General features: G+C 36.6%; 1 pseudogene; it reads left to right on the top strand.

Annotated features, from left to right (window-relative positions):
• Positions 1 to 37848: 37848 nt before the first annotated feature.
• LOC149181546 (putative pectate lyase 18) lies at positions 37849 to 53428 on the top strand (annotated as a pseudogene).
• The last annotated feature ends 18661 nt before the right edge of the window (positions 53429 to 72089 follow it).

The following is a 72089-nucleotide window of genomic DNA, read 5'->3' as shown; positions in this document are numbered from 1 at the left end:
ATTTCTTCACGGGGATTTGGAAGACGAAATCTACATGAAGCAACCTGAAGGCTTTGCAGTGAAGGGTAAGAAAGAACTGGTATGCAAGTTAAAGAGGTCTTTGTATGGGTTAAAACAGTCACCAAGGATGTGGTATCAGAAATTTGATACATTTATATGGGGACTTGGCTTCACTTGAAGCAAAGAAGATCATTGTGTGTATTTTAAATTAATTGGTGACCGTATTATTTATCTGGTCTTGTATGTGGATGATATGTTGCTGGTTGGAAATGACAAAGAATTATCTAGGATTTGAAGACCCAATTGTCCTCCAAATTCGACATGAAAGATCTTGGTGCTGCAAACTATATTTTGGGCATCGAAATTAAAAGGGATCGGTCAAAGAGGAAGCTCTGGTTAAACCAAAGGAAGTATGTCAAGACAATACTCCAGAGGTTTAATATGCAGGATAGTAAACCGGTGAAGGTTCCTATTCTTGTAGGTGTGAGGTTATCTGTTGAACAGTGTCCCAAGACACAAGAAGAGGAAGTGGACATGTCCCGTGTTCCATATGCAAGTACAATGGATAGCCTGATGTATGCAATGGTCTGTACTAGACCAGACATTGCACATGCAGTGGGAGTATTGAGCAGGTTTATGTCAAAACATGGGAAGGAGCACTGGACAGCAGTGAAGCAGGTTTTCAGGTATTTGCGTGGCACTAGTGATTATGGTTTGTGCTACCAAGGAAGACCAGGATTGGACAGAGTGTTGGATATTCATGGCTTTGTTGATGCAGACTGGGTTGGAGATCTGGATTAGAGAAGATCTGCAAGTGGGTATGTGTTTAACCTATTTGGAGGTGCAATCAGTTGGATGAGTAAGAAACAATCTGTAGTGGCACTATCAACTACAGAGGCAGAATACATGGCAGCCACTCATGCAAGCAAGGAAGCAGTTTGGTTGCGGAGATTTTGTTCAAGTATGGGGTTAGTACAGGGAGCTATAAGAATAGACTGTGACAGCCAAAGTGCAATTTTCTTGGCAAAGAACCCTGCTTATCATTCAAAGACAAAGCACATTGATGTTTAGTATCACTTTGTGAGGGATATGATAGAAGACAGAAAGGTGTTGCTGGTAAAGGTGGAAACTTTGAAGAATACTGCATATGCATTGACAAAATCTATGAGCTCTGAGAAGTTCTCTGGGTGTAGAGAAGAAATGGGAATGTCAGGGCTAAAAAAATGACTAAGCTGTTGTGGCCCCCTGTGGAAAGAAAACAACAAGTGGGAGATTGTTGGGTTGTGCTATATTCTTTCCATGTAGTTAATAGGGAGTTTGAAGGGCACCCGTAACCCCACTTTATGGGGTCCGGGGCAGCGCCCCGGAAAATTTTGGTTTTGGACCATATGTTAGGTTGGGTGGACCCACCTATGGTTTTGTGCATGATTTTCGCACATGTTTTTTGGACGCGATGGTTTTCGGTCCATGGTATTGGACGCGATGGTTTTTGGTCCATGGTATTGGATGCTTCGGCATGTATAAATATGTATTGTAACATTGAAAGGAACATAATGAAAAATCAAGCTGGTAGTCCCGGTTTTGGGATCCAAGGAAAAATCTCTGTGCATATGTGTTTTATGGGTTATGCTCTCGCATTGTTTATTTTCTTTGTTTAAGAATTCGTATGCAGGTAATTTCTGTACAGGGTTAAAACCTATAATTTTTTATGTTCTTTAAATTGACACCTATTATGTACCAACAATAGATAATAGTAGGGAACTAGCTACTCATGTTTCATTCTTTGTGATCTCACACATTTGTTCTTAATGTGATTCCATCTATTCACCTAATATCGATATTAGGGTACATGAGAACACCACAGATAAAGGCATCAAATGTAAGAAGGGGGTTGAAATTGCTTAGATGAATGACGATATGATGTGGGGTTAATGAAACCATGATATCTACTAATGTGGTTTTCGGCACCAAACAATAAATCTTCTACAACTGGATCAAGAATGTTAAGAGATATGAGAAATGTCAACTAATTTGCACGTTCCTAAGCAAAAGTTGATCTATAGTGCATTCCATCAAGTACACCAATGAAAATATTTGCTGTAATAGTATTACACAAAGTGATATCTACTTTTGGATTCATATATTTTGACTCAACTATCCAAACTGATTTCCCATTGTGATTTATTTGATCAAATGTTCAATCCATATGTCTTGTCTCATACAATAAACCGAGCTAGACCATACACCATATTGAAATATATATATATATATATATATATATATATATATATATATATATATATATATATATATATATATATATATATATATATATATATATATATATATCCAAAACGTCACTATGAGCTTCGTTTCTTTTAATAATTGTACTTTGTCATAAGAATAATAAGGTTGGAAAATCGATACCTCAATTTGGTGCCATAACACTTCACAGAGGGTGTTGAAGTGCACTGTATACCCATTCAACAACAATGAGTATTCTCTCACTCCTCCTTGATAATCCTCAAGCATTCTTGCCTAAGTCCATTTTTCCAGTTTCATTTAAATTGCAACCAATAATCCATAAAGGACAAGCTATTTTCCAACACTATTGTTTCAAGGTATTGTTAGCTATCCTCCTCATATCTTCATTTTCATTTTGTTTTTTAGACTATGCATTCTTTAATGTAAGATTCCTTGAATTAAGGGAAAGCTTGATCATTTGTAGTTTCCTTGAATGTTACAAAAAATAATACAATGGCATCTTGCTAATGTCGAATTTTGTCTCCCTCAATTTTTATTGTCAGTTTTAGTTTGGGTTGCAAATGCTACTATGATGAATGTTTTGATTTCTTTCACCCTCTGGAAAATCTTCACTTGCTTTTTTGTTGGCATTTCCTTGTTCCAAGTAACATGTTTTGAGCATTTTCTTTGGCTTCTAATGAATAGCTTGAATAAATGTGACTTATCTATTATTCCATGAATTATTTTTTTATATTTTCGTATGGTAATATTATTTTCTTTCTTAATTAATTTCCAAAACCGTATCGGTAGGATTTTATACCAATATGATCCCTCGCAAAATATTGGAAATGTGCTACTACATTATTATTGTTCAACCCAACTAATGATGAAGTCTCATGTTATTATGCTAGCCCATGAATGTATTCTGAAGGATAAGGGGTTGAAGGATATAGAAAACCCCTTGATATCTTAAAATGATTTTTTTAATCGGTATTTTGTGAGTAGGTGCACATGTACCCAAATGGGTATTGATTTCAGTTGTTTTTTGTTTCCCCTATGAATGTTTCCATTGTGTTATACATTAAAAATTACTTTATTTATACTCACGGATGTTGAAAAGGATGTGTTAGTCATATAAAACATAGCAGAGCTTAAATATTGTTTTAGTTGAAAACAAAATTGGACTAGACATTTGCCTCAAGTTTCCATGAACATGAAAATATTGTCCTAGCTTAATGGGTTAAGTCTTTATTATTTTTATCTTGATGCGAGACAAATGCAAAACAACATAATTGGAAAAGCATAAAATCTTTGTAGTCCTAAATTTTGAAAAAACAAATATTCAAAATTTTTATTTATATATATAACATTATCCAATAAATAATCTATCACATTAAAAAAGTTATGATTGTTTTGTTTTAATACGAAGTTATTTTTATTTCTTTCACCAATAAATATGTTATTTCTTTTTAATTTATGTGTTTACTTATTCTATTATTTTTATTGATTGAATAGGTTTAAACCTTGAAAAATGCCTCCTATTTGTCGAAGTAAGAAGGATAAAAAGAAATTGTCAATTGTTGATGTGTTTGGTCTCCCACAACATTCTAATGAACCATGTAATCTTCAAAATAAAGTTGATTCTCATCTACATAAAGATGATGAACCAGATAGTGTAGAGATTGTTGAAAGAGAAAACACTTCAAAGAAATGCAAAAGAATATTCAAATATAAATGGAAGACAATATTGTAATGGTAATTAAAGGATAAAATGTTCTTAGTGTGTTAAATTTAAAAGAGACAGTCCACTTGTAAAAGAGGGAAGTACGTCTCTTCAAGTTAGTGGTCTAGGTGGCCATGCAAAATAAGAAGCTCATAAATTCTCTTTACAACATTTCGAGGGATAAAGCAAAGTAAGTAATATTCCAATCACTAAACATGTCAAACTAATGTTAGACGCTGATAAGGATACAATTATATCAGTGATTGAAAACATGTATTTTGTTTCTTTACATGATTTATCTTTAGAAATATACAAGTTAATATTTGACTTGAATATGTATATGCACTCCACACATGCCTCTAAGGGATGAATATTCTTCATACACAAATACAACACCAGGAAAAGAGTTTCTTCAAGGTTCTAAACAAGTGCATTGGAAAAATTGAAAGATGAGATTTTACATAGACCATTTTACTCAATTTTAGTTGATGAAAGCACTAATCAAATTATGGAACACAATTTGATTATTTATATTACATATTTGAAAAATAGAGGAAGAGGTGAGTGCTTAACAAATTTTATATGTTTGCTTCAAATAAAGGACATGACAACTCAATATATGTATGATGCAGTGTGAATTCTATTGGAAAAAATGGATCTATCTTTGATGAATTTGGTTGGTTTTGGCTCAGATCATGTATATTCCATGAGGGGTATTCATGAATGTTTATCTTCTAATATTTTTCGAGATGCTCCTCATTTATTAGATATCCATTGCATAGCTCATAGGGAAGCATTAACAACCAATGTTGCTCTATCTCATTTTCCATAGTTGCAATATATTGACAAATTTGAAAACAAAGTTTATTCATGGCTTGGGAAATCAATTAAAAGACATGGTGAATTGAAAAGGCTAAGAGAATAATTTCAAATCAGTAAGTTAGAGGTCTTAAAAATTCATCAAATTAGGTGGTTCTTGGAAAGACTTGTTAAACTCATGCCTTCTTTGTTAAAGGATTGGGAATTAGGGGAGAAAAAAATTGTATGAGTTGACAACAATATTTCAAGTGCACACTAAAATTTTTCATCCATTTACTTGTATATATTCTCATTGAATTAAATAATTTGAATCAAAAGTTCCAAGAGGATCATGTTGATATTACATCTATTTGCACTCCTTTAGATGTTTTTATTAGCATTGTAATATCCCTCTTGAAAAAGTTCATGGAATAAAATTTAATAACGAAAAAATAAGACCACCATTAAGGGACACTTATTCCAAGTTGAGTGTTGGGCAAAGATATCCTAGTGGGAACCATTGGATGTGTTTTTGTCTAAGGAAATTGGCAAAGGCTTAGGAAAAGGTATTAAAAGGAAAAAATGCATTCTTGGCACATTTATTTATGAAAATAAATGAAATTAGAAAAAAGTAAGGTGAAAGGTCACAAGTTGCATGTGAGGAGGAAATTGAAGGAAAATAATGGAAAATGAAGAAAATAGAGGCTAATTGATAAAAAGGCTTCTGAGGATCATTTAGTAACCTTTTGCTGGTTTAAGTTTTGGAGCTATCTTATTATTCTCTCTCTTTCTCACTCTTGTTCACTTAGATTTTTCTTGGAGCACTCTATCTTTGGATTATGGAAGTAAAAGAAAGCAAAGGGTAAGGAAGGAAAGCATAGATCAACGAAGAAAGAGAAGGATCAGGCCGCTGCAATAGGAATACTTGCAAGTAGCACATTGCATGTGTGATTTCCTCACTATTTTTGACATGCATGGACTTGCATGTTGGTGTATGGTTATCTTGCTATCGGTGGCATGTTTTTGCCAGGTTATGATAGTGGTTTTCATCCTAGCCTTTCCTTTTTATGGATTCCATGGTATGTTGGTATGTTTATCTCGGTTTTGAGCTTTGGTTTTCCAGATGGATTTCAAAATCCGGGGCAGAGGTGGCCTCAATGTTCATTTTGAAAGTCCTAGGAATCCCTTAACCAATTTTGGTGGTATACACGATAAATATTGAGGGAGAAGTATGAGTTTAGGGCCCAGTGATCTAGGTTTGGATTGTAGTAAAACATGAGAGACTAGTCTCAATTTAGCACCTAGTGATTCAGGATTGGATTGCTTAAAGCTTGAGAGATAAGGAGACGGAAAATTCCTCAATGATATGATGGATTTCAGATGGAATTCTAGGATCGGTTCAATTGTGATCAAAGCACCAGTTTTGGTGTGATCTCGGTTTGGTGAGGGTGAAGGTGGTTTAGCCTTTGGATTCCCTTGGTTTTTTTTTGGATTGGTTTAACCATTCGATCTCACATTCATGCTTAGAATATGTCATGCTTTGACTGGTTGAAAGAAATATTTGGTTCAGCTATATCTACCGTCGAGTGGTATGTGGAAGTCCTAAACCTCGTTAGATTTGCCTATCATTAATGAAAGCTAAGTTATGTTTCTTTTGCACTTGTTTATATATGGATTAAATGGTTGTTATATCTCTATTATTTAAATGGTTTTATGTTGGTTATAAGCATGGCTAATTTACTAGTTCATGACATGGTTATCTCAGGTATTTGCTTGTAATTGTTAAATTGATGGATGCAAGACCTAATTGATGTTATAATACTTCAATGGAGAATGGGGTGATCCTTCTTGTCATGTTTAATAAGTGTTTTCAATCATTCATGCTCTGTCTTGTATCCTAGACCTGTAGGTTACATTGGTGCTAAGTATTTGACAGAATGTCAATCACGTTTGGGGATGGTCATGCTTATTCCTAAGGTTTATTTATGGTTTCTTACCTTTGTAATCATGTCTTTGATGGATTCTAGAATTTATAACAACTTCTGGGTAGTGGCCAGAATTTTGGGCTAGAAAGGTGCCATGAATTGTATGGATGCTGGCATAGTTATGCTGGGAAAAGTCCCTGGATGCTAGCTTGCAGGCCTGTGAGAGCATATACAGGTACCTACATGGTAACATGCCTATAGCATGAGTGTTTTTAGTGATTAAGATGCATATAATATGAGTGGGACCTAGGGGAATGATGTCTGAGTTGCTGAGATGTATCCTGGGGTTGTTGTCACTGATGTGTATGGTCTGGTTAATGTGTTTCATCGATTCCATTTCCTTAAAGTCACCAAGGAGGTTGAATCCATTATAGTGGCCTCTGTCGTTGCATGTTTACCCCTGTTGGCTGGTTACTTGGGTAGATGTGGGAGGAGGGCGGTTACAAATTTGTATCAGAGCATGGTTGCACTCTCCTTGGGTGAATGGTTTTTTCATGCATCCATGTCAGTTGCACATGTGTCAGTCATTCTTGAATGCTTGTTACATAGGTATGGTGTTGGTTACGGTCGTAGTGATTTCACCATGGGGATAAGGATGTCGTTGTGTGAAGCTTATTGTCATGAGTGTATGACTGGTTACATGTATCATTTTGTATGCTTGGTTACATTCTAGTATGTTTGGTTACGTTCTTGCATGCTTGGTTACATGTATCATTCTTATAGGTTTGGTTACAAGGGTTGTTGTTCATGCTTGATTATATGTGTTCATGTGTGTGTGTGGTGGATTACATATTTCCTATGCATGTTAATGTTTGCATGTGGTCAAGTATATAGTGGTGTTATGGTTGTGGTTTTCATGCATGTAGTCATGGTATATGTTTAGTTGACATGTTCGTGCATTGATGACTAGTCCCTATCTAGAATGATGGACATATGGTTACATGCCTATGTGTTATATTTTATATGTTGTCATGATTATGTTGTACATGTATCATGCTGATTTGATGATCTTGCAAATGAGATATCCTCCTCGAACTATGCTAAGGTACTTTTATTTATGGTGATTTGGTTTAGCTGGCATAGTATGCCTTGCAGGAAAGAGATCAAAAGGCTAGCAAGATGGTAGACTAAAAAGACTCTCCCTATGAATCGAATGAGAAAGGTGGTGTTGGGCTCTCTTCTAATTTAAAAGATACATTAAGAAGCTTGGAGGAAGAAATAATTAGTTGTAAGGTGGACAACAAAAAATCATGCAAGAACAAGAGAAACAAGTAGAGGTCAATGCAATATTACTTCAGATTTTGTCAGAATTGTAGCGATAGGGACCACTTCAGATCAACCATGAGCAAGAGGAAAAAAATAATGGGGAATATGGAAATAGGTCTTAAGGTGGTCACAGGTCGGACATAGATGACATGATAAAAGATGGCAGGTTGTTGGACACTCCGAATAGGAGAGGTGATGGACACAAGTATTATTCTAGTTCTAGTTCAGACATACATCATTATCGTCATCATTATCATCCTTGCAGGAGGAGTGATAGGGGATACTTTGCGAATGATTTTAAGAAATAAAAGACACCTACATTTGATGGAGAGATGAATAAATCACATGATGCAGAGGCATGTTTTCTTGGTATGAGGAAATTCTTTAGATTGCATGACTATTTAGAAAACATAAAAGAAAAGGTAGCCACTTTTAGTAAAAAAAGGTAAAGAATATATTTGGTGGGAAGATGTGAAGAATGTTAAAGGCATACATGGGGATTATTTGACATGGCATGAGTTTTAGAGGCTCTTCAAGCAGAATTATTTTTTACAAAGATAATTTGATGACAAAGCTAATGAGTTTTAAGAGTTGCGGATGGATTCCATGACTTATGATGAGTATACTAGCAGGTTCTTGGAGCTGTTGATATATGTTCCTTACCTTAAGGAGGAGAAGGTTGAGGTTCATAGATTCATTAGATGATTTCCAGTAGCATATAGAGACCAGATTGAGTTCGATGAGCCTAGGTCATTGAAGGAGGTCATCTGAAAGTTGAAGCATTGTTATGAGCAGTTGAAGTGCAAATTTGAGCCTAAGAATGACTTGAAAAGAAATGAGAAAGCTAAAGGAAAATGACCACCAAATCAAGGAAGACCTCAGGATGAAAGTGAGAGAAAATGTAGTTCCTTACAAGAGTGTTACAAAACCAGCTCAAGAAAAGATAGAGAAGATAGATCAATGCCTTAGAATTTAGCCTCTTCGAGGGGGAAACCTCCTTTACATTACATAAATGAACAATTCTTGGATGATTCAAATGAAAAGACCTCCTTTCTATATATAGGAGCCTAAGGAGTCACAATATAACCCAGCCGGCCTAACAATAATAATATAAAGCCACAAAAATAACAATAGAGGGATTCTATGGGGCACAGTAATAACAATATGGGGATAATAGGGGCACAACAATATTAATAAGGGATGCAACTACAATAGTAATGGGGTAATTACTAGTATTATAGGGACCCAACATGCCCCTCTCCTTCAAAAAAAGTGTTGTCCTCAACACTTGAGTAGTTCTGTATTCTTCTGTATAAAATTTTCATCCTCCCATGTGGAATCTTCAGCGGATAAGTTCTTCCACTTGATAGGATACTCTGAAATTGATTGATTTCGTAGCTGTCGAGTTCTTGTTTCTGTGACTGCTTCAGGTTCCAATATAATTTTTCCTTCCTCGTCAAGTTCTCGCAATATTGTTTGAATTGGGAGCTTGTTGCCTATAACCTTATTTAAACATGAAACATGAAAAACTGGGTGCGATCGAGAAGCTGTAGGAAGCTCCAATTTGTATGCCATAGTACCAATCTTTTGCAACACCTTGTACGGACCATAATACTTTGGTGATAATTTATTATCCTTCTTAGCTTGCTTGAGGGACATTTGCTTATATGGTTTTAGCCGTAGGAATACCCAATCACCTACATCAAAACTTCTTTCCCTGCAATGTTGATCTACCTGTTGTTTCATTCTACTATGTGCCAACATGAGGTTATCCTTTAAGAGTTGGAGGACTTGTTTTTGATGTTCGATGTGATGTTCCACTGCTTGAACCTTAGAATTTTCTCTTAAATATGATGTGATGGATAGTGGATGATATCCATAAAGTGCCATAAATGGGGTCATTTTTGTTGCTATATGGAAGGAAGTGTTATACCACCATTCAGCCAGAGGCAACCATTTGACCCATTGTGTATGTTTATCAGATACAAAGCAACAAAGATATCATTCCAAACATTTGTTTACTATCTCAATTTTCCTATCAAATTGAGGATGATAAGATGAGCTATGAGCTAACTAAGTACCAAGACAAGAAAATAATTTTGTCCAAAAATTTCCAGTGAAAATGGGATCTTTGTCACTTATAATAATCTTTGGGTTTCCATGTAGCTTTTGAATTGTTTCCATAAATGTAGTAGAAGTCGTACTGGCTTTAAATGGATGTGATAATGCACAAACATCTGCATACTTGGTAAGTCTGTCAACTACCACCATGATGACACTCTTTTCGTCGGACTTCGGTAAACCTATGATAAAATCCATTGAAACCTCCTCCCAACGTTGGCTTGGAATGGATAAAGGTTGTAATAGACCCGGTGTCTTAATTGTTTCAACTTTATTTTGTTGGCAAACCAAACATTCCGCCACAAATTTTTGAATATCCGATTTAAATCCATCTCTAAAAAATTCCTTCTTAACCCTGTGGTAAGTTTTTAAAAATCCTAAGTGCCCTCCTAAGGGAGAAGTGTGCAATTCCATAAGAATATTTTGTTTTAGTTGGGAATTCTTACATAGGAATAAACGATCTTTAAACCATAAAGAATCATTTTTCCAGCTAAATGTGTCAGACGTACTGGAATATTTTTGTAACTTTTGAATAAGTGCCCATACTTCTTTGTCATTCTTCCATTCCTCCCTTGCTTCATTTATCCAATCTGGTTGGATAATAGAAATGGCGCACAACAATGCTTCCACATCCTCATCCTTTCTTGAGAGTGCATCTGCCACCACATTTTGCTTCCCTCATTTGTAGATGATTTCAAAGTCATAACCCAACATCTTTGTGTCTGACTTTTGTTTCTCTTCAGAGGATAATCTTTGTTCTAAAAAGTATTTAAGGCTATCATGATCCGTTTTTACCTTGAAGTGTCTTCCCATTAGGTAGGGTCGCCATTTCTTAAGTGCATGGAGTATTGCCAACATTTCCTTCTCATAAATATCTTTGTGTAAAAACTTTCCCTTGATTGGATGACTTTCAAAAGCAATGGGTCTTTCATCTTGCATTAAAACAGCACCAATTCCATTTCCTGAAGCATCACGGTCCACAATAAAGGTTTTTGTGAAGTCCGGTGTAGCTAAGACCGGCGCTTGGCACATTGCCTCTTTAAGATGTTCGAAGGCCTTTGTTGCTTCTGGAGTCCATGAAAATACATCTTTCTTCAATAATGTTGTTATAGGTGTTGCTATTCCCCCATAATTCTTAACAAACTTGCGATAATACCCTGTCAACCTGAGAAACCCTCGCAGATGCTTTACGGATGTGGGGATTTTTCATTCCTTAATGGATTTAATTTTGCTAGGGTCTACCTTAACTCCATGAGATACAATATGACCCAGATATTCCACCTCTTGTACTCCAAAGAAACATTTGGATCTTTTTGCATATAATTGTTTCTCCTCCAATAGTTGTAGCACCCTGTCAACATGTTCAACATGATCCTTCCAAGACTTACTGTAGATTAGTATATCATCAAAAAATACTAACACAAATTTTCTAAGCAATGGTTTGAAAATGGAATTCATCAAACCTTGAAATGTTGAAGGTGCATTGGTAAGGCCAAAAGGCATGACCAAAAATTCATAATGACCCTCATGAGTTCTAAATGCTATTTTCAGAATGTCTTCAGTCTTCATTCTGATTTGATGATATCCTCAATGAAGATCCAACTTGGTGAAGTAAATTGATCCATGCAATTCATCCAGTAATTCATCAATGACGGGAATGGGAAACTTATCTTTAATAGTGAGATTGTTGAGCTCCCTATAATCCAGAAACATGCACCATGATCAATCCTTCTTGTGCACTAATACTACTGGAGCAAAGAAAGAACTTTGACTTGGTTGAATTATACTAGCCTCTAGCATTTCTGCAACCATACGTTCAATTTCACTCTTTTGGGCATAGGGATATTTGTATGGCCTGATGTTTGGAGGAACACTTCCTGGAATCAAATGAATAGCATGATCATGATTACAAATAGGTGGGAGACATTTGGGAGTCTCAAATACCTTGGAATGTTTGTCCAAGGCTTTTTGGAGATCTGGAGAAATAGACGATTGCAATGTGGAAACATCTAGCGAACATAATTGTGCAATTACACCCCTTTGTTCCTTTTTTAGAAGCTTTGTCATACCATTAGAGCTAATTATCTTTCCTGGTTTCCCTGCAATACCCCTTAATTCAACTTCCTTTCCTTCCATGGAAAATTTCATGAAAGGTTCTTGAAAATTGAAAGCTATTGTACCCAAGGATTGTAGACATTGTACTCCTAGTACAACATTAACACCTCCCATTGGAATGGAAAGCATTGGGCTAGCCAATACATATTCTCCCATCGATATCTTGATATTATGGCACTTTCCAGAGCAATTTATTGTCTGTCCATTTGCGACCATCACTTGACACTCTAATGTTGGGTATAAGAAGCAGTTCAATTCTTTTGCTACCTTACAATGAATAAAAGTGTGGGTAATTCCTGCATCAATCAACACTAATACCTTTTTCTTCTTGATTTGTCCTTCTATCTTGATGGTTTGAGGAGTGGTAATTCCCGCCAATGCATTACAAGATATGGTCGGATTCATTTCTTCTTTATCTAGGCATTGTTCCTGGAGTATATCCTCTTCTTTTGACCTTTCTTGCTCCTTTTCTTCTTCCTCTTCACAATCTATGTAGAATAATTTCTTCTCAACACACTTATGAACTTTAGTGTATTTTCTATCACAACTGTAACAAAGCCCTTTTTTCTCTTTTTTCTTCCAATTTTATGGTTTCAACCTTATATGTTGTGGAAGACTAGGAGCAACCACAGTTCCATCTTTATAGTTGTGAGTGGTATGCTTCCTGGTTACCATAATTTTGCTTTCCATTTTTCTTGCTAACCTGAATGCCTTCTCTAATGAATCAGGTTGCCAAATGTGAACATCATGTTGAATATTATCCTTTAAATTCCATATGAACACATCAATCCTATGCTGCTCTGGAATATCTTTTACCCTTATGTTCAATATTTGGAACTCCTCAATGTGCTCCATTATTGAACCTTTTTGTTTGAGACTTATCAATTGGCTAAAAAAAGTGTTTCTTTTTATATCCTCATAATGTGCTATCAATTCTTCTGTAAAAATTGCCCAAGCGATAATTTGTTTACAAGAGCAAAGCCATTGATACGATACAAACTGATTTGGTTCCAAATATAAAGTTGCAATACGTACCTTTTGTGTGTTTTTCACATTATTGAGATTGAAAAATTGCTCCATTTGTAATATCCATGTTGCGGGATCCTTGCCATCAAACTTCCTCATATCGATTTTTGGAATATGGTGGGTTTTCGATCCCACATTAGAGTCTAATAAATCATGATTAACATTTTTTTTGTTCGCATCTTGAGTTTCATTTACTACCTTTTCACCATTCGTAAGTATTTCTTGTAGAAAATTTGTCAAATCTGTCTTCAAATCTGCAATACCTGTCTTCAAATTTGTGTTCAAGTCTATCTTCAAGTTGTCCATATTAGCTTCCATGCCATTCATCTTAGCTTCCATGCCATTTAACTTAGCTTCTGTTAGCTTTTGTGACGGTGACATTTGTTGCACTTGTTGTTGTAATTTTGATATATCATGTAGCATTTCTTCCTCTTCTTCATGAGTCATGCTAGAGCTTTCAGGTTGCTTACTAGGTGTTTGCATTTTCTTTCCTCAGGGAATCAGTCACCGATAATAATTCTCTACTATGCCCTTTGAATTCCTTCAAAATAAACTTTCAAACCAAGCTTAAGCAAAAATTTAAGAAAATATACACACCTTTTTTCACTTTGTAGGAGCTTGATATTGCCTCTGATGTATCTCTATATTTTCTGATCATCTAGTTCTGAAATTGTGATCTGCAGTAGCCCTCTATGTCCTCTTTCCCATGCCACAAGTCTGACCCAAATTAGATTCTCCAAGGAAGAGTTATGTGAAATCTCCCACAGTGACTTGATTATAGACTAGTTCAGTAGAGCGAACTTGTACGACGTGCCACGAGTCATTGTTTCGACCTTTGGATCTGAAAAATGCCTACAAGAAACTATAGTCTGTCCTATTTTTTTACCTTATTATGAAATTTCAATCCAATTCCCATAGAGAAAGTTATGACGATTTTCCCCAGGTCACCTGTTTGGAATGTAATTTAGGAGTCTGCAAAAAGACCAACTTCCTTAGATCATGTCTCCGCAAATATAGCACGAAAAGCCCTAAAATTCGGCACCAAGGTTCAACGTGATTTCTTCTCAAATGGGTTTTTTTCGTAACTTATGAAACATCACAAAAAAAAAAGTTATAGTGAAAATTCCACGATGACCTGTTTGGAGCAGCAAAACCCTAGAATCCAAAGCTCTGGTACCAAATGTTATGAAACCAGCTCAAGAAAAGATAGAAAAGATAGATCAATGCCTTAGACTTTAGCCTCTTCGAGGGGGAAACCTCCTTTACATTACATAAATGAACAATTCTTGGATGATTCAAATGAAAAAACCTCCTTTCTATATATAGGAGTCTAAGGAGTCACAATATAACCTAGCCGACCTAACAATAATAATATATAGCCACAAAAATAACAATAGAGGGATTCTATGGGGCAGAATAATAACAATATGGCGATAATAGGGGAACAAAAATATTAATAAGGGATGCAACTACAATAGTAATGGGGTATTTACTAGTATTATAGGGACCCAACAAAGAGGTTCAATACAACTAAGGAAGTACATGGATAGCAGCAGGCTAGAAGCAGTTGTAGAGAACCATTGCAATGTTGGATATGTGGTAAGGATCATCCTAAGAGGGATTGTCCTCAGTATGAGAGTGGTAGTAGACCCTAGATTTATAGTTCTTAGGATGCACATACAGTTGGTGATGTTGGTCATAGAATTCCTCGAATCTATGTAGTTATGGACAATAGGCAGGTGAATCATCAAGAATCTATCATTGAGATGGATGGTACATTTTGTGATCAAGTTGTTTCTATTTGGATTGATCATGGATCTAACTATAGTTATATTAATCCTTACCTGGTGGACAAGTGTTGTTTGAGAAAATAAGTGCATGCAAAATCTTGGTTGGTACAGTTGGCTACAGGTACAAAGAAGAGAGTTCACCATTGGGTGAGAGCTTGTGCATTTGAGTAAAATGGTATTTCTATAGCGTCACATTTGAATGTACTTCCATTGGGATTGTATACTTACTTTTGGGTATGGAATGAATGTACCTTCACAGGACCAAATTGGACTGCTTCGACAAGGCCATTGAGTGCGCAGATGATAGTGGGGAAAGAGGACTTTGCAGGGGAAGCGGAAGCCTACATCAGTTAGCATGGTGACATCTATGCAGGGAAAGTGTAGTCATAGAAAATGGTGTATGTTATTTGCAATGCACATTTCTAGTGATAGGGGTAAGGAAGTTGAGGATCTAGATGAGTGGAGGAGGTACCCAATTTTACAGCAGTTCAAGGAGGTATTTCCTAAGGATATTACAAGTTGCCACCTCACAGGGAGGTAGACTTCTTTATTGAGTTGGGGTCAAGGGTAGCTCTAGCATCAAAGGCACCTTACTAGATGAGCACACCTAAGTTGGTAGAGTTGAAGTTACAGTTAAAGGAGATGCTTGACAATGGATACATTAGTCGAAGTGTATCACCTTCGGGTCAGCGAGTGTTGTTCGTAAAGAATAAAAATGGTACTCTCAGATTGTGCGTTGGCTACAGGTAGATTAACAAGGTAACGGTAAAGAACATGCATCCAATATTGAGGATTGGTGATTTGTTTGATCAAGTGAAGGGAGCAGAAATGTTCTCTAAGATTGATTTAAGATGAGGATACCATCATGTGCACATCAAGGAAGATGATATCTTCAAGATTTCATTAAGGACCAGGTATGGGCATTATGAGTTTTTTATAGTTCCATTTGGTTTGATTAATGCTCCATCTACATTTATGTGTTTGATGAATAATGTGTTGCATCCTTATCTAGACAAGTTTTTCATTGTATTCATTAATGGCATACCGGTATATTATAAAAATGAGGAAGAACATGTTGAACATTTAGAAGCAGTATTGAGATTGCTAAGAGGGCATCAGTTGTATGCTAATCTTAGCAAGTGCATCTTCTTTCAGACTAAGGTACATTACTTGGGACATATCATTTCTAAGGAAGGAATGGTAGTAGATCCATAAAAGATAAGGGTCATCATGGAGTGGGAAACTCCTAAGAATGTGGATGAGGTGAGGTCATTTATGAGATTGGCAAGTTACTACAGGAGGTTCATCAGGAACTTCTCATGCATTGCATATCCTATCACATCATTGCAGAGGAAAGGTAAGAAGTTCAAATGGATAGAAGAGTTTGAGGCTAGTTTTGAACAGCTTAAGCGGTTTTTAACACATGCACTAGTACTAAAGGTTGGAGAGCCAGAAAAGGAGTTTGCAGATTGTACAAATGCTTGCAAGAGAGGACTTGGTGGAGTTCTCATGCAATAAGGATAGGCAGTGTTCTATGACTCACAGATACTAAATGAGCACGAGTAGAACTATCTGATGCATGATCTTGAGATACAAGTGATCATACATCGATTGATGATGTGTAGGCACTATATTCTTAGTAGGAGGTTTGTACTGATGAGAGACCACAATGGGTTGTGGTATTTTTTTGACTGGCCGAATCTGAATGCTAGGCAAGCTAGAGGGTTGGCCAGCCTCAATGAGTTTGACTTCGAGATGAGATACAACAAAGGGAAGGAGAATTGAGTTGCAAATTATCTTAGCAGAAAGGTATAGGTAAATCATATAAAAACTATTAGCTCTTATGGGATGGATCTATCAGATAGGATATTGCAGGCAGGAGAATAGGATGAAAAGTACATGAGGATCATGCACATGTTACAGCAGAGTACAAGTACAGGTGTAGGTATAGGTATAGGAACAAGTGTTGGTGTAGATACAGGTACATGTATCGATGATTAGGATGCATACTATCATCTCACGACAGATGGTTTGGTGATATTTAGGGATAGGATCTATGTTTCAAATTGTAGTGAGCTCAAGAAGCTTATCTTGAGCTATTTTCATGCCAATCCATACTTGGGTCATCCAGTATATCAAAAGACATTGATGATGGTGAAGAAGTTCTACTATTGGCCGAATCTGAAGAAAGAAGTGCTAGAGTCTATGACTAGATGCTTAGATTTTCAACCAATAAAGGCAGAATGAAAGCATCTGGGTGGTACACCACAACCTTTTCTAATTCTGGAATGGAAATGGAAGGTCATTTCCATGGATTTCATTACAAGTCTTCCAAGGACAGTGAGTGAGCATGATTCTATTATGGTCATGGTTGAAAGGTTGTGCAAGGTATCTCACTTCACTTCGATGAAGACAACATATTCCGCCAATGAGGTAGCAGAAGTATTCATCAGATAGATAGTGAGGTTGCATGGTGTTCCAAAGAATATTGTTTTAGACAGTGATGCAAAGTTCACTTCCAATTTTTGAAAGGAGCTATTTGTAGGCCTAGGTATAGAGTTGGCCTTCAATATGGCTTATCATCCGCAGACATAACAATAGATAGAGAGGGTGAACAGGATATTGGAGGACATGTTGAGGATGTATATGATGCATCAGCTGAGGAAATGGGAGGAGTATATTCCATTAGTTGAGTTCACATAAAATAATGGTTATCAAGAATCATTAAGGATGAGTCCCTTCAAGGCATTTTATGCACAAAGTTGTAACAGTCCCATTAGCTGGGGTGATCTAGTGAATAGGGTACTTATTGGGCCAGATATGTTGGTGGACATGGAGCAATAAATGCAAGTCATAAAAAAGAATCTAAAGGCAGGACAGGATAGATAGAAGAGTTATGCGGTTTAGCACAGGGTGTTCAATAAGTTTCAAGTTGGGAGCATGTGTATTTTTGCACCAAACCCAAGAATATCTCTTTGAGGATTGGATCATGTGCCAAGCTGGCATCATGGTGTTGCGAGCCTTTTGAGATCCTTGAGAGGATTAGACCAGCAGCCTAGCAACTTGCACTACCTCCAACAGTGAAATCCCATCATGCTTTCCATATTTCATTTCTTAAGAGGTATATAGTAGATGTTGATCATGATGTTGATTAGTTTGTATTGCAGGTGGAGCAAGAAGTAGAGTTCTACAAGGAGCTTCAACGCATATTGAAGTGGAAACATCTGATGCTTAGGAACTTATCCATAAAGAAAGTTAAAGTGAAATGGAAGAAATTTGGGCCTAAAGAAGCTACATGGGAGATGGCGAATCATATGAGAGTCACGTATCCTCATTGTTTGTCGGCTGAGGTAAAGCAGTTTTGGTTTGATATTGGTATATGTTTGGCATATGTTTTGTTGATGTGTTTTTATATGCATATATATGGATGTAAATACTTCCATGAGCTAAGTTATAAACCTCCAATAAGCGGTATGGTTGTTATCCTATCATGTTGTCATGATGTTTTTCTTTTGAGCAGGTTTTTCAATGTAAATATTACAACGAGCTAAGTTATAAAGCTCAATGGGCAATATGTTTTCTTTTTAGCAGTTTTGTGGAGGTCTTTGTGTGGTTTAACACTGAGGAGGGTGTTCCCCAAGGAGGAGGGTTCTGTAATAGCCTTGGTGAAATATTTCATGTAATAAAATTTAATAAAGGAAAAATAAGACCGCCGTGAAGGGACACTTATTCCAAGCTGACTGTTGGGCAAAGATAGCCTAGTGGGAATCACTGGATGCGTTTTTGTCTAAGGAAATGGTATTAAAAGGAAAAAAAAAAATCAATTTTGGTACATTTATTTATAAAAATAAATGAAATTAGGAGAAAAGTAAGGTGAAACATCACAAGTTGCATGTGAGGAGGAAATTGAAGGAAAATAATGGAAAATGAAGAAAATAGAGGCCTCATTAATAAAAAATCTTATGAGGATTAGTTGGTAACCTTATTTTCAGTTCAAGTTTTGGAGCTCTCTCATTATTCTATCTCTCTCACTCTTGTTCACTTAGAGTTTTCTTGGAGCACTTTAGCTTTGGATCGGGGAAAGAATAACAAGCAAAGGGAAAGGAAGGAAAGCAAGGATAAAATAAGGAAGAGCACGATTAGGTAGATTCATGAGGAATACTTGTAGGGAACACATTACATGTGTGCTTTCCTCACTAGTTTTGACATGTATGGCTTTTCATGTTGGTGTCTGGTTCTCTTGCTATTGGTGGTATGGTTTTGCGGGGTTATGATAGTGGTTTTTAGCCTAGCATTGTCTTTTTCCTAATGCCATGGTATGCTGGGATGCTTATCTCAGGTTTTATATTTGGTTTTCCAGATGGATTTTGGAATCTGGAGTGGAGATCATCTCAGGATTCATTCCCAAAGGCCTAAGAATCCCTTGACTGATTTTGGCAGGATACACAGTAAAGTCAGAGGGAGAAATCTCAATTTAGGGCCTAGTGATCTGGGTTGGGATTGTGGTAAAGCTTGAGAGGTTGGTCTCAGTTTATGGCCTAGTGATCTGAGATTGGATTACGGTGAAGCCTGAGAGACAAGGAGATGGAAATTTCCTCAAGCATAGTGATGGATTCCATATGGCATTCCAAGTTCGATTCGGTTGTGATTGGAGCACTCATTTTGGTGTGATCATGGTTTGGTGAGGGTGGAGGTGGTTTAGCCTCTAGATTTTCTTGGTTGCTTTTTTATTGGTTTGTCCATGAGATCCTACATTCATTATTGGAATATGGTATGGGGGTGACTGAATGAAAAAAATATTTAGTTTAGCCATGTCTACAATCGAGTGGTACGTAGAAGTCCCAAACTTGGTCGAATTTGTCTATGATTAATGAAAGCTAAATTCTCTTGCTTTGGCACTGATTTATATGTGGATTTAATGGTTGTTATATCTCTGTATTTACATGGTTTTATGTTGGTTATAAGCATGGTTAACTGACTGGTTCATGTCATGGTTATCTCATGTATTTACTTCTAATTGTTAAATTGATGGATGCAAGACCTAGTTGATGTTATAACAATTCAATGGAGAATGGGGTGATCCATCTTGTGATTTTTCATATGTGTTTTCAGTCGTTCATGCTTTTTCTTGTATCCTAGACCTTTAAGTTGCATTGATGCCAAGTGTTTGACAAAATGTAAGTCTTGGTTGGGCATGGTCAGGCTCACTCCTAAGGTTGATTTATGGTTTATTATTTTTTTCATAATTTCTTTGATGGATTCTAAAAGTTATAACAAGTTCTGGGTAGCGGCTAGAATTTTGGGCTAGAAAAGTGTCATGAATTCTATGGACACTAGCACAGGTCTACTGGGAAAAGTCCCTAGACACTAGCTTGCAGGACTTTTAGAGCGTTCAGATGTCCCTGTATGCTAGCATGCCTATAATATGAGAACGTCCATAAGTTGAGATGCATAAAATATTAGTGTGACCTAGGGGTAGGATGTCTGAGTGGCTGAGATGTCTCTTGGGGTTGTTGTTGCTAATGAGTAAGGTCTGTTTGATCTAGTTCGGCGATTCCATTTTGTTAAGGTTAACAAGGAGGTTGAATCCATTATAGTGGCCTCTCTCGTCGCATGTTTACCCCTGTTGGTCGGTTACTTGGGGAGATGTGGAAGGGGTGAGATTACAAGCATGCTTCACAAACGATTTTTGGGAAGCATTTTTGGGGTAGGTGCAATGCACATGTCCACCTTTTAAGTTAAATCACAAGAAGGAAGCCTTGAATTTGTAGATAACATAAGTATAGGACATTTACATCCATTGAGGTTCAAAATTTTTCCAAATATGCAAAGATCGGGGACAATAGATTGTTGTATTCCTTTGGGAAAATATTTTTTTATAAAGGTGATTAAATCTTTAGAAAGGGGATTCACATATTTACATGTATTTAATGTTGTTAAGTTTTGTCATACTCAACATTATTATGAAGAAGCGAATGATAGAGTTTGTCAAACAAAATATAGTTGAAATGCTTATGTAAAAAAATTAATGTTGGGGAATCACCTATTGTGGATATTGTTAGATGTTTGGGTGAAATAAATGAATTTATTTGTAATATTTCTAAATCATACCCCAAAAAGCATATGTATAGAGTATAAAATCTATGTGGACATGACCTTGAATGGTTTTAAGACTTTCCATATTTCATGCAATTATGGGAAGCTATTCTAGTTATCCTAGAAAGGATAACAATGTGTGAAAGATGCTTCTCAAAATTAAACATGATAGAAAATGATGATAATCAAGAATTTCGTTGGATGCACTAGATTTTGTCTCTTAGTGCACATCATGCTCTAAATGAGGTAGACTGGAATGTTGTTTATGATATATTGAAACAAACGAAAAGTAGAAAATCTTTTCCATTGGAGAAATAGATATATATTTTCATCGATGTAAGTTCAAATACTTTTGAAGACCATCTAATGAATAGAAGAAATAGATGTCTACATCTTTTTAATGGAATTTGAGAAACATGTTTTCTTATTTACTGAGTTCTATTGAATGTAGCAACTCTTTAAAGGTTTTAGATTTTAAAGATTTAAAACATCACTATTTCATTTTGGCATTTTTTTAATGAAAGGTTTATTTAATATACATTTGTTATTAGAAGTACAATTTATTTTATGACCTGTCATCTTAGAAGAGTTAAATGAATAATTTGAACACTGTAGGAGGTGGATGTGTATGAGGAACGTGGAAGAGACACTTTTTAAGTCAAAAATAAGGTGTGGTCTGTCGAGCAGTAAAAAGGGTCTTTTTCACCTCTATTTACCTCACATTAACTTGTCAGTCCAGGAACGATTTGTTATCTCAAAGAGTGTACTCAGTTTGAGGCATTCATTTGTCAAAGTAATGCTAGTAGTATAGTGCTCTAAATACAAGAGTAAACGGATGCTTGAAATAAGATCTACTTACATAAAAGAACCTTAAGACTCAAATCATGCACTTAGAAAACTATAGCAATTTATCAGTCAAGGGTACAGTAATGATAACTCATCCCTCTGTAAACTGATGTACTTAAAGATAATCAAAGAAAAGATCATCAACCTAGAACTAGACAACAAATGTAAACATTCACTATAGTATTAGATCGTTCCACACACCAAAGCAATGATAATACAAATAACAGGAAATGGAACAGCAACTAGTTCTTATAAATAAGATTGAATAGAAAACCTCAATCTAAGGAAATAAATGCAGCAACCATATCCTACAGAAATCTGATAGTAATCTCTACTCTGAGGATAAATCGGACAGCAAACAGAGATAGAATGGCAAATAGAGTTAAATGTACAATGTACAATGAACCAAAATAAATAACACACATGGTACGCTTAATATTAGGAGAAACAATAATATGACTTCGATACAACTCGTATCAATCTTAGTTATAAAGAATAATGATTGTCATTCGTAATGGAACAGCAACGTCAATTAAACAGCAATCGAGATTAAGTGTAAACCATATATGAATACAATAATACCAACTTATGAATGTTACAACACGATTACTCTGTAATTGAACATCAATGGCATTTTGTAAGGAACAACAATGTTATATCAATGATTAAAGGAATAGTAATCCATTACAAAGTTAGAATGAATATTACAACTTTCCTGTCATAGAGAACAACATTACTCAATTGAACATAAATAAAATATAACAGAACCGTGATGTAAAATAACAAAACACGTCAAATTACCGAACAAAGCTGATAACGAAAACCACACACGAATTAGAGATAATGGTACAGGAGCAAGTGTTCCACCAGGGCCAGGCCCTTAGCCTCCAGGGACACACCGCTTGAGATTACTCTAGAATCAGAGATGAAACGACAACCAGATTTATATTAAAACATCAAAGCAGAGTTACAGTGTATCACTTCTCAACGAGAGTTGATGATCAAAGTTTCAAATACAAAGGAGAATTACATAAAAACGACAACGGGTCATTTTTTTCCCAAGCTAGTAGCGCTACCCCTTCTTATAACAGCCGAGCGGAGATATCAATGATGCAAAAATAGTTAAGATAGTGATCCCTCGGGATCAAAGGATCCTGAGAGATTCACCAGACTGTTAATTTCCAGTTATCTATTTGCTCTCTTGCACCGATTTGATATCTCCTTTTCCATTTCCTAGCTGATATGCTCCAATTTGGATCGTCTTGTTTGCATGCGGTTTCCTGCTAGAGGGACAGTAGTTAACTTTGCCTTGTCTTTTACTTTGGGACAGTAATCTTTCATTTTTTCCTCTTCCTGCATAAGAAAATGGCAATTATTAGTAGTTTTGTGTTGCATATAAATCCCTTAGATTTTGTCATCATTTCTTATTATCTGCCTAGTTCATGATGCAAAGAGGTTATGAGTTTTAAAGCAAAGATGACAAAATAAACGATAAAAACATACCTTTTTTAGTACTCCACACACCCCCCTACTTACCCTTTTTCATGCCCTCATGAAAACATTGTAGTTGACATGTAAGGCGGTGAGAGAGTAGGCCGAAGACGGAATCTCATGTGGTGGTCTACAACCATGATGCCTAGCTAGGTGTTCGAAAAGATGACCTGTTTGACCCTCAGAAATCTCATATTGGGCTTGGTATCTAGGTGCAGGGTGCTAAATAATCAGACTCCTGAACCTATATCCTAACCAAGATGGCCCTGCCCTCAACATAAGATCACCATAGAGGCTCAAGCGATCAGCAGCTAACTTAAAGTTCTCATAATTAAATGGTTCCTTGAGTTGGATATTTGGATTAAAGGTCTGATATCGAAATTTAGCAGCTGCAATGGCAAGGTCCTTGATGGTAAAGAAGTATTCTATCCCTTTTCGATTGATTGCTATATAAATGTATCCTAATGCTTCAATCATACCTGGAGTCCTCATGACGTTCCTATGTTTATTCCACAACTATAATGGATCTCTAGGCTCAGCTCTTACCCATAAGTCTAATCATTTTTCTTGTCTTTGTAAGGAATTATAGGCTTTAAGCCATTTGATTTGATTAACTCCAAATGAAATAAATGCCTGCAGTTTGATGTCCCCAACGAAAGGGCCAGGGTTCTGCTCTGTCTCTTGATCTAGCACAAGGTTATGCAGATAGAATTCACACAATAATCTTTGGACCTTTATTCCATAGTGCTTACAACAATTTATGAAATCATCAATAGTATTAATTTGTATAGGGGCTCCTACTTTGACAACCTTAATTTTCAATTGCAAATATCATTCCATTAACAAAAAGGCATAATTCTTAGCAAGGGCTCTACATGCTAGGACGTCAGTGTACAAAGAGCATAAAGTATCCATCTGTCTGATAACTTCATCTAATCTATGAGTTACCTTGGTGACTCTTTCTTCTTCCTTTCACCATCCTTTAAATGCCTGGATTTCAGATAAATTGACATTCCTTAGCTGTTGTTGTAATTCTTCATACTTCTCTCAAGAAACAGTTTGTTCTGTAACTTCTTCTACTGGTTGTTGAGCTTGCATCAAACCCTCTTGTAGGGTTACTGTCCTCAGATCACTGTTCCACATGGTAGTGGTAAGTGGAAGATTTACTTTAATCTTCTTATTGCATCACCTTGTGTTTATGGTTCGCATTTCTTCAAAGGGTTGTGCCTCTGTCTGAACATCCTTCTCACAGGCTGATATATCATCTGTTTGCACTTCAACATTGGTAACAGCTGAATGTTATTCCTTTTGGTTTTGAATGGTAGTTTGGACTTGAGTCCTCCTAACCTTTTTCTTGAGGGGTCTCACTGGGGTGGTTGCATGTCTTACCCCCGAGGTCCTTTTTGCTCTCTTTTCAATTTTCGAAACCTCGATTTGTTGTCAAAGTCGTGCTATCACATTCAGCAATCTTTATTGTTCTTTTCATAATATTTTAATTTTTTATGTTTCCTTAGAAGGAACAGTTGTTTGTTTACTCGGGCTTGGACTGCCATCTTGGCCAATTTCTTGGTTTTCTTCTTGGGGTTCCCCTTCATTATTCTGACTGGGTTGCTCAAGAGTAAAAACCCTAACTCGTTCTGTTATTTCCTGGGTGACTTCTTTTTCCACCCCTTATTTTCCATGAAATTCTTCCAGTGTAGTCTGCCTGGGAACAAATTGTTCCACTTCTGTATCTTCGTCACTTTTCGCTCTAGGTATACTTTCATAATGAACGGAATGATTCTCTTCTTCTTCTTCCTCGTCGCACAATTCTTCGGGTGTATTTTTGTCCTAAGAAGAATGTTCCTTTGGTTCTTCTTCAATATGGAGGCCTAGGGGGCTAATAGGTTGGGCATATTCACCCATATTGGCCAAAATTTGGGCCAATTCATCCTCTTGCAATGGCCTCTCTTCGTGTTGCTCTGTCTCTTCCTCCACCTGAACAGAATGCTCAGTTTCTTCCTATGTTTCTCCTTCCTTATTTTCCTCCATCTCTTTCTCATTCTCCTCTCCTTCTAATTGCGAGGGTTGCTCATCCCCTGAATCATCTATCTTCATTTGTTGGCTGGTATTCCCTCGGTAATTTTCCAGCCTCCCTCTGATCCATGCCAATCTAACTGGTTTCCCCTGTTTCAACGGTCTATTCGATGTACTGGTAGAATGTTTTAATTTTGGGGCTGGCAGAGTCAGTCCCCCATCTACGTGGAAATTAATTCTTCCCAACTACTCTATTGTTGAGCAAGATTGTGGTTAACTATCAGTCGTATCAGCCCATGGTGACTTACTACCGATTCTACGTGTTGTGATTTTTTCATGCTTCGGGCAACATCATGTAGTAAGGAATTTAAAAATGCAAGTAAGTTCACAGATCATTTTTGTTTTAACACGGCTAAAAGATTAAGGTGTTGTGGTCTTACCATGTCTTTTCAGCCTTCACAAGTGCTGTAGCTCTGGGTGATCTTCGCCAATTCTACCCACGGCTCTCCCAATGCTGCTGGTAGAACTCCCTTTCTCTTACGGTCAGGTTCTGGCCTTCGTCTTAATTTTTTTTTATGAGTTTTTGCAATCTCTCCTTCTTTAGAGTCTACACAAGTCTAGTGGCTGGTAGTACTGAGACCTCTGCAATTATGTCATTAGTGATTGCTATGTGTCTCCCTCTTACCATGGAGTGATATTCTTGCAAGTTTTGGAAGAATTCTATTCCTATAGTATCGTTGGATTCTTGTAGCTGACTGAGATAGACTATCCATCCTACCCTCGTTAAGATTTCCCATGCAGCATCAGAAACTGTCAATACATGTGGTTCTCTCCGAATTGATCTTCCTCCCATGTTTTATCACATTGTAAAAATGCAGAGATGGCAATGGAACAACAGGTTGTTCAAACTGTTAAAAATACAGAGAAAATAACCAAACAGCAAGCTCGTTCAAATCCTGAGTCACTTACTAATTGCTGCAAAGCATAATACAGAGATAGCTTAGGAACAGCAGGTCATGCAAATTGAAAAATGATATACCGTTAAGCCTTGCTATTCCCAGGTAAAAGTTTCCCAAATAATAGTCTGACAATGTGATAAGCCGTCCTCAGCCATCAAATGAGAGAGCGGCGTGCTGAACTACCATGGTACAGAGTCATAAAGGAACAGCGTATACCAAAATGCCATGTTTACAAAAGGAACAGATTACTGAAATTTAGGTGTATAGTGGGATCGCTTAACAGGTAAGAGAATGTTGTGATATGATGCAAGGCTGGGAGGATAGGACATCTGATGTGCGTAAAAAGTCTGATGTGGTCATTATCGACTTTTTTCGTCATGATTGGTTGTAATAGATTTTCATGTGTTTAAAGGTTTAGGGAAGTGATATACATAATCTCATTTGACCCATTACAAAGGTATAAGACCAAGAAGGGTGTTGATGATTGCCATTGGCGTATAAGGAATGTGACTTCGATACCATCAACAGAGCTTTGTTGGCCACATGTGTCGATAACCTTGACAGAGTTGTTTGTATCACCCATGGAACCATGATCCTTTGTGTATGCTTTAGGAAGTGTTGTGAAATGTCAAAATGGAGGTCATTATGCTGGCTTGGTAACCAATTAAACCATAATGCCATTCACCAGGAAGAAGTGAAAGGTGGGCAGGCCAGCTCGTGATGAGACTTCCTGTTCCAAGGACTCTTTATTTTTTATGCTATGCCTCTTGGATCATATCCCTGGTGTGTTGGCCATAGTGGGAATGCCACTTCACTTTCTTCCTTATGATCATACTAGGTTGGCTCTTGATGAGACACTCTATCCTTCATTTGACAACCGATATCATATAAACATTTTTCTCTTCTTTTTTCTCTTTTATAAAGTACTTTCTTATTTATACACAAAGAGTGGTTCAGCACTCCCTAAGAGTAGGAATGGTGGAAGAAGTCTTAACATCTCAATAGAAAAATATACCCTTTATTCTTATTCATTAATAATGATGAAAGAAGATTATGGGAATTCAAAAAGAACCATCATGATAAAGATAACCAATCATATTAGTATTAGTAGAATAATGACAGCAAAGTGATGAATAATTGTTTCCTTTCCTCTTCCCTCCTATCAATTCAAAGCAATTTCTTGTAAAAATACCAATTTTATGTAATTTATTGATTTCATTGTGTTCTAGTTTTGTATGCATTGCATAAGTGTATAACAGTGCTCCAATAAACTCGAAACATCAGGAACAACAGGTGTCTTTGAATTGGAACGGCAAGGAGAACAAGCATAAGTAAAAGGAATACAAAAATATTGGCATTTCAAAGGGGAACAACAAAGAAAACGCAAGCGTTGTTCCTTTGGAAAAGGAACAGCAAAAAATACAAGTGTTGTTCCTTCGGGAAAAAAGAATAGCAAAAAAATGCATGTACCATTCCTTTGAAGAAGGAACAGTAGAAAATACAAGTGTTGTTCTTTCGAGAAAAATGAACAACAAAAAATGCAAGTGCCATTCCTTTGGAAAAGGAACAACAAAAAAATTCAAGTGTTGTTCCTTCGGGAAAAAGGAAAAGAAAAAACCAAAAGTGTTGTTACTTTAGAACAGGAATAGCAGAAAATACAAGTGATGTTCCTTCGGGAAAAAGGAACAGCAAAAACCAAAAGTGTTGTTCCTTTGGAAAAGGAACAACAAAACAAAAGTGTTGTTCCTTCAGAAAACAAACAGCAGAAAAACAAAAGTGCACACAAGTGTTGTTCCTTCAGAAAAAGAATAGAAGAAATGATGGTGTCGTTCCTTCGGAAAAAGGAACAACAGAAAAAATGCAAGTGTTGTTCCTTTGGGAAAAGGAACAACAAAATGATGGAACTGGTGAGCCTACAAAAAGGAACAGCAGAATGTAGGGTTCCTTGAAAAAGGAACAACAAAGTGGTGAGAATGTTATTTCTTCCTAAAAGGAAAAACAAAGTGCAAGAATATGTACAGAAAATAATTTATGCTAACAAAACAAAAGAATTATGTACAGGATGTAAAAACATTTGAGTCACTTAATGGACCGAAGGTGAGGAAGATTTCTCTTCCTCCTCCAAAATTTGGATGTCGGATTCTTTGCAGAGTTACTGGTAGAAGGATTCCCAAGTAAGTGGTTTGTGGTATAGTCGAACTCGGTGGCTGTTTTCCTTGAAGGTATGTCCATATTCATCAATGGTGATTAGAGTAAGGGTACCATAATCATGTACCGTTTGGATTGTGTATGGTCCCAGCCAATGACTCTGAATCTTTCTGGGAAAATCCTAAAACCTAGAATCATATAGGAGCGCCCAATCTCCTTCGCGGAAGACTTTCTTTTTAATGAGGGCATCATGCCATTTAGCTCACTGCTGCTGGATCAATGCAGTGTGTTGAAGGGCAGAGAGCCTAATTTCATCTAGCTCATTGATCTGTTGTAATCTATTAATCTGTGCCTCGTTTAGATCTAGACCGACTTCTTGTGCTGTTCGTAGTGTTTGTATTTCAAATTCTATCGGAAAGATGGGTTCCTTTCCAAATACTAGTTGGTATGGTGAATAGCCGGTAGTGCTTCTCCATGTTGTTCTGTAAGCCCACAAGGCTTTTGGTAATCTTGTAGCCCAATTGTGTCTATGTGATGTAATGGTTTTTGTTAGGATTGCTTCTATTATTTTATTGTTGCTTTCTACTTGACCATTTTCCTGTGGGTGGTATGGAGTAGTAATTTTATGCTGGATATGATAGTTTTTTAGTGTTTCAGCAATCTTGTTACTAGAAAACTATGGTCCACCATCTGTAATTATGTCTCTTGGAAGCCCATATCGGACAAATATACAGAATAGGAACTATATGATGGAATCCTCTGTAGCTCTTGGTAATAGCTCTGCCTCAACCCATTTGGTGACATATTCTTTTGCTACCAAAATATATGTTTTTTGGTTCGAGGATGGGTTAACTGGACCAACAAAATCGAGGGATCATCGCTCGAATGGTTCAATAACTAGCTGTGGATTCAGGGGCATTTCGTCAGACTAACCAGGGCATCCTGCTCTTTTGCAACTATCACAAGCTTGAACGAACTTCTTTGCATCCTTGAATATTGTGCGCCCATAATACCCTGTCTGCAGCACCTTATGTCCAGTTCTTCGATCGGCGAAATGTCTGCCACATGGTCCGTCGTGACAAGCTTTCAAAATGTCAAAAATTTCATCTTTGTGGACGCATCTCTTGATGTGCATATCTGCCCCTGTATGGAACAGGCAGCCCCCAATCAAAGAAAATCGAGTACTTCGGTGGATAATTTGTTTTCATTCATTGGGGGTCAGATGTTTTGGTAATTTGCCTACTGCTAAGTAATTTGCAACATCAGCATACCGGGGTGTTTTAATAGTGACAACAAACAAATGCTCATCTAGAAATTGATCTTCAACTGCTGTTGCATCCATTGGTTTTGGCATTTGCGAGAGAAATTTAGCTACAGGATTTTCTTTTCTAGGTCGGTCCTTGATTGTGATATCGAATTCCTACAATAAAATCAGCCATCTGGTTATTCTACCATTTGTGATTGGTTTATTTGCTAAGTATTTTATGGCAAGGTGATCTGGATACAAGATAGCAGGATATCTAGTAATGTAATGCCTAAACTTATTAACAACATGTATTACAACTAAAAATTCCTTTTCGGTAACAATATAGTTTAATTCCACAGGAGATAAATTCTTGTTAATATAATAAATTGCATATGGTTTTTTATCTTCTTCCTGCCCAAGGACTGCTCCAATAGCTGTATTTGAAGCATCCGATGAAATTTGAAATGGCAAGTCCCAATTTGGACCTCTAAGGACTGGGGCTATTGAGACAAGATTTTTCAGATCCTGGAAAGCATGGTCGCATTTTTCTGTCCAAAGAAAGTCAACATTACCTTTCAATGCATATAGAGGTGCAACAATATGAGAAAAATGTTCTATAAATCTTCTATAATAACCAGAAAATCTAAGAAAACTGCATACCTCTATTTGAGTGGTAGGAGTGGGAATTAGCAAAATTATTTGAATTTTGGTCGGGTCTACCTGTATTCTAGCTTCTAAAATATGATGGCCTAGAATAAGTCCTTATGTCATCATCATATAGCATTTTTCATGGCTCAAATAGAGCCTGGTGGTAATGCAATGTTGCAGCACTTTTTCCAGTGTGTCCAATGCTGGGTCGAAATCATCCTCGTATGGTGTAAAATCATCCATGTATACTTCGAGCCCTTCATTTATTAAATCTGAAAAAATGCAGAGGATAGCCCTTTGAAATATGGCAGGAGCATTGCATAAGCCAAAAGGTAGAACTTTGTAGGCAAATGTTCCCCAAGGACAAGTAAAAGTAGTGTTGTCTTGGTCTTCAGGGGCAATCTGAGTTTGATTGTATCCACTGAAGCCATCTAAGGAAGAAAAAAATTCTCTTCTGCCAAAGTGTCTAATACTTGGTTAATGAATGGAAGGGGAAAGTGGTATTTTTGTGTTGCTTTATTTAGCTCTCTATAATCTACACAAATCCTCCACTTTCCATTCTTATTTGGTACCGCAACAAGCAAAGAGACCCATTTACTATCGGAGATAGGGTAGATGAAGTTCACATCTAAATTTTTTTGAAGTTAAGCCTTTACAATGTCTTTTAGATGAGGATTAAGTCTCCTTTGCAGTTGGAAAACAAGTCTCACATCTTTTTCTATGTAAATGTGGTACACGCATAACTGGAGATCTATTCCTTTTATATCAGGATAGTCCCATGCAAATGCTTCTTTATATTTCCTTAGTAGTTGGATGAGCTTCTCTTCTTGTTTGGAATTCAGGTTGGCATTAATGTTTAAAGTCTTTCCTGGCTCAATTTCTACAATTTTGCTATTTGAGCCAGAGGTAGTAGGTATTGTTTGATCGTGTGTATCTTTAGGAGGATCTTCTTCTAATTCATTATCAAATGTTGCTTCTATCATGTGACATTGTATGTGGGATCTGGATTCAACTTGACTAATAAATTTTGTTAATGGAATCATCTTCTGTTTGGTCTTTGAAATCAAGGGCCTCTTCTATGGTTAATGGAGATCTAATATTTTCGATGAGGTATGATACAGGATGTTTGTTAGTTTTTATTATTGTGACGCTTGGCTGTGTTGGAGGGTATAAAGCTATATTCTTGATATTATCCCCCCTAGTTATGGTCATACTGCCTTGTCAGCAGCCAATATAAGCATCAGCAGTTGCGAACCGAGGTCTACATAAAATCAATGGATCTCCATCAAGTCGTTTTTTGGGGTTTATTATTAGAAAATTGGCAGGATACGCCCAGGAGTCAACTCATACCATGACATCATGTAGTGTGCCTTCTGGCCTAACCACAGATCGGTCAGCCAGTTCTAATAATGTGGAGGTCGGTTCTACTGATGTAATTCCTAGTTTTTGGCAAGTGGTAGTTCTTAAGATATTGATTGCAGCTCCTAGATCAACTAAGGCATTTGAGAATGTTTGTCCATTGATTTGTACAGTTACTATTGGATTTCCCGGGTCTTCATATTTAAGAGGTGTTTCTTTTCCTGATAATAGGTCAGATAGAGTGCCAACTACTTGGACTTTTGGGTTATTTTTTATTTTCCTCCTTGGTTTCTTTATACATAGCTCTTTTATAGTCCTTGCATATATTGGGATGTCTTAAATGGCTTGGAGGAGTGGGATTTTTATGTACAGATTTTTAGTTGTCCCAGAATGTCAAAATTAGGATATTATATAGGTAGAGATATAATTAATCATTCTTGGAATGGGGGGAAAGATGTGGTTTCTTGATCATGAATTTGTTGTCTGGTCACATCCTCTTCTTATGGTAGTTGTTCTATAGGTAACTGATTTTCAACTTGAGCAGTTTTATCTCCCTTTGTTTCAATGATGCACCCAGATCTTAATTGAAGGTCATTACACTCCCTTATATTGGTTCCTATTTCTGATGTTTCAATTATTTGAATAGATTGGACCGGTCTGTTATTTGGATTGGGGTTGGGTTGGGTTGGGAGTTGCAGTGTTAAGTTAAACCGGGGATTTTTTTGTAATGTTAGCAGTGTAGGTTGAGGGAGCAGAATGGTTCCTACTGGTTGATTCATCAGTCTTTGCCAATTTTTCCGCCAGGCTTGACTCTGTGAAGTAGGAGGGGACCATTATGCTGGATATACATTGTTTTTCCAATATGGTGGAGTGTAGGGAAAATTTGGCCAATTGGGTTGGCTTGCTTGATTCGGCCATGAAGGAAATGGTTGTTGTAACCAATTCGGGAAGGGAGGTTGATTTTGCCACATTGTATTATATTGTTGAGCATGATATTGTGGAGGCTGAAAAGAAGAAGTTGGGTCTGAAATCATACCTGATTTTCGTGGCTACCATTGACGGTGCTGATTGAGTAGATACACCGGCTCTGGCTCTTCTTCTGCTTCCTTGTATACTGCTTTCAATCCAGGAAGTGAGGGATAGCTCTCTATAGAGTGGTCTTTCGTACAAATGGCGCAAACTTGGACTGCATCTAATGGACACTCCTTGTGACTGTGTTTCTTTCTACATCTGGGACAAAAGATTACCAAATTCTGTTCTACCTCTGCTTGCTTTTGTTTAGCCTGCATAATATCAAGTTGTGTTGTCAATGTCCCTAATATGTCAGTTTTAAAATTTTCTAATATGTTTCCAATTTCTACACGAGTTACTCCTTCTGCCAAAATTTTGTTATCTCTTACAAATCGATCATGTTCTGCTGGTTTCAGCCTTGTGCTACCTCTCGAGCTCCTGATACATAGATTAATAATGTGAGAAAAATTTTCCTAATAAATATCTCCTTTTCCCATAATATTTAATGTTTCAATCCATTGTTCCTTCATTCCCCTAATTAATGTTGTTTTTAGTACATTATCAGTTAAGGGTAATGACGCATAAGGAGATCTTTGAAGATTATACTAAAAACGTTCAACATACTCTTCTAATGTTTCATTCGATCTAGCTACCATTTGAAATATTTCATCTTTCAACTCTCTAGACCTACAGTAATCCTGATATTTTTTAAGAAAATACTCTTTCATTTGATCCCAGTTATTTATAACACCACCACCCAATCCCATAAACCATCTTAAATCAACCTCTTTTAATGTAGAGGGAAATAATTTTAGTTTCTAGGGATCGATGGTATAGTCATATCCTCTACACAACACACCAAATTCAAATAGAAATACATCTGGATCTTTTGATGTAAGGCCATGGAATGTAGGGATATGCTGAAGAGGAATTGCTTTCATAAGTGCGTTAGCTACAGTATCCACAACGGGGTATTGCAGTGTAGAGGTTTGGGTGTTTGTCTAGTTCTGAGCCATTTGTTCAAATATATGCCAATAACCTTCCGGGATATCTAAGAGGGTATTCCTCGGTTGTCGAGGGGGAATGGCTCTAACAGGAATGGCCTTAACGACACTTCCTTTATCTGGGATGCTGAGAGTGCCTAATGTCTGGGGGGATTCTTGAGTTTCTTCAACTTCGTCATAAATGATTTTTGCAGTGCTTCCCTTATCTGGACTACTTAATCGCTGAATTATCGCAAGAGGAGATCTTGGTTCTTTAGTCCCCCTAGTTTCTCCTCTTCGTTCACAAAGATTGCTAAGGTTCCCTTATTGCAATGATTTTGGGCTAGAATTTTCAATTTCTTGAAAATATTACTCTTCGGTTTGACTGTGCACCTCAGCAAAAGCTACAAATGGTGATCCTATGTCCTCAAGGGAACTAGTAGGTTCTCTAGAAGTAACTTTTCTAGGCCCTACTGAAGGCTGAGATTCTGCTTTCTTAAGGATTTCGTCTATAAAGGTCGATCAGCGAAGGGTCACCAACCCCTTAGCTTTATCAGGCTTGGGTAGAGGTTTAGGATTATTTTCAGGCTTTTTTTTTGCTTAGTCATGCACACAAATCAAATGCTAATTTCTAACCAAAGAAAATTGCAACAAGTCTGTAGGAAAGCGGGTAGGGGAGTAAGGCTATTACATGCTCCACACGCAAGTTCTTACCTTCCATTTTTAAAACCCAGTTCTCTCCTAGTAGGTTCTTACATCACTCTTGAAAAGAAACAAATGGCTACACTCTTCCCCGGCAATGGCGCCAAAATGTCGAGCAGTAAAAATGTTCTTTTTCACCTCTATTTACGTCACATTAACTTGTCAATCTAGGAATGATTTGTTATCTCAAAGTGTGTACTCAGTTTGAGGTTGTCATTTGTCAGAGTAATGCTAGTAGTATAGTTCTATAAATACAAGAGTAAACAGATGCTTGAAATAATATCTACTTACATAAAAGAACCTTAAGACTCAAATCATGCACTCAGAAAACTATAGAAATTTATTAGTCAAGGGTACAGTAACGATAACTCATCCCTTTGTAAACTGATGTAATTAAAGATAATTAAAGAAAAGATCATCAACCTAGGAACTAGACAATAAATTTCAACGTTCACTATAGTCTTAGATCGTTCCACACACCAAAGCAATGATAATACAAATAACAGGAAATCGAAGAGAAACTAGTTCTTATAAATAAGATTGAACAACAAACCTCAATCTAAGGAAATAAATGCAGCAATCGTATCCTATAGAACTCAGATAGAAATCTCTACTCTGAGGATAAATCACACAGCAATCAGAAATAGAAAGCAACTACTCGGCAATGAAATATAGAATAGCAAATAAAGTTAAATGTACAATGTACAATGAACCAAAATAAATAACACATGTGGTACGCTTAATATTAGGAGAAATAGTAATCTAACTTCGATACAACTGGTATTAATCTTAGTTATAAAGAATAACGATTGTCATTCGTAATGGAACAACAACGTCAATTGAACAACAATCATGATTAAGTATAAACCATAAATGAATACAGTAATACCAACTTATGAATGTTACAACACGGTTACTCTGTAATTGAACAACAATGAAATTCTGTAAGGAACAGCATTGTTATATCAATGATTAAAGGAATAGTAATATGTTACAAAGTCAGAATGAATAATACAACTTTCATGTCATAGAGAACAACATTACTCAATTGAACATAAATCAAATATAACATAATCATGATGTAAAATAACAAAACACATCATATTACCAAACAAAGGTGATAATGAAAACCACACACGAATTAGAGATAATGGTACAGGAGCAAGTGTTCCACCAGAGACGCGCCCTTAGCCTCTAGGGAAACACTGCTTCAGATTACTCCAGAATCAGAGATGAAATGGCAACCAGATTTATATAAAAACATCAAAGCAGAGTTACAGTGGATCACTTCTCAACGAGAGTCAATGATCAAAGTTTCAAATACAAAGGAGAATTACATAAAAACAACAACAGGTCATTTTTTTCCCGGGCTAGCAGTTCTGCCCCTTCTTATAACAACCGAGCAGAGATATCAATGATGAAAAAATAGTTAAGATAGATTGTTAATTTCCAGTTAACTATTTGTTCTCTTGCGCCGATTTGATATCTCCTTTTCCCTTTCCTGGATGATACGCTCCAATTTGGATCATCTTGTTTGCATGCGGTTTCTTGCTAGAGGGACAATAGGTAACTTTGCCCTGTCTTTTCGTTTGGGACAACAATCTTTCATTTTTTCCTCTTCTTGCATAATAAAATGGAAATTACGAGTAGTTTTGTGTTGCATATAAATCCCTTAGATTTTGTCATCATTTCTTATTATCTACCTAGTTCATGATGCAAAGACGTTATGAGTTTTAAATAAAAGATGACAAAATAAACGATGAAAACATACCTTTTTTAGTACTCCACACAGTCTACCTAGGCCACATAATTTGAAAATATCTAAAATTTCAAGATATCCAATTTTAGGAGGATTTGAATTGTTTTTTTTTAAGTGGAAATAGATTAGCACCATCAAAAACCCTTAAAACACTTCAAATCTAATTGGGAAAAAATAATTAAAATACTCACTTTTTTGGTTGCACAAAGATGCTATAAAACTGTTAAGGAAATTTGACTGTCCTTCGCACAGTGTGGTGTAGGGTCGAGAAGGAATGTATATGAATTGTGTGGTGCATCGCACATTAACAATACAGACAAAACAAATAATTTAGAAACTTTGCTTTTTGGCTGCAAAAGAAATAGTTAATGACAGGAGGAAATTTGAATCTCTCTCTGTCATAAAGTATGGTGTAGGGTCCGAAGTCATTCATCTAGAAGAGATTGTGTCTTCACATGTCAAAGAGAATCACCCTTGTCCTCTATGCATGATTTTCATTCCATTCATCTAAAGCCATTTCTTCATTTATAAGGGCTTTTTGAAATAAAATGCTCCTTAGATGGGTTGGTCAGCAACTTCAACCGTTCAGAATCTGTAGGTCATTACACAGTTGAATTTGACAAGACCTTAAAAGACGAATTTTTGGCCTAGCGTCTTAAATTTGTCTGAGAGATATGAGGTATAAGATAATCTGAAGGTGCAGGTGAACAAATATCATGTTAATTATGGGGCAGATTTCACCAGAGGTTAAAACCTGTAGGAAATATATCTTGAATTACAATGACTTAAATCCATAAATCCGAGAAGAATCGAACATGTGCATAGTGGAGTGAGATGAACCTAAAGCAAAAGTGCCGTTTATTTTGGAGTTGCATGTGAAGCAATCCAAGCATATCTGTAAGTCCTGTTCTGTATTTTGGAAGGATTTGCAATTTGGAAATCGCCATTAGCCGGCTCAATTCTCTGTATTTTTGGTAGTAAGTAAAATTAATTTTACTTTCTCTAGAATTATGACAGAGAGGTGGAGTTAGTCTCATTGCTGATATGGCAGTTTTTAACAACCGTGATTTTTAACCATCTATTTTTTTAACAGTGATTGTCGGGCGTTTTCTCGATGAAGTACTCTCACTCACATGGTAACACTGTTGGATGGCCAATAGCTATGAGTAGATTCCTACATAGTTTAATCATTTAACAATTCCCAATTTCTTATATAAGAAAGGGCAAGGTGTTCATGCAGATTCGTGCACACGAGCTGAGTACTCGACTGGCATTAGTTGTAATTTATAGGAATTAGCCTAGCAGCTTGTTATTATGATTTACCATATTTTCTTCTGCAACTGGTATAATCAATGTCATAAGCTCAACAGAGTCTTCTCTTGCCCAATATGTTGTTAGCAGAATCGATTTAGTGGAGATCATATATAGCAGCGAAGTACTATATATAAGAGTGCAGTGGAATCCCATCGTTGTAGTCTGCAGACTGTAACATTGTTGGCCCTCTTCTGTAACCAAAATGACTGGCTATCGATGTGTACTGTCATTGCTTAGTTTCTTGGGAATGTTTTGCGCTCGTTCTTCAGCAGGCAAGTCATTCGAGAATTTTACAGCGGCTATCCTTGGTCAGCCTGCGGTTGTATCTGGTTCTAAAGATACTCAACAATCTGCAACGAAATATGTGGAGCAACCCGAACGGGTAGTTGAAGCTGTTGAAAGGTAATGCAAAGCAAAATTCAATTATTCTAGCTCGTAGTTGATGTAGATGTTGAATTTCCTAGATCTGCCTCCATGAATGACTAGATTAGATATCATCAACAAGTAAGGTTTCAACAAAATTTTCCAGTGTTGAAAGGCTAAGTTTTTTGCAATGCCAATCTATTCACCATGACTGAACTGTATGTTAAGATAGAACTACTTTAACCATGGGAAGGAGATAAATGGAAGTGTGCTTACACGATTAGGATGGATGTAGATATGTTTTTTGTTAGTAGAATAACAAAAGAATAAAAGAATCAAGATCCCCTTGTTCCCTATTACCTTGATGCAATACTACATCGCATCAAACAATTTCACGAGAGGGGGTTGTGCTTTCTATCAAGCTTCAAGCTAGCCCAACAAAAAAATGTGGGTTCATCAATGTAGGATTTGTTCTCCTACAGATTCCAACAACGTCAAGAAGACGATCTACGCATCTACAAGAAGTGGATCTAAACTCGTACCAATCCACACAACACTCAAACTGAAGTGAAGAAGACCGAGGGCTTTAAGGATTATATAGAGGCAGGCAGATCATTCCCAAATCTCATTTAGCACTTCCAAGCTCTACTCACTCTTACTTGATGGTGTAAGACTGAAGGGGATTGAGTTAGTGAGCTTGGGGACCAAACAGAAGTATTTATAGCCAAGATTCCATCAAGCTTCTATTGGTTATGTGTCAAGTGTTCCACATATCATGGTAGAGAATTGCAGAGGGAGTAATGGACCACTCCAGAAGCTCCCAACAAGAAATTAATTAACTGCAGTTGATTTCCGTAATTTAAGGAAATGACTGTAGTTGGTTTCAACAAATGAAGGAAATAACTGCAATTTACTTCCGTAATTGTTGGCGGCAATTGGGAAAATGTAAAGGGAGCTTAACATTCTCCCACTTGGTCCATACTTCCAATCTTAATGTCTCATCTTAAAACCCATTGATAATCTGTATTAAGTAATAGATATATGAATTATGACGATAGGTCCTCTAATGACGAGTATTATCTTCCATGTATTACTATGTATTTATTTCTATTAAATTTTATGTGGCAACAATTTCTTAATGAATAAACCCTATGTTTATTGTTGGTCCTACACAAATGAATTCTCTCAAATCAAATTAAGGTGCACATAAATATGAGAAAAACATCACAATAATTAAGAATTTCATTAAAATAACATTGTCCATACAATGAGAAACTACATAACGAAACGAAGTCCCATATTCATTACATGATCCTTGAATTTAAATGGTGGCATGCCCTTAGTCAAAGGATCAACGATCATCAACTCAGTGCTAATGTGCTCAATGACCACTTTCTTTTCTTTAACACGTTCTCTTATAGCTAAATACTTAATGTCGATGTTTTTATTTCGACTCCCACTTTTGTTTTTCTTAGCCATAAAAACAGCAGTTGAATTGTCGCAATATATTCTCAATGGCTTAGAGATAGAATCCATAATTCTAAACCCAGAAATGAAACTCTTAAGCCATACACCATGTAAATTAGCCTCAAAATAGAAGACGAACTCGACTTCCATAGTGGAAGTGGCAATCAAAGTCTGCTTGGCACTCCTCCATGATACAACTCCACCGACCATCATAAAAATGTATCCTAATGTTGATTTGCATGAATCAACACATCCAACAAAGTGATAATCTGAGTAGCCAATTAATTCCAAATTGTCCATCCATCTATACATAAGCATGTAGTTTTTGGTTCCTTAAAGGTACCTCATTACTTTCTTTGTAGCTCTCCAGTGGTCTAAACCTGGATCACTCTGATATTGTCCCAACATTCCCACAACAAATTCAATATCAAGTCTTGTGCAGACCTGAGCATACATTAGGCTTCTGACAGTAGAAGCATATGGAATGTTCTTCATTTGTTCACTTTCAAAGTCATTCTTTGGGAATTGGTTTAAATTGAACATATCACCCTTCACAATCGGAGCTACACTTGCTGAACAATCCTTCATCTGAAATCTCTCTAAAATTTTATTAATATATGTTTCCTGAGACAGACCCAAGATGCCTCAAAATCTGTCCCTATGGATCTTAATTCCAATGAAATAATATTGCTCACCCATATCCTTCATATTGAATTTTTTAGAGAGGAATTGTTTCACCTCATGCAGCAAACCCTTATCATTGGTTGCTAGCAAAATGTCATCCACATATAAATCAAGAAAACAAATTTTACTCCCACTAACTTTCAGGTATATATATTGATCCATAATATTTTCTACAAAACCGAAAGAAGAAATTACATTATGGAATTTCAAATACCATTGTCGAGATGCTTGTTTTAAACCGTATCTGGATTTCTTGAGCTTGCAAACCAATTTCTCACCATCACTAGAGGGGAATCCTTCAGGTTGTTTCATGTAAACCTCCCCCTCTAGATCTCCATTGAGAAATGTCATTTTCACATCCATTTGTTGCAACTCCAAGTCAAAATGGGCTACTAATGCCATAATAACGCGCAAGGAATCTTTCTTATATACATGAGAGAAAGTCTCCATGTAGTCAATTCCTTCTTTTTGAATGAATCCCTTGGAAACAAGTCTTGCCTTGTATCTCTTAATGTTGCCCAATGAGTATTTCTTTGCCTTAAAGACCCATTTACATCCAATGGCTTTTGCACCATTAGGCAACTCAACAAGTTCCCAAACTTCATTACTCTTTATAGAATTCATCTCTTCCTTCATGTCATCATACCATAATTCTGCTTCTTTGCAACTCATGGCTTGTGAAAAAGACTCGGGATCATTTTCGGCTCCAATGTTGTAGTCAGATTCTTGTAGATACACAACATAATCATCAGGAATTGCTGGTCTCTTTGGTTTAGTATATCTTCTTAATGTTGTACCACCATCTTCCTAAGAAGTATGTGGTTCAACTCGTTGTTCAAAAGTTCTTGGCAACTCTTGAACTACCTAATCTACTGGAATGTCGTCAACAGCTTGTGGAACTTCAACAATTGGTTGTTCAACACCAGTCTGAACTTGAGGGGTGATGTGAACAATAACCAATCTATCACTTGAGGTGGAAGGTTGAGATTTTGAATGATCATTCTCATGAACTATGTTCCTGGTTTGATCGCTCCCACTGATCAAGTCATTTTCAAGAAAATTTGCATTTCTTGATTCCACAATCCTAGTGCTGTGAGATGGACAATAAAATTTTAACCTTTAGACCTTTCAACATATCCAATGGAATACCCACTAATGGTCCTTGGGTCCAGCTCCTTCTCTTGTGTATTATATATTCTCACTTCAGACGGGCATCCCCAAATGCCAATATGTCGCAAACTCAGTTTCCAACCTTTCCATAATTCAAATGGTGTTTTATGAATAGCCTTGGTTGGAACTCGGTTTAATATATACACTGTCGTCTTAAGTGGTTTAGTCCACAAGGATTTAGGAAAATTGGAGTTGTTAAGCATACTCCGCACCATGTCCAGTAATCTTCGGTTTCTTCTTTCTGCTACACCATTCTGGTCTGGTGAACTAGGCATGGTGTATTGGGCAACAATCCCATGCTCTTAAAGAAATTTTGCGAATGGTCTAGGTGCTTGTCCATCTTCTGTGTATCTACCATAATATTCTCCACCTCTATTGATCTCACAATATTAATTTGCTTGCCGCATTGTTTTTCTACTTCAGCCTTAAAGATCTTGAAGGCATCTAACGCTTTGTTCTTTTTACAAAGCATGTAAAGATACATATATCGTGAGTAATCATCTATAAAAGAGATGAAGCATATCTGACCATATGAGTCCATGTCTAGACTACATATATCAGTATGTATGATCTCTAATATGTCCAAACTCCTATTGTCACCTTTGTTTGACTTGTTAGTTTGCTTTCCTTCTATGCAGTCCAAACGAGTCTCAAAATCAGTAAAATCCAGAGTATTAAGTACCCCTTCATTTACTAATCTTTTAATTCTTTCTGTGGAGATATGACCTAATCTCCGGTGACATAATTTAAAGGAATCTTCATTAATAACACATCTTTTAGTGTCAGTGTGAACATGCATTGAATAATAAGTGACATTGTTTTGTAAATTAATGCAGTAAAGACCATTAGACAAATACTATTCCCAACACAATCAGATTTATAAAATAAACTGAAGGATGTTTCTAAAAAGTTAAAGGAATATCCAAAAGGTACAAGCCTTGAAACTGAAATCAAGTTTCTAGAAAAACTTGGAACATAAAAGGTCTATTCTAATTCTAAAACAAAGCCACTACTTAAATTTAAATAGCATTTTCCTATAGCTTCCACATGCGAGTCCATCTTGTTTCCTGATAAGATGCTTTGCTCACTTCCCATTGGCTTCCTTAGTTTTTTCAAACCCTGCAAGGAATTCAAAATGTGAATTATTGATCTAGAATCAATCCACCAGGTGTTAATATTGACATTAACCATATTAGATTCATAACAAACAAAAGAGATTAAATTACCTTTGTCTGCAAGCCATTTCTAAAATTTGGTGCATTCCTTCTTCATGTGTCCTTTCTTTTTACAGAAGAAACACTCAGAATGCTTCTTTATATTAGCTTGGGGAGGTACTTTACCTTTCCCTTTTTGATTGGGTTGAGATTTTCCCTTTTTGCGCGTTGCCAGCATTGCACTTTCTCCCAGTTCCATCACTAGTCTCTCTTCCTCTTGAATACACATGGTCATGAGTTCATTAATTGACCATTTATCCTTATGTGTGTTGTATGATATTTTGAAGGGTCCGTATTGGTGCAAAAGGGTGTTCAGGATGTAGTGCACCAGAAAGGATGCCAATATTTCAACCTCGAGTTTCTTCAATTGAGCCATAGTGTCCCTCATTTTCTTGATGTGCTCGCGCACACCTTTCACACTAGTGAGCCTTAGGGATGAGAACTTCATTATTAGGGTGCTTACTAGTGCCTTGTCTAAAGTGACGAATTGATCATCAATGGATTTCAGCAAGTCTCAGACCTTTTCATGTTGATCAACGGAACCACGAATACCAGCTAAAATTTTAGTCTTAATGAACATCATGCTTAAGCGATTAGATCGCTCTCATCGTTCATAAAGCGTGATGTCTGCTACAGTAATGGTATTAGTGAGTGCTGGTGGTTCCTCTTTCCTAATAACATAGTCTATGTCCATCCACCCCAAATGAAGGAGAATTCTCTCCTTCCAGACCTTATAGTTATCTCCCTTAAGTTTAGGGATATCACAACAAATTTCAGAGAAATTTGTAGCTTGTACAACTGCATAAAATTTAAGATCACATGCTTATGTTAAATTTGAGGCCTAAATAAAATTTCATGTTTTACCAATGTAAATCATGCTTAAAAATTGAATCTAATGACATAAAAATTGTTTGTACACTAAATTTTCAATTCAAGCAGATTCAGTTATTCTTTATGATAGAATTTATCAAATTATTTCTTAATTCATAATTCTAAAGGGTATATTATGATTATAATTCAATATAAATTCTATCTTAGATTTCAACATTATGATAAAACTATTAATTCATAATTCATGTGGGTAAGTTATGAATAATTTGATATTTTATCCTAATTAATTATATAAATATAATAAAAATTCTTGTGGGATAAAATTTATTACATTTAGTATAATTAATTACAATTAATGTCTAAATAATCTTTATGTGATCCTAATCAATCATAATATTATTTAATTAGAGATGTTGTGGTTGTTCTCTAATCCATTAAAATTATATGGATCACTAGACATTATTTCTTTTATGCATAAAAAATTAGCTTGAAATAAATTATAATATTCATGTACGAGAATAGTTAATAAATTTTGCACAACAATTATCCAAAATGCATATAATTAAGTAAATATTATAAGCATAAAAATTGAACAAAAATTAGACATATTTCCAAATAAATGCCTTAATTCAGAAAATTCTCAAATCCATTAAAATGATATGGATCACTAGACATTATTTCTTTTATGCATAAAAAATTAGCTTGCAATAAACTATAATATTCATGTACGAGAATAGTTAATAAATTTTGCACAACAATTATCCAAAATGCATATAATTAAGTAAATATTATAAGCATAAAAATTGAACAAAATTTAGACATATTTCCAAATAAATGCCTTAATTCAGAAAATTCTCAAAATATAACATTAGCATAATAGAGCATGTCTATAAACACCAAGACAGAAATAAAAAATTTCTCTCATACCAAATGATAATAGAATAACAAAAGAATAAAAGAATCAATATCCCCTCATTCTTTATTACCTTGATGCAATACTACATCCTGTCAAATAATTTCACACGAGGGGGTTGTCCTTTCTATCAAGCTTCAAGCTGGCCCAACAAAAAAATGTTGGATTCATCAACGCAGGATTCGTTCTCCTACAGATTCCAACAGCGTCAAGAAGACACTCTATGCATCTACAAGAAGTGGATCTAAACTCCTACCAATCCACACAACTCTCAAACTGAAGTGAAGAACATTGGGGGCTTTAAGGATTATATAGAGACAAGCAGATCATCCCAAAATCTCATTTAGCACTTCCAAGCTCTCCTCACTCTCGCTTGATGGTGTAATACTGAACGGGATTGAGTTAGTAAGCTTGGGGACCAAACATAAGTATTTATAGCCAAGCTTCCATCAAGCTTCTGTTGGCTATGCGTCAAGTGTTCCACAGATCATGATAGAGAACTATAGAGGGAGTAATGGACCACTCCAGAAGCTCCCAATAATTAACTGCAGTTGATTTCCGTAATTTAAGGAAATGACTATAGTCAGTTTGAGTAAATGAAGAAAATAACTGTATTTTACTTCCGTAATTGTCTGTGGCAGTTGGGAAAACGTAAAGGGAGCTTAACATTTTTGTGTTAGGTATTTGGCAAATATTAATTAGCACAAACAATTGAGTTAGTGTTTTTTTATCTCGTGAATATCACTTTGTACTTATAGTTGGTTTTTATTCAAATATAAGAACCAGATGAAAAGTTATTGAGCCAATCAGTATGCTTAATATTTATTTTGATATGTATTTAATATTTATTTTGATACTAGTCTTTGAGTTTGGGCTTATATTTGTAGTTGATTTTTTTGAATTTTGGGCATATTTGACCTTTTTTGAATATTTGGCCATAGACATAAAAATGTCCGATATTAACTAACGGAAAAACAACTTATCTCCATTTAGGGTCCAGAAGTTTGAGTTAGAAGTTCAGCCCAGTCTATCTGTTACTAGTTTTGGAGGTTTTTACTGCCCATTTTGTTGTGCTTAATATATGTTGTTATGGGCTTGGGCTTAATTAATGGAAGATATGGCGGGAGCATTAACGGTTAATTAATGGAATGTATCGCAGGAGTATTAACAATTCAAGGAGGGAGCTAAGTTATTTGACTTGCGGAATGGGGAAACCCATGGACGACTGCTCGCGCTGCAATCCAGATTGGGAAAACAATGGAAAGAGGCTTGCAGACTGCGCCATTGGGTTTGGCGGGAATGCCACTGGAGGGAGGAATGGGAGGATTTATGTTGTCACAGATTCCAATGACTACGATGCAGTCAATCCACGGCCGGGTACCCTGCGCCATGCTGTTATTCAAACTGAGCCTCTGTGGATAATTTTTCAGAGAGACATGGTCATCCAGCTCAAAGAAGAGCTTTTCATGAACAGTTACAAGACGATAGATGGAAGAGGTGCAAATTTCCACATTGCCAACGGTGCCTGCATTACGGTACAGTACGTTCACCACATTATCATTCACGGGATTCACATCCATGACTGCAAGCCTGCAGGAAATGCCATGGTGAGGGATTCCCCGGCACATTATGGCTGGAGAACGAGAAGTGATGGAGATGGAGTCTCCATCGTTGGGGGAAGCAATATCTGGATAGACCATTGCTCCTTGTCAAATTGTGCAGATGGACTCATCGATGCCATCCTGGGGTCGACTGCAATAACAATTTCAAACAATTTTATGACGCACCATGATAAGGTTTGAATCTCAATTCTGGCTTTGTAACATTAAAAGTTCAAAATTTCCTATTCATGCTCATCCCATTCGTCACATTGTGATATATAAATTGTCGCAGGTCAGGACGTTAACATGCAAGTAACGGTTGCCTTCAACCATTTCGGGGAAGGGCTCGTGCAACGCATACCCAGGTATCTGAACCGATCTGATTTCAGATTTTTCGTTTTGTGTTTTATGTGTTAACAATCCAGCAAAGCTTAGAGGTCAAAAGTTTCTCTGTAAAACAATGTTTAATGCTGAAACGCAGATGCCGACATGGCTACTTCCACGTGGTGAACAACGATTACACACACTGGGAAATGTACGCAATCGGTGGAAGTGCGAACCCAACAATCAACAGCCAAGGCAATCGATTCCTCGCACCTGTCAATCGCTCTTCAAAGGAGTTAAATGTTGCCTCCTCATTTCTGCTCAATCTATTAGTGTCTGTTGAAATATAATCCAACTGCAGTGTTTCTTTCAGAAAACTGCCTGTTTCTTTTCATTCTTGCGACGCGATCTGATCGCACGTCGCAAATCGCATTTATTCCCACTGCCCCCGTCTGTTCCCTTTGAAGTCTTCCAACGCGACGTTGCGATGCAATACTATCGCATATTGCAAATCACGTCCGCACCGAGTTTCCTCTGCTACGTCTTATGTTTTCTGCCGATTACGATCCCGCGATGTGATTTGTTCGCAAATCACAGATCGCATCCATATGTGTTATGTCTCCGCCATTTGGTCTTCCGCCGACACGATATTGTGATGCGCTCTGATCGCATCGCACATTGCCTCACCTGCAAACAATCTCCGCCGTCCATTCATTTGATCCGACGGCCCATATTTGTTCCCGTCATATTCACGCCTCCGCCATACGGTCTTTACGCCTTAACCTGTTTTGTGTTCCCGAAGAAGGAAGAATGCTAGAACCAGCACTTTGTGCCATTACTCTTCACCAACTGCATTTAACAAAAAGCATGGCCGAGAAGGAAAAGGACATGCCTCGAGCCGGACGCAGCATTTATCAGTTATGGAGTTCCACTCCACCTGCTCGAGAGGTACAACAGAGCATCGGAAAAGATCTATTTTGTCCACTGAAGCAAGCAGTTTGTAGCAGAGACTCCATCAGAAAGTTAAAGCGGTTGGTGGACAGTTATGACTCCTCCTCGCATATCTTAGTAATGTAGAAAAATGTATTATATAGTATGTGTAGACTGTAGAGTAAAAAAAAAGGGGGGAGTTTTTTTTTTTTTGTAACGCACAACAGTGCTGAGACACAAAAAAAAACCTTTTTTTGTGGAACTGAAGCGTTCCTGTTTGTAATCCCTCTGTGAGAGGAAGACCTGTTGTAACAGCAGTTTTTTTTTATGAATACAAAAGTTTTCTTTGTGTGTGAAACTTTGTTCTCTGAAAAAAAATTAGTTTCTACTGTGTCAAAACAGAGCATTGTTCTCGGTTCAGTTTATTTGGTTTTGTTTGGAATCATCAGAAATTCCCAACAGTGGTATCAAAGCTTGTCCAAGCTCTTTGAAGGTGTTAAAGACACTGGAGGAAGATTTCTTGCTGCGGCAGCTTCTCCAACAGAGTGAATACTCAGTCAAAAGAATCCAAGGTATTTCTCAAGCTAGTTTTATGTGTTGTTGTTGAAGACAATCAGTTATTTTAAATACACCGTAAAGTATTTTGAAGCATAGTTAAGTGTGCAAGAATGGCTGGAGCCAGCACTAGCATGGGTATCTTTAATACTCAGCTCCCACAGTTTAATGGGAAGAACTATGATTACTGGGCAATAACCATGAAAGCTTTGCTTGCCTCACAAGATTTATGGGAATTTGTTGAAGATGGTTTTGAAGAACCAGCAGATGAAAATGAGTTTAATAGGTTAACTCAGGTAGAGAAAGATCTGTTGAAGAGCTATAAGAAGAAGGATTCTAAAGCCCTTTTATTTTTGTATCAAGCAGTGCATGAGAGTGTGTTTCCAAGGATAGCAGCAGCAAAGACATCCAAAGAAGCATGGCAAACTCTAAAGATAGCCTATCAAGTCATGGAGAAAGTGAAGACAACAAAACTACAGTTGCTGAGGAGATATTTTGAGAATCTTTGCATGAAGGAGTCAGATAATATTGACTCATTCTTCACACATGTGATTGGTCTGGTCACATAGATAAGGTCTCACGGAGAGATTCTTGAAGAAAGGAGGATTGTGGAGAAACTGTTGAGGTTCCTACCCTCAAAGTTCGATGTGGTTGTCACCACCATAGAAGAGACAAAGGATCTCACAAATTTTTCAGTCGATGAACTACATGCATCACTAATAACACATGAGCAGAGATTGAGTAGAAATGAAAACTCATCTCTAGAGCATGCCTTCAATAACCAGATTTCCTTTGGAAGAGGAAGTGGTCAAGGCAGAGGAAACAAGAGAGGAAGAGGCAGAAGCCAAAACAGAGGTGGAAGAAACAGTCCAGCTAATGCTCAAGGAAGAGGCAGCAATCCAAATCAGAACCAAGGCCAAGGCAGCAGCCAACAAAGTGGACAACATCATGCTCAAGGACAAAGGTATGATAAATCCAATGTCCAATGTCACTATTGTAAAAAATATGGGCATTATGCAAATGATTGTAGGAAGAACCAACATGATATGAATAATAGAACTACTGCAAATTTCACTACAGAAAGTATCAGCCAAGATAATGTGTTGTTTGCATATAATATGGCTGAAACAAAGAATGAAGATGTATGGTTTCTAGACTCCGGTTGCAGTAACCATATGACAGGAAACATAGCCCTGTTTTCTAAGTTAGATCAGAGTGTGAAGTCACAAGTCACACTTGGGACTGATAGTAAAATTTTTGTTATGGGAAAAGGAGAAGTAAAAGTTTTGACAAGGAAAGGTGAAAAGAAAACCATAGCAGATGTTTATTATGTTCCTGGAGTGAAATGTAACCTCTTAAGTATTGGACAACTTGTTCAAAAGGGTTACAATGTTTTCTTTGTGAATGATGTATGTACCATCATGGATAGAGCACCCGACAAACGATGTATTGCTAAAGTAAAGATGACAAGGAATAGGATGTTACCTCTCAGAATGAAGGCATATATGAAAGATGGAGTAGAAATAGCAGCAGATACACAAGAGGCTTTCCAAAGCAAACCAAAAGATGAAAATTGGTTGTGGCACTTGAGATTTGGACATCTCAACTTTGGAGGTCTCAACTTGTTGTATAGAAAAGGAATGGTAAGAGGATTACCATTGATAGAGAAACCAGACAGCCTTTGTGAAGGTTGTATCATGGGGAAACAACATAGAGAAAGTTTTCCATCTAGGAAAAGCATAAGGGCAAAAGCACCCTTATAGATTGTCCACTCAGATTTATGTGGACCGATGCAAACTCCATCATTTGCAGGCAGCCAATACTTTCTAACATTCATTGATGATTTTACTAGAAAAACTTGGGTCTATTCCCTAAAGAACAAAAGTGAAGTGTTTGAAAAATTTCGTAATTTCAAAGAACTTGTAGAAAAACAAAGCGGGCTGCATATCAAAGTTCTAAGAACTGATAGACGAGGTGAGAGTATCTCCAAAGAATTTCTACATTTTTGTAGAGAAAATGGAATTCATAAGCAGTTTACCACTAGGTACACTCCGCAGCAAAATGGGGTTGGCGAAAGGAAGAATAGGACAATCATGGATAGGGCGAGGAGTATGCTAAAAGAAAAACATTTGCCAAATGACTATTGGGCTGAAGCTGTACACCGTGCAGCGTACATTTTGAATAGATGCCCTACAAAAGTAGTCATGAACAGAGTGTCGGAAGAAGCATGGAGTGGGAGAAAGCAAGGAGTCACCCACATGAAAGCTTTTGGATGTGTGGCTTATGCACACATTCGAGATCAGCTAAGGAATAAGTTGGACAGCAAAGGGGAGAAATGTATTTTTATTGGATACAGTGAGGAATCCAAAGCTTATAGGTTGTATAACCCATCCACCAAGAATTTTTTTGCAAGCAGAAATGTTGAGTTCATTAAGGAGGAAGATTGGGATGGAAGCATAGAGAAGACAGTGAATGTTAAAAATTGTTCGTCTCATGATGAAGATGATGAGGATTTGGTTGAAATACATCCCCAAACAGCAGCACCAACACAAGGATAGCAAGGGACACCCTTGAGGAGAAATGATTGTGCTTCTCCAAGCACACCACAAGGAGGAAATTCAAGTGCTTCTTCAAGAACTTTACACCAAATGAAAGAGGTAAGAAGTTCAGAAATTTAAATGATATTTATGAACAAGAAGCAGCAAATGAAGGTATGAACTCTTTATTTGCTTTATATTGTCATGTTGATGACCCTGTTCATTTTGAAGAAGCCATTAAGGATAGGAAATGGATAGAAGCTATGGATGAGGAGATCAATGCCATAGAATGAAACAAGACATGGGATTTGGTTGAACTAACAAAAGGAAAAGAAGTCATTAGAGTTAAATGGGTCTACAAGACCAAGAGTAATGCTGAAGGCAAAATAGAAAGACACAAGGCAAGGCTGGTTCTCAAAGAATATAAGTAGTAGTATGGGAGAGACTATGAGGAAAATTTTGCACTGGTTTCTAGAATGGAACAGTGAGAGCAGTGCTATCCATAGCAGCACAAAGCAAGTGGAAAATTTACCAAATGGACGTGAAGTCAACATTCCTAAATGGAGTGTTAAAGGAAGAGGTTTACATTGAGCAACCTCTAGGCTATGGAAAGAAAGGCCAAGAGCACAAAGTGTGTAGATTGAAGAAAACTCTTTATGGGCTGAAGCAACCACCAAGAGCGTGGTACAGTAGGATAGATTCCTATCTACTAGAAAATGGAATTGAAAAATGTGAGGGAGAACCCACTCTCTACATCAAAGAAAAGAATGGTATAATTCTAATTGTTGTGTTATATGTTGATGATGTTATTTTCACACATAATGATGATTATCTCTTTGAAAATTTCAAAACAGTCATGAAAGAAGAATTTGAAATGACTGACATGGGTTTGCTGAGATACTTCTTAGGAATAGAAGTAGAACAAAAAGAAAATGGAATTTTTATCTCACAAGCAAAATATGTTAATGAAGTGTTGGAAAGATTTAACATGCAGGAGAGCAAAGCAGCAATCACTCCCATAGTGATGGGATTAAAACTCAACAAAGAGGACAATAGAAAGGATTTTGATCCTAGGTTGTACAAGAGCATAGTTGGCAGCCTGATGTATTTGACTGCAACTAGGCCAGATATAATGCATGCTGTTAGTTTAATTTCCAGATTCATGGAGAGGCCAAAAGAAGCACATTGGCAGGCAGCAAAAAGGATTCTGAGGTATGTTAAAGGTACAAAAAGGTTTGGCATTTTATATACTACTTCAGAATGTTCAGATTTAATTGGATACATAGATAGTGATTGGGTTGGAAGTGTAGATGATCAAAAAAGCACACCCGGTTATGTTTTTCACATGGGTTCAAGAGTCATTTCATGGGATTCTAAAAAACAGCCTATTGTAGCATTGTCTACAACAGAGGCAGAATATGTGGCAGCTAAAGTAGCAGCATGTCAAGCAATTTGGATGAGAAGAATGTTAAGGAGTTTATGCCAAGAGCAAACAAATGCAACTGTGATTTTTTGTGACAATAGCTCAGCTATTGCATTATCCAAGAATATTGTGTTTCATAAGAGAACGAAACATATTGACACAAAGTTTCATTACATCAGGGAATTGGTGAACAATGGAGAAATTGTTTTACAACATTGCAGAACTCACGAGCAGGTTGCTGACATTCTGACCAAACCATTGGACTAGAAAAGTTTTGAGTTTCTGAGGAAATGTTTGGGTATGACTGATAACCCAACAGTTGAAATTAAAGGGGAGTGTTGAAATATAATTCCAACTGCAGTGTTTATTTCAGAAAACCGCCTGTTTCTTTTCTTTCTTGCGACGCGATCTGATCGCAGATCACAAATCGCATTTATACCCACTGCCTCCGTCTATTCCCTTGAAGTCTTCTGACGCGACGTTGCGATGCGATACTATCGCATATCGCAAATCGCGTCTGCACCCAGTTGCCTCCGCTACGTCCTGTGTTTTCTGCCGATTGCGATCCCGCGATGCGATTTGTTCGCAAATCGCAGATCGCATCCATATGTGTTATGTCTTCGTCATTTGTTCTTCCGTCGACATGATATTGCGATGTGCTCTGATCGCATCGCACATTGCCTCACCTGCAAACAATCTCCGCCGTCCATTCATTTGATCTGACGGCTCATATTTGTTCCCATCATATTCATGCCTCCGCCATACGGTCTTTACGCCTTAACCTGTTTTGTGTTCCCGAAGAAGGAAGAATGCCAAAACCAGCACTTTGCGCCATTACTCTTCACCAACTGCATTTAACAAAAAGCATGGCCGAGAAGGAAAAGGACATGCCTCAAGCCGGACGCAGCATTTATCAGTTATGGAGTTCCACTCCACCTGCTCGAGAGGTACAACAGAACATCGGAAAAGATCTATTTTGTCCACTGAAGCAAGTAGTTTGTAGCAGAGACTCCATCAGAAATTTAAAGCGGTTGGTGGACAGTTATGACTCCTCTTCTCATATCTTAGTAATGTAGAAAAATGTATTATATAGTATGTGTAGACGGTAGAGTAAAAAAAAATGGGGATTTTTTTTTGTTTGTAATGCACAGCAGTGCTGAGACACAAAAAAAACATTTTTTTTGTGGAACTGAAGCGTTCCTGTTTATAATCCCTCTGTGAGAGGAAGACCGGTTGTAACAATAGTTTTTTTTATGAATACAAAAGTTTTTTTTGTGTGAAACTCTGTTCCCTGAAAACAAATTTTAATTTCTGCTGTGTCAAAATAGAGCATTGTTCTCTGTTCTTATTCGGTTTTGTTTGGAATCATCATAAATTCCCAACAGTGTCGAAAGTAACAGAGTGAGTAGATGGAATTGATGAATATGAATGGTCGGACAGGTCACGAAGCACGAGGACGCACCGGAAAGCGCATGGAGGCGGTGGAATTGGAGGTCAGACGGAGACCTAATGTTGAACGGAGCGTTCTTTACTCAATCGGGTGCGGCCGCATCGTCGAGTTATGCGAAGGCTTCGAGCCTAGCAGCAAAGCCATCGTCTCTGGTTGGCTCCCTCACTCGAAATGCCGGTGTTCTACCATGCTCGGAACTCCGGTGTTCTGGCATGCCGAAAAGGCACCCGCTGTTAATCCCAACAACAGTTCGACGCACATTACTTTTCGGTAGCAACTTCTCTTTCTGTACTATATGTAGTGAGCACTCTTTCATGTGAGAGCATGTTACATAATTTGACGAAGCTCTTCCACTTTTCAAACTTTGACCTGAACGAATATACCGCTCTCCTCTTTTATGTATGAGAGTTAATGTGCAGGCGTAGATTGTGTTCTAGAATATCGATCGCATAAATAATGTGTATGTACAGTCATTTATATAAGTTTTTGATATTATTTCATGGTTTGTTTTTGTTTTTAGTGATATATTTCTAAAATATATTAGAAAATTTATTATAATTTAGTTGTTAAGTTAGTAATAGGAATAATTATTGAGACGGGATCCTGCGGACGAAAAAAAATCAGAAGAACGACAATGGCATCCAGCGCTAGGGTTTACAATGCCGCCGCCGAGCATACAGAGGACGGATTCCAACAGAATCTGCAGGTAGCTGTGTATCCTGGCAATCATCTATGCAGCTCATGGAAGAATCGACCGGCAACGGAACCCGCCTACGCTCTTACGATGGACCTCCTGGACAGGGCACGGGCAACCCTTACGAAGAACCTCCTGAGCAAGATATCTGAACTAGCAGCAGATCCGAAACAAGACAGCAAAGGCGCCATGGAACATGAGAACGGCTCGCATGATATCTTTTTTGGGTGCGCCGGATCTGGTGATTTACATATCGGATCTGCTAAGAGAGCACCCGGAAATTGGCTGATTGGAGGTGGACGACCCTCTCACACCGTGGGACGACATAGAAACCCCGGATCTGCCATTATCCCGCCAGATCTGGCTTACAAACCAGGGAACCGGGAACTGGTAAGAGCTGGATCTGCCGCAGTACACATCGAATCTGCGATAGCAGCATCGGGTAAATCGTTGGTTGAAGGCGGATTCTCCTCTCCCACAATGGGAAGTTATGTGAACCCCAGATCTGCCATATTTCCGCCAGATCTGGCTCATAAACCAGTGAATCAGGGCCTACTCCTCACGAACACAGATCTGATCCAGATCTTCATTAAATCGATTGAAGGCAAACATCTGTGCATAAGACTCAGTAAGGGGACGAGCATACACGAGTTAAAGAAGAAGATCCAGGGTCACCTTGGAACCCCAGCTCAATATCAAAATCTTATATATTCTGGGTACAGTTTACAGGACAACCAAACACTCCAGCACTACGGCATTACCAACGATTCAACCATCATGCTTAATCTGCGGCTGCGTGGTGGAAGCACCGGTTCCAGCACAAAAAATACCAGCTCTTTTCGGGATGCAGTCAAAGGGAAAAAAATGGAAAATAAAACAGCACCACCATCAGAGTTGCCAGGACCCTACATCGTTGAACAAAAGCCAGAATCACCAACTCTACAAGTAACTATGCCAGAGGTAAATAGCCTATACACCGATTTATCTAATACTGCAGTTATTTGTAGATTCAATGGCTTCTGGCCTAAATCAGATGCCCTGCATCAATGGATCTACTCAACATGGACACCAAACTGTGAAATCTATCTCTGCCCCAAGGGGTTTTTCATAGTTAGATTTGATACAGAACAGGAAAGAGACAGCATTATCAATCAGGGGCCTTGGTTCTGGGGCAGTGCTGGCCTCTTCACCACCCCCTGGTTCTCAGATTTTAATGCTAATACAATGATAGTCTCAAAAATGCCTGTATGGGTGAGGCTACATGGACTCCCACTACACTTCTGGCATCAAAAAGTGTTAATCGCCATTGGGAATTCTCTTGGGAAATTCCTAAAAATGGATGAAGATAGAGCTATCAGGGGAATCTTTACATTCGCCAGAATATGTGTAGAAGTGGACTTGAGTGAGGGGTTACCTGACCACATCACGCTGAACTTTAATAATACTCAATGGATTCAGCAGCTTGACTACGAAAACACATTGTATGCAGACAGGGCACCTTCAATATAACTGCCCATTAGCTTGGAAGGACCCCAGGAAAACTAAGAAACAGCAAAAAAAGCCCAAAGGCTGGCAGCACACAGACCCATTGGAAGAAGAGGACATAAATGAGGAACCCACAGAGAACCAGACGGAACCAGCCTCTCAAATGGGACAAAAACAAACTCAAGAAACGATTACCCCTTCTACTCATACGGGGCCGATCATTACAGATCTGCATCAAGAGTTACAAATGGAAATAAGTGGCATAAAGAGAACCCACGGCTCAGAGGGCTCAGAATCAGACAAAGAACTACAAATGATCACAATGGAAAACCAGCTAGCTACTATTACACCCACTGCTGACTCAGGATGGCGTCGGGTGGAGAAGAAGAAGGGAAGAAAAGTATAGGCTTGCTGGAACATATTATTTTTCTTTTTTTTCTGTTACTCTGTTGGTCCCTGTCTTTACAGGAATAGTTCTTTTGCTATCCAGTGTTATTGTCTCTGTTCGCTGCCTGTCTTTACAGGATCAATATGCCTTGGCATCTACAAAATGTAATTTTATCAATTATGACAGGATCAATATGCCTTGGCATCTACAAAATGTAATTTTATCAATTATGAATAAAATTACGATTTTTTCCTAGGGGAAAAAAATAGGAATAATTATTATTCCCGGTTATTTGTTAATAAAAGCTTGATTCATCATTATTATTCAAAAAAAATCAAGTCACATAAATTTATTCACTGGTGATTATAAGAAGATAGGTTTTTACTCTTTGTAAATATATTTAAACCTTAAACCATTAATCTTTCAAGAAAAATGACCTCTTAACTAAATATAAGTCATTTTTAAAACATATTCCAACCCCAATATCCAATTTTAAGAAAAAAATAAATAAATTATAATCTTCAAAATATTAAAAAAAATAAAATATTTTTTATATCAATATGAATTGAATCATCAATATAAGAAAGAAAATTGAAACTAATTTCTATCGAGATTACTTTACCATAAAAATAGATAAACATTTTAATTTTTTTGAAATAACAATTTAGTGGAATCATAAATTATCTATTCAATTTAAATATTTCCATTTTTAGAAGATAAGAAATTTACTCTACACTGACAAACCAAAAAAACACAATCTAACCGAATAGTGTTTACCCACAATTAAACAAAACAAAGTAATTAAACGTATTCTTTTATAAAACATAGATTCGTAAAAACAAATCTCACTATTCGTGACACCAAACCATAAATACTTAACACTTATTTAAAAATACAATACATATTTCACAATAATTTAAATAGCAGAACACAATGTTACAATCATTCGTTTATACTATATATTACATTTTAAGAGAAAAGGAACGAACAGCAATTTTGTGAAAACAATCAGAATGATTGTAATTTAGATGAATATTTTTCTAATAATTTATTTTTAATGATATTAAAATAACACGGGATATTTATTTTTAATTTTATTAAAATAACTTGGTGAACGCAGCTTCACGTGAACTTAGCAAACTCGCAACCAAGCTCATTTAATTCTGAACGTATCCTGAAATTTGTTAAAATACTAACTATTCAAGAAAGAGTGAGCTGATTAAGTCTACTGAATCAGAGAACTTTTTATGCATTTTAAGGGGAGATTGATTAATCAACCAGCATGTCTTAAATAAGTTTTAGATTAAAAAAATGAAACCGCCCATGAAACTTACATGTGATAGCAAAACTGTTTTATAAAACAACCTTGTATAAATTTTCTTGAATGATTGATTGAAAAAATGAAATTCTCCAGAAAATCTGATCAGAAATCGTTTTCTTTAGGGTTTCTACTGTCGCATTGTTCGGAGAATGCAAATATTGCAGGATTTATTTATTTATTTTGTTGAGCCCTTTTGATATATATAATAATGAGAGCTCAAAGTTGCTTCAAATTGAATATTTAATATTGAAAAGACCATGAAATGGATAATAAGGTTGGAAAATTTAAATATGAATGCTAATTTATTTATTTATTAAGTTTTTAAAAGTTTTTCTAAAATTAAATATACGATTATTTTGAATTTATGAAATAAATAATAAATAAATTTTATATTTATTTTATTAATAATAATGGATTTTTCTTCATTAATAGTAAGGGTGTATGAAATTATTTATTCATAAAAAAAATATTGATTTGGTATAATAATTTAACTATTTAAATATAGGAAATAATATAACATATATAATTTTATAAAATATTAAATATTCTTAACTATTAAATCATTCTAACTATTCTTAACCATTTTTATCTGATAACCAGACCCAAAAAAGACCACTAAAGTAAAACCCTCTCAAAACTATTATACCTTTATGATTAAGATAAAATAAAATGCAATAATAAGTTAAATACAGTGACAGGTTAAATACAGTGACATGTTAAAAGGCTGGGCAGATTTTGCACAATTCAAATCGTTATGAACAACTATTTTAATTTGCTTGGTTGGTTTCAAATTAACTAAGTCTGCTTTATTTCAATGAATAAGATTCAAATTTAAATTAATAGATTTTATTTTAATTTGTCTAGTAAATTTCAAATTAATAAAATTTATCTTATTGTTTAAATTAATAGATTTTATTTTAATTTGTCTAGTAAATTTCAAATTAATAAAATTTATCTTATTCATAGAAGATAGTTTTGGAGTAGTTTAATTGATAATGATTATGAAAATGATGTTATATGTGAAAGGTTCCAAGTTCAAATCTTCCTTATTCATCTTTATTTGTAAAAAGGACATAAGTACCTACATAGTATAGTGATCAATTCTTTTAAATAAATAAATAAAAAATTAACCATACATAATTAAAATTACTGGTTCCTACCACCATGTGCATCATTACTGTGAATATTTAACTGTTATAGCACTCTGTTTTTCCTCCCCTCTCCTTCACTCAGAGGTCTTCATATGAAAACATCCCTTTATTCCTACGGGTATGTTCATCACTATTGTGAATTAGTTGAGGGGTGTAAACTATCACACCCCTATGTGCCACAACCCCATCAACAACAACACGGTTATCAATGAAAGCTCAACAAATATGCGGAGTCGCATAAATAAATTAGAACGCGGTTATCAATGAAAGCTCAACAAGTATGCAGAGTCACATAAATAGATTACAACGGGTTTCTTTTGTATTAATTATCCCGGTAAATGGGATTTTGAGTGCTTTCAGTCTCCGAGGGTTTTTGCTTTTGCAACAATTTCATAAAGACAACAACTCAACAAACCCCTTTCTGACCTGATACCATAAGCCAACCCCTTTATTGAAATTGTGTTACTTAGAAATGTAGAGGAAACAAAACATAAATTTATACATGCATCGTGAATTTTTATTATTACAATAATTAAATGAAAGGTATTTAACTTTTTTCGACTAGAAATTCACTTAAAATATTTTGACATGCAATTATACACTATAAATGACTTGATTCAATGTTCAATTAACTAACTTTCTTAATTAACTTATTTTATTAATAATACTCTCGTTCCTTTTCCTTTTGTTTTTATAATTATTGTCTTCTTCTCTTCTTTCCTCCGCTTTCTGCCCTTCGTTTATAAACCAGACACTCGCTGTTTCCTACTGCTCCAGTTACTGGTTCTTTTCTACGGAGAAACTACTGGAACCTGTTCTGCCCAGCGACTCAGTCACAGTAAAATTATTCCGCCGACAGTTGGTTGAACCTACGTACTACTATCTAGCGCCATCAACGTCAAGAAAATTCGTCCCTGTCGATCAAATAACTTCCTGCACAGAATTCATGTGAAGCAGTGAATAGAGGGACCCTTGGACAAATGATAGCGGTAAAATGGAGGACCAAGTGACGAAGGGCTGAGGCTTCCAAGCGGATTTCGGCCTCTCCTTTCATGTCAAACTTCCCTTTCCCCAGCAGACACCCCGGGTTGTCAAAATGGAGGAGGATCCAATGGCCCAACGGACTGCGATTGGAAAGGGATTGACGTTACCCGACACCCAGATCTCCGTAGCAATATGGGTTGTTCGATCTTGGGAAAAACAACGACCCAATGCTTTGCATTGTACTTATTAAATATTTATGGTATCTTTTTAAATATGTATTTATATTATTCTTATTATTATCTAATTTTAAAGTTAAGATCAAGTCACGAATTAAATTTAATTGAGATCAAGTTACAAATTAAATTTAATTGGTATATAATTTTTTTATTTATAATAACCAAAATGTTGATTAATAATATATTAAATTTATTAAAATTTTGAAAATTATAATATTGAATTAAATATTTAAAAGAAATTTACTTTAAAAATTTTAAAATTAAATTTCATTTTTTAATTATACTTAATCCATAATACTTAATACATACAAAAATAATAGTATTTTTTTTAAATTTTAAAATAAATTTATTAATAAATTAAAAATTAAAAAAAAAGTATATCACAAAAATTAATTCAAATTATTACAATAGTACTGAAATCCAAAACGTAAAATCCACGAACCTACAAATGTCATCCTACTACAGAAAGGGGTTCTGATATTTATCTGAACACAATAAATAAACACATCCATGACAGTAATATCAATTTTAGTCGTTGTCATATCGCCTTCACTCTGTGTCATTATATCACTTAATCATGTATGCACATTGTATTGTTAATGTTGTGGATGCCACGTACGCCCAAGGCCTATAGGCCACCATGTGTTGTTTTCCCACTCACGCATAACAATGATTTTATTATCCATTCATGCTTTTTCTTTTTCACTTCTTCAGTCTATTAGTTACCTACATTTAAAAATTAAATTAAATTATATTTTAGATAGATTTATGACTTGAACAAGTGGCTTTTTTATTATTATAATTATTTTTATATTTATAATAGATGTTAGTGTTTATTCATTTGACTATAAAATATTTATACTTGTTGGGTTATTATTATATATTAAGTTAATATAATAAAATTTTAAATTTCGATTATTATGGTTTTTGTTTTTTCATTATTAAGAGTTATAATTGTCATATGGTATTAAAACCACAAATTTTGAAAATCATTAATTACTTATATTATATTATATTATAAAATAAAATAAAATAAAATTATAAAAAAACCTTACAAAAATAATATCATTCATATAAATAAGAAAAATCATGACTATTCAATTTAAAAGTGTTGATATATTTTACCTATTAAAAGCAATTTTCTAATTAGTCAATATGTATACCAAAACTAGTAAGAGACCAAGGACAATCTTTCTTCAAGTTTTATATTAGAATTAAAAAAAAATTATCACCTAGTTTTATATTAGAATTAAATTCCTTTTTATCACCTTTAATGTTCTTAAATTTGACAATGACATTGTGATACAACATTATTGTAATAGTTATTAACTTCAAAGGAACTTTTGACTCTTTTAATAAATTCTAGAGGTTAGTTCTAGTCATCGTGTTAACTGATTTTCTAAAGTCAACAAAGTAATATAGAAGGAGGCGGAGGAATTATCGGACGGCTAAAAGTGGTCGCAATCCGACTAAAAAAATTTAAATAAATCTTGTAAAAGCAGTGTTTGAATCATGTTTTTGATGGTGGAAATGGATTCAACACCATCAAAAACGTCTAGGACACCTAAAATTTTGAAGTTTAACAACTATAACTTGGATTTACAAAAATCCTTGCCGAATTTTCTCTAAATATGACTGGAATTTCCATAATTTTCTGGACAACTATAACTACGCGAATATGGAATATCAATTTTATTATTGCAACGCTTTACAATGATCCTAAGTATCAATTTTATTATTGCAACGCTTTACAATGATCCTAAGTGTGACAACTTTGTCTATAATTGAAAAATAACTCCTAAATCTAGCTCAACCTTTAGCTCTTTTTCTATGGTTTTCTACAAATATGTTGATATTCTTTTGCAAAATAATTCCATACAACTTTGCTCGAAACATGGTTAAAGATATTGTTCCTATAATTAGAGGATTGACTTTATACCCACTTTTAGAAAAGGGAAGAATGAGGTTTTGGGTCCACACTTTAGGAAAACCCTACTATACTACTAAATTAAAGAGCTTGTGGACCTACTTGACTACTAAATTGAAGAATTTGTGGATGTAAGAGATGAGGATTGGCTTTCCAATTTTAGGATTCCTACTTGGTGACCTTCAATATCCTTTGCTTTCTCTTTTAAGAGCAACTTAACCCCAAACTTTCTATCTTAATATATATATATATATATGTATGTATTAATAAAAAATGTAGTATTTATCAAAAAAAAAAAAAAAAAAAATACATAATTTTTTGCATTTAATGTAATTAATTCCAATAGTCATCACTACTATGAGTAGTGTGTGTTTCTATGTATGAAATTAAGGCTAGATTTTATTTGTTACATGAAACCATATGAATTTAGTGTTAGAGTCTAAACAATGACAATGAGTGATACCTGTTACTTGAAATCATATGAATTTAAAAAAAATATAATTTTTGGTTATAGAAGTGAAGGAATTCGAAAATAAACATGCTTATATTTTTTGGGTTTTCTTTTTACTTGTCAAATTCCTTTGAAATTTGTGAAGTTTGTAATAAAATTGAATATTTTGCAATAAAAGTGTTATTATATCTTAGGTTAAAGTTATTTGATTCATATTATCTATATTCTCTATTTTAGTGAGCTTTAATTGACATAACTTGAGGACTTGAATTTAATTTATTTCCATATCACCTATTTCAAATGTAGAAGTTTTTTTTTTTGTCGATGTTTATTATGATTAAATTACATTATTTTTTTTCTTTGGAACTTTTTTTAATGTAGAGCTTAACACTTATGATATAACAAGATTCTTAAGCATGGATATTTATACCCATTTTACCATCGATATTATTAACTTGTAAATAGGATTTGTTACAATACCATAGGCAAGCATGGCTTATCAATACCACTTACCCATAAACCATAACTCATTACAAATAAAAATATTTTAGTTTTATTTAATTTTATAACCTTTTTAATATTATATAAATTTAAAATTATCAACAAAATAATAATTATTACTTAGCATTATCAATTATTTTTTGCATAAGAGGCGGGTACTAAGCAACAACGTTGCATATTACACTTGTTATGAAATAGTAGTTGAATAACAAAACTTAAGGAAAGAATAAGGAAAATTAAAAAATTCTCCTTATGCACAAGAAAAAATAATTATCAAAAAATATTGTCTAATACAATATATGTTACATGACTTAACTAATATAATTGTGAGTATAGTAGTGAGTCTAGAGAGATGTGAACATGCTATGAAGAAAATTGATACCTAGTACTATTTAGGTGGTCATGTACTCATCATGCAAGTGGAGATTAGTAACATGAGCTTGTGGAGTTCCCTCTTGATGATAATAACGATTTTTCCATGAAAGACTCCACTCTCTAGTGTTATTGAGTAAACTAAGTGTATGTTATCACAAATACCCCTCCTCGAGTACTACTAGATAGAACAAAATGAATGAGTCCCAATAAGAAGTCATGTAAGCTACCCATTTTACAAAGTATGTAAGTAATATAGAACAAATAAAAGAAGAGGAAAGAGGGAAAACCACATGGGACTAAAAGCCTCCTCTCAAAATATAATACTAAAAAAGAGGTACAACTACTAGAAATTTGCGTCCTTCACCCACAGATAGTTTCGCAAAAAGTGACATTTTTACTTAGCGCAAGTTTTCGTGAAGATGTCGACAGTCTATTCAAAAGTGGGATAGTGTTGCAAGTGGATGATCCCATCACATACCAATTCTCATATTTAGTGCATGTAGATCTCAATGTATTTTGTTTGTCCATTGTTGTTGCATTAGATCTCTGTAAAACTTTAGTGTGTTTTGATTGTCACAACATATGGCAGTTGAATGATGAAATATGATACCAAACTCATTGAGCAAGATCTACAACCAAATGGATTTAATGGAAATGTTGGCTAGTCCGTTATATTTGATGTTTTTCAATGATAAATAAATCGCGAATAGATTTTCGCTGGACCAACATATGGGGTCGAAACCCAAATTGAGAACATATCCTAAAATGGATTTGTGATTAATGTTATTGCCAACAGAATCTGAAATAGTGTGGCCAATGAGATCCAAATTACACCCTGCTACATAATGAATCCCATAACTGATGGTTTCCTGGACAAATTTGAGTAAGTGCATCACAACATTCCAATGCAACTCATAGGACTCTTGCATGTATCTGGAAAGCGTGTAGTTCCATATGAGAGATCTGAATGAAAGCAAGTGAGATAGAGGAGACACTCCACAAGATGTCTATGCATGGTTCAGTCAACCAACAATGTATCCTTTCCATCCTCAGTTTTCACTGCCAATTAGCACGCTATAGTTGCTAGCTTGTAGTTGGAAATATGAAAGCGAACTAGGATATATCACATACTTGGACTAAGAAATTGTGATCCTTGAATAATTCCGCTTGATTTTGTTGGGTCCCTATAATACTAGTGATTACCCGATTACTATTATAGTTGCATCCCTTATTAATATTGTTGTGCCCCTATTATCCCCATATTGTTGTTACTGTGCCCCATAGAATCCCTCTATTGTTATTTTTGTGGCTTTATATTATTATTGTTAGGTCGGCTGGGTTATATTGTGACTCCTTAGACTCCTATATATAGAAAGGAGGTTTTGTCATTTGAATCATCCAAGAATGTTCATTTATGTAATGTAAAGGAGGTTGCGCCCTTGAAGAGGCTAAATTCTAAGGCGTTGATCTATCTTTTCTATCTTTTCTTGAGTTGGTTTCATAACATTTGGTATCAGAGCTTTGGATTCTAGGGTTTTGCTACTCCAAATAGTTCATCGTGGCATTTTTGCTATAACTATTTTCTTGCAACATTTCAGAAGCAAAAAAAAACCCATTTGAGAAGAAATCACACTGAACATCGCGTCCAAATTTCAGAGCTTTTCGCACTATATTACGGAGATGTGATTGTAGAATTTCTGAATAATATAACACTTATTCATAGAGATTATCCTGATTATACACTATTACGGAATGCATGCATAATACATAACCTCCTCTACGTTGATCATCAATTTTGCGGAATTAAAAACAATGAAACATCAATCGCATGAGCACATTAACATAGTATGTAACCGGGGAAAGTATACAGCTGAAAACCCCCAACTATCTATATATTATAATGATAAAGAACATGTAACAATACATAGTACAATACTCCTCACAAATACTCAATACTATCTCCACCTGTTACACACAAACTAGCTTAGATCTGAATCAAGTCACAGGTTCAAATCTCCTCCGCTGTTTTCCTGCCTCTACTGCGCAATCCAAAGCAAGAATAGGAATGATCCAAGCTCATTTTCCTTGGCTTGTACTGCGCAATCCTCATTGGAAATCTCCATCAATGCATGTGCAAATCTCATGCACAACTATAGTCACAACTGATAGTAGTCTCCACCTCTAACACCTGTCTCCACTGAACTATCCATGCACTGAGTTACCTGATGTATTCTTTAGTTGCTTTATGAGTTAAAAATTATGAATTAATTAATAATTAATTCACATCAGTCATCACTAGTTTATTCTGCAGTTAAACTAAATACAACTAGTTCAACCAAGTCAAACTGAACACAACTCCATCAACTCCTCAATCAACTCCACCAAACTCAATCACTTGAGTTCTAACTGAAGTCCATCATGCAATAGCTCAACTGACCCATAAGAAAAGTGTATTTCCTTCTGGCAGCTGCATGTGCCACATCCGTAGCTCGAACTGAAGTGCTCGAAGAGGATAAGATAATGTTTATAGTCCAAATATTATTAAGAGCTTATAATATTCGACTGTTATATTTTTAGCCTAGCAGTCTAAAAATAGACTCCGCCCATATGTCTAAAAATAGAAGTCCATCTATTTTTACCAACATGACCAATTATCCACAAATAGCATCCTGCAACTCATAGACCATGATCCATATGTCTAAAAATAGACATAGTCTAAAAATATACTTTGCGCCAAAAATAGCCTGCGGGCCCACTTAGTGAAGGCAACTCCTTTCTACTAAGCTCCATCATCTTGTTGCATTTTCAACACTCCCTCTCAACAAGATATGGATTATCTGCAACCCCTATCCTACCTCGGTGGTATTCGAATTTGCTCCTGGTGAGCGCCTTCGTCAAGATATCAGCATCCTGATCCTCCGTTGGAATGTATGAAAGTAACATGATTCTCCGCTGCACACAATCTCTGATATGATGGTACTTGATGTCAATGTGCTTAGATCTATCATGAAATACTTGATTAGCCGAGAGTTTAATGCAACTCTGGTTATCACAATAAATCATAGTAGGCTCCAAGTATGACCCAAACAACTCGACCAAGATCTTCCTCATCCATATAGCCTTGCATGCAACCAAACTTGCTGCCATATACTCAGCCTCTGCTGAACTGAGTGCCACGGATCTATGCTTCCTGCTATACCAAGAAACTTATGTCGACCCGATACTGTAGATCCCTCCAGATGTTCTCTTTCTGTCCGTTGGGCTCCCTGCCCAAACTGCATCCATGAAGCCACATAGCTTCACCTCATCCTCCTGTTTGTACCACAATCCATATCGTGATGTGCCTCTGAGATAACGCAATACATGCTTGCCTGCCTTCCAAAAGAGCTTGGTTGGCTTAACCATAGCTTGCTAAAGTTGGTTAACAGCATAGCATATATTGGGTCATGTATTGACCAGATACATAAGCGACCCCACCAACTGTCGATAAACAGTGGCATTCACTACCTCTGCTGAAGTAGCATCCTCCTTCCTCCAACCTCCAGGAAGAGGAGTATCAACAGGCTTGCGGCCATGCATGTTGAACTTATCTAGTATCTCCTGAGCATACTCACCCTGAGAAACAAATAGTCCATCACTGCGCTGCTAAATTTCCAATCCCAAGAAATAATGAAGGAGGCCCAAGTCCTTCATTTCAAACTCCCTAACAAGATCATCCTTGCATGAAAGTATCAACAGCTCATCACCTGTCAAAATCAAATCATCTACATAAAGTAAAATGATAAGCAACTTACCCTCCACCACAATCTGGTATAGGTTAGGATCCGCCTCACTCTTGGAGAATCCAAGTCCGGTGAAATAACTGTCTATCCGTGTGTACCAAGCACGAGGTGCTTGTTTCAACCCATACAGCGCTCTCTTGAGCCAGCACACATGCAACTCGCCGCTAAAGATCTCAAAACCTTCGGGCTACTCTATGTACACCTCCTCCTCAATGACTCCATTGAGGAATTTAGTCTTCACATCCATCTGATGAATGCGCCACCCCATTTGCACTGAGAGAGCAAGAATCATCTGTATGGAAGAATACCTTGCGAAAGGTGCAAAGGTCTCCTCGTAATCGATCCCCTCTATCTGTGAAAAACCTCGAGCAACAAATCTTGCCTTGTACTTCTCCACAGTCTTGTCAGTTGCCTGCTTCACCTTGTAGATTCATCTCGAAACCACCACTGAATTCCCTTCCGTCCTTGGAACAATCTCCCATGCACTGTTTCTAACAATCGAATCATACTCTTCCACCGTGGCATCTACCCATGTGGGATCCTCCACAGCGTCCTCGAAAGAGGATGGCCCAGTCATGACACATTTTCTCACAAGAGCCAAGTATCCAGTGTACCGATCAGGTGACTGTCTCTGTCTGCGTTGTCCTGTAGGTGGTCCTACAACCTTATCTGCATCTTGAGCCAGTCGCTCAGCTTCTGTAGTGCGCTTTCGCCCTCTCATGGTTGGCGTTGCACGAGTGGTCTCTTCCACTCCATGAACTTCATCTTGTGGTTGATCCACGTCCTAAAGCTCATCCTTAGGAACTAATAGCTCCTCATCTGCATGCAAGTGTGGCTCCCTCTCAAGCGAACACTTCATGGCTTTCTCCTCCTGAAATTTGATATCCTGTTGCACAACATTCTTATGACTGTCTGGCAAATACACACGATAGTTGTGGGGCGTATCAGTGTACCCCACAAATATCCCAACCTCTGCGGTCGGCTCCAGCTTCTTCCTGGCATCCTTCGTCACATGCATGTAAACGTTAGAACCAGAAATATTAGGCCTCTTACCAGAATAAGCCTCCTCGACTGTACTCATGCCAAGTATCCTGTGAGGACAATGGTTCTGCACATATACTGCAGTATTTCATGCCTCCACCCACAAGTGAAGGGGTAGGCCCTAATCATGCAACATCGCCCGTGCAGCACCCACGATCATTATGTTCTTCTGCTCAGCAACCCCGTTCTGCTGTGGGTTATGGGGAGCTATGAGATCTCTTTGAATCCCTTCTGCACTGCAGAAGTCCTTGAACTCGCCAGAGATGAATTCACCACCATTGTCGCTCCTAAGAGCCTTCACCTTCTTCCCCAATTCCTTCTCGACTAGTGCTTTGAACTCACAGAACTTTGAGTATGTCTCACTCTTCTTCTGCATGAAGAAGATCCAACACTTTCGAGAGAAATCATCAAAAGATATCACATAGTACCTGTGCTTTGCTGTTGAGGCTACTGAGAAAGGTCCACACACGTCTGTGTGAATTCTCTCAAGGATCGTCGTGGTGTGACTATCCTTCTCGTGAAAGGTGGCTTTCACAAATTTTCCCAAAGTACACCCCTTGCACTAATCTGACTACGCAAGGGTGCCTTTAGGAAGCCCAGTAGAAATCTGCTGTAGTATCTTCAAGGCTCCATGGTGAAGGTGGCCCAATCTCCTGTGCAATAGCTCGCCATCATCCCGGCTCACCAATCCTTCTGCCTTGCATGCCATTGCTGCGCAGCCATCTACATGCAACTGATAAAGGTTCCTGACTTGAACCCCTATCTTCCGGGTTTCTCTAGTTGTCTTATTGCGCAGGAAAGCCTTTCCCTCACTGAAGACAACATCATATCCCTTGTCTTCTAACATTGCCACAGAGATAAGATTCTTCTTCAATCCTAGAACATGCATCACTTCCTTCAACACGAAGGGTTTACCAGATTCCCTCTCAAAGGAAATGGTACCGATACCGGTCGCATTGTATCTACCATCATCACCCATCTTGATGTGCACTCCAAGATCTTCCTCCTCTAGATCAGAAAACAAATCTCGATCTCCTGTCATGTGAAAAGATGCACCACTATCCAAGAACCATACCGATCCCGTCACACTTTATACCAAGCATGCGATCAACGAAAAATATAGCTCAAACTGCGAGGCTAAGGCCTCTCCCACTATAGATCTAGCAGCTTGCTTATTTTTCTTATTCTGCGGACAATTTGTGGCATACTATCCGTGTTGGTGATAGTGAAAGCACTTCACCTTAGACATGTCCTACTTCTTGCCATTCACACCAGAATGAGAATCTTTCTTGTTCTTCCCCTTGTTTGCTTTGGCAGCCAAAGCACAATTTTCTTCATCAGATGCCTTTGATGAAGATCTGTCCTTGGTATTCCGCCTGATCTCCTCTTGCACAAGATCTGACCAAAGTCTCTCCCATCCTGGTAGTTTCTCCCGACCATTAACAGAGTCCTAATAGGAATGCCAACTCTTAGGAAGACCAAGGAGAGATAAGCTCACCAAGTCCTCATCATCGACAGTCACCCCCACACTTCCCAGCTCATCCCTGCACTGGGTGAACTTCATGAGATACTTGGGCATACTGTCTCCTTTCTCACACTTAATGTTTCTGAGTTTATCCTTGAGTGCCAACTTCCTCTGGTCGCTCTTGCTTTGGAATAAATATATCAACGCTTTCCACATCAAATATGGAGAATCATTTCCATGTAGGCTGGATACAATGTGATCCTTCATGCGCTCCAACAGAATCCTTCGACACTTTGTTGTCTTATTTTTCCAAACCTCAACGTGAGAAACATCAGTAGGCTTTATGACCTCAGCCTCTATGAACTCCTTCAGCCCATTGTCATCTAACACCACCTCCATCTTGTCTTTCCATGCAATATAATTCGAGCTGCCTTCAAGGGCATACTCCAATCGCAATCCGTTGAAAGACATTTCAACTTTGACACCAAGAAAACACTACTGCAAATTCGAATTCCACCAGCTCAAAACTCAACCGCTTCTGATCTAAAATTTGTGAGAACAAAGTATTTCTCGTGACTGTATGGGATTTTACCGGATATCTCACCTTCCAAAAGAAGGATGAATCCAGAGGCTACCTGGCCCGATTACAAACTCTGCCTAAAGAAATAAAATGCAATCACTTTCTGAATAATAGATCTCATGATCAACTCTGCTATGATACCATGTAGAATTTTTGAATAATATAACACTTATTCACATAGATTATCCTAATTATACACTATTGCGAAATGCATGCATAATACATAACCTCCTCTACGTTGATCATCAATTTTGTGGAATTAAAAACAATGAAACATCAATCACATGCACACATTAACACAGTATGTAACTGGGGAAAGCATACAGCTGAAAACCCCCAACTATATGTATATTATAATGATAGAGAACATGTAACAATACATAGTACAATACTCCTCACAAGTACTCAGTACTATCTCCACCTGTTACACACAAACTAGCTCAGATCTGAATCAAGTCACAGATTCAAATCTCCTCCGTTGTCTGCCTGCCTCTACTGCGCAATCCAAGGCAAGAATAGGAATGATCCAAGCTCGTTTTCCTTGGCTTGTACTGCGCAATCCTCATTGGCAATCTCAATCAATGCATGTGCAAATCTCATGCACAACTATAGTCACAACTGACTAGTACATCTGTCTCCACTGAACTGTCCATGCACTGAGTTAACTGATGTATTCTTTAGTTGCTTTATGAGTTAATAGTTAGTGAATTAATTAATAATTAATTCACATCACTCATCACTAGTGTATTTTGCAGTTAGACTAAATACAACTAGTTCAACCAAGTCAAACTGAACACAACTCCATCAACTCGTCAATCAACTCCACCAAACTCAATCACTTGAGTTCTAAGTAAAGTCCATCATGCAATAGCTCAACTGACCCATAAGAAAAGCGTATTTCCTTCTGGCAGCTGCATGTGCAACATCCGTAGCTCGAACTGAAGTGCTCCAAGAGGATAAGATAATGTTTATAGTCCAAATATTGTTAAGAGCTAATAATATTTGATTGTTCTATTTTTAGCTTGGAAGTCTAAAAATAGACTCTGCCCATATGTCTAAAAATAGAAGTCCATCTATTTTTACCAACATGACCAATCATCCACAAATAGCATCCTGCAACTCATAGGCCAGGATCCATATGTATAAAAATAGACATAGTTTAAAAATAGACTTTGCGCCAAAAATAGCCTGCGGGCCCACTTAGTGAAGGCGACTCCTTTCCACTAAGCTCCATCATCTTGTTGCATTTTCAACAGTGATCAGAGGAAGTTGGTCTTTTTGCAAACTTCTAAATTACATTCCAAACAGTTGACCTAGGGAAAATTGTCATAACTTTCTCTCTGAGCATTGGATTGAAATTTTGTAAGAAGGTACAGAGAGAGGATGAACTCTAGTTTCTTGTATATATTTTTTAGAGCCAAAAGTCGAAACAGTGACTCATGGCACGACATACAAGTTCGCTCTACTAAACTAGTCTATAATCAGGTCACTGTGGGAGATTTCGCATAACTCTTCCTTGGAGAATCCAATTTGGATCAGACTGGTGGCATTGGAAAGAGGACGCAAAGGGCTACTGCAGGTCGCAATTTCAGAAATGGATGATCCGAAAGTATAGAGATACATCAGTGGCAATATCAAGCCCCTACAAAGTGAAAAATGGTGTGTAGATTCTTTTAAATTTTTGCATAAGATTGGTTTGAAAAATTATTTTGAAGGAATTCAAAGGGCATAGTAGAGCATTATTATCAGTAACTGATGCCCCAAGGAAAGAAAATGGAAACACCTAGTAAGCAACCTGAAAGCTCTAGCATGACTCATGAAGAAGAGGAAGAAATGCTACATGATATATCAAAATTATAAGAACAAGTGCAACAAATGTCACTCTCACAAAAGCTAACAGAAGCTAAGATAAATGGCATGGAATCTAAGATAAAGGGCGAGGAAGCTAATATGGATGATTTGAAGATAGATTTGAAGACAGATTTGAAGACAGATTTGACAAATTTTCTACAAGAAATACTTACTAATGGTGAAAAGGTAGTAAAGGAAACTCATGATGCAAACAAAGGAAATGTTAATATTGATTTCATAGACTCTAATGTGGGATCGAAGACCCACCATATTCCAAAAATCGATATGAGGAAGTTTGATGGCAAGGATCCCACAACATGGATATTATAGATGGAGCAATTTTACGATCTCAATAATATGCAAAACACACAAAAGGTACGTATTGCAACTTTATATTTGGAACCAAATCAGTTTGTATCGTATCAATGGCTCTGATCTTGTAAAAAAATTATCACTTGGGCAATTTTTACGGAAGAATTGACATCACATTATGAGGATATAAAAAGCAACACTTTTTTTAGCCAATTGATAAGTCTCAAACAAAAGGGTTCAATAATTGAGCACAGTGAGGAGTTCGAAAAATTGAACATAAGGGTAAAAAATATTCCAGAGGAGCATAAGATTGATGTGTTCATAGGGACTTTAAAGGATAATATCCAACATGATGTTCTCCTGTGGGAACCTGATTCATTAGAGAAGGCATTCAGGTTAGCAAGAAAAATGGAAAGCAAAATTATGGCAACCAGGAA

The sequence above is a fragment of the Pinus tabuliformis genome, chromosome 3_2 (assembly GCF_031772625.1).
Source record: "Pinus tabuliformis cultivar Carrire ecotype Pingquan chromosome 3_2, CPIR1, whole genome shotgun sequence".
Lineage (NCBI taxonomy): Eukaryota > Viridiplantae > Streptophyta > Pinopsida > Pinales > Pinaceae > Pinus > Pinus tabuliformis.
The sequence above is the reverse complement of the archived record's forward strand: the minus strand, read 5'-3'. Positions and strand labels throughout refer to the sequence as shown.